General features: G+C 53.5%; 1 protein-coding gene across 2 annotated transcripts; it reads left to right on the top strand.

Moving 5' to 3' along the window:
• Nucleotides 1–36,367: 36,367 nt before the first annotated feature.
• Nucleotides 36,368–69,084, top strand: PAXBP1 (PAX3 and PAX7 binding protein 1). Of its 2 annotated transcripts, XM_081087173.1 has the most exons (19): nucleotides 36,368–36,782; nucleotides 38,035–38,163; nucleotides 42,465–42,644; nucleotides 44,801–45,022; nucleotides 45,519–45,622; nucleotides 46,562–46,779; nucleotides 47,275–47,464; nucleotides 51,340–51,463; nucleotides 54,664–54,763; nucleotides 54,842–54,957; nucleotides 56,628–56,827; nucleotides 58,092–58,236; nucleotides 58,828–58,949; nucleotides 59,712–59,788; nucleotides 60,142–60,208; nucleotides 64,305–64,451; nucleotides 65,952–66,106; nucleotides 67,977–68,123; nucleotides 68,476–69,084. In XM_081087173.1, exons 1-18 carry the CDS (start codon nucleotides 36,452–36,454, stop codon nucleotides 68,098–68,100), a joined length of 2,751 nt encoding a protein of 916 aa, XP_080943299.1. In that variant the 5' UTR covers nucleotides 36,368–36,451; the 3' UTR covers nucleotides 68,101–68,123; nucleotides 68,476–69,084. The 2 variants fall into 2 exon arrangements, with proteins under 2 accessions (XP_080943299.1, XP_080943300.1); XM_081087174.1 differs by having other exon boundaries at nucleotides 36,399–36,782; nucleotides 67,977–69,084.
• Nucleotides 69,085–69,965: the final 881 nt, after the last annotated feature.

Raw genomic sequence — 69,965 nt, 5'->3', positions numbered from 1 at the left:
CCACAGCCACCAGTGACCGTGCAAGTGTCAGCTCCTCACGCAGGAACCCGGTGTCCCGTCACCCCAGCACATCCCGGTGCACAGCAGCCACACGGGCGGCCACATGGGCAGCGCCGACGGAGACCTTCCCCCCGGGGGCACCGACGACTCTCACCGGCGCCGGGAAGTCCCCGGGCTCCCCCGGCAGTTCCCACGGCCGCCTCCGCGCCTGCAGGCCCGTGTGCCCCTGCCCAGCGGGTCACAGCAGAGGGACCCCAGCAGCGGCGCTGGGCTGCTGCTCTCCCCCCACCAGCCTCGCTGTCCCTTCGCAGCCTAAGACACTCGGCGGCCAGCTGGTCCCCGGCCCCCCGGCCCACCGCCGCCCTCGCTCCTGCGGCTTCACCCGTCCCACCCCGTTCCCCCATCTCATAGCCCCCCTCACCTGCAGAGGCAGGGCAGCTCAGGCACCACCCGCCCCTCCCCCCCGGCACACACACACACACACAGGTGCACACACATATACACATGCACATGCAGGTGCACATACACACATGTGCACGCACACAGACACACATACACGCGTGCACACACGTGCACACACACATACACTCCACACTTGTTCTTTGACGCTCTCTCTCCTCCGTCCTCACACCTGAGACAGTGGTCTCCAAATAGTGGGGTGCACATCCCTAGGAGTTGCCCAATAGGACCCTCTGGAATATAGAGAGAAAATGCTTGGACTTTTTTTAATTTTTAAAAAATATTTTTATTGGTTTCAGAGAGGAAGGGAGAGGGAGAGAGAGATAAAACATCAATTGTGAGAGAGAATGATTGATCAGCTGCCTCCTGCACACCCCACACTGGGGATTGAGCCCACAACCTGGGCCTGTGCCCTGACCGGGAATCGAACCGTGACCTCCTGGTTTGGAGGTCGATGATCAACCACTGAGCCACACCGGCCGGGCAGGACTTTGTTTTTAATCTCACCATTTAGAATGGTCTGTTCTGTTGCATGCATTAATGAGTTAACAATACGGTAGTATGGTGATATGCATGCGTTGATGTGCTAAATGCACACGTGTGGGGTGTCTGCTAGCTCACTGTGGGTGACAAGAGCATGTGTGGGAAGAGGCTGACCCGGCCTCCACTCCTGGTCCCGCCGTCACCTCTCCGACCCACAGGGGCCTGCCCCCTCCCCGCACCTTGTCTACTCAGGCCCAGCTGATGGGGGGCGGGGGGATTGACGTGCGTCCCTTACAGAACCCAGCGCTTCTGTTTTGAACTCTTATGAGCCCCCGTCACACACGCCCTGGGTTCTGGGGTTTGGGGGGCTGCTTCCAGCGCCCAGCTTGGTCTTTCCAACCAAACGGCCAACTCCACAAGCACCCTCCACATTCTGCGCCCAAGACCCTGTTGGCCTGGAAGGGCCGAGAGAATGCCAGGTCCGGCCGCACGTTGTCGGTAAGGAACCGGAGTCAGGGCGGCCCAGGGACCTGCCCGGCGACACTCGGGCGAGAGCCTTGCCTGCCCCCCGGTCGGAGACCGGGACCCGAGGCTGCGGAGGAGGCGCAGGGAACGTGGGCAGATCCACGCTTCCCGGGTCGCTGGTCCCCCCCGGGGCCCCCCACAGCCACGGCCAGGAGACTCCTGGGGCCTCGTTCCGGGGGGAGCAGCAGCGCCTCCCAGGCCCGAAGGAAGTCCCGGCGGAGGAGGTGGGCGCTAACGAGGGACCATCAGAGGGAGGGCACGGCCTCCTAACGCGAGCCAGCCTGTTCGTTTAGCGGCGTCTCCAGCGCCAGCGCCGCCCGGCCGGCCGGAGATGGGGACGCCCCTCACTTGACCATGAGAGAAACCGCCAGCCACTGCCGAAACCCCTCCTTTTAAAGTCGTAAGCGGGACCCTCGCCCCAGACCCAACCTGCCCCTGCCCGGAGCTGGCTGAGCGCAGAGGCGGCCGGTGATGGAAACCTGGGGCCGGGGAGGGGGCCGGGGAGGGGGCGGGAAGGTGCCAATCAGACGCACGTGGTGACCCCGTTAAGCGAGGATTTTCACCCGAGCGCAGGGCACGCATCTCTCGGCTTTGTGATTAGCTCCGTGTCAAACTCTCGCTCCTTTCCGTTTAGCTGTCGTTGTTGCTCCCAGCAGTTAATTTGTGAGATTCTGCGATGATTTCTGGTTGGGGTGGGATTTTTTTTTTTTTTTTTAAGGACGGACCAAAAACATCTCCTGCGCTCGGTCCCCTGAGAACCGGGTCGAGGTGTTTGATCCCCGGGGCTCATTGATTCGCGGCCGCGGCCGGCCGGGTGCTTGTTAGCGGCGCCCGTCCCCGCCGCTGTGTTTTTGTTATTCTCCCTCATTTGTCCGCGCTGACATCATGGACACAGAATGGCGCTGTGCAGGCCCTGCCCGGCTGTTCGTTAGCCTGTGTTTAATGAGCAGCTTAATTGAGCCGTCGAGGAGGCCACCTGTCGCCCGGCCTGATTAACATGCTAATGGCCTGACATTGTGTGGCTGACAGGGAGGGAGCAGGGCTGCGATTTGATGTCTGGACCGGAGGGCCGGTGCCGGCACTGGGAAGGGGTTTACAAAACGCAGATTAACTCTTTGGTTTCTCTGTGTTTATGGCTCGTTTGTGGAAAAAGAAAAAAAGTCCACCCAGGCGCCAGGAAAGCGGGCCTGGGGGGCAGGCGGGCTCCATTCCGCCCCCGGGGCGCAGGGGGTGGGGGGGGGGTGTTCCAGGAACAGGCTGTTTGCACCACAGCGTCCATCTGTCCGTCCGTCCGTCCGTCCGTCCGTCCGTCCATCCGTGGGGCCGACTCAAGGGGAGTCGCGCAGGGAAAGTTCTGCGACTCCACTCTGTCCTGCCGCAGGTGAACAGCAGCGCGAGGAGGCGAGAGGCCCGCGTCTGGCCGCCTTCCTTCCGAATCCCGCTCAGGACGGTGGGCATGTGGGCCCCACGCAGGCCCCACAAAGACCGCAGAGGCCGGCTTTTGTCCGCAGTTTTCTTCTGTGCTTGGCGGTTGGGTCTTCTCTCCGGGTGACCTGGGAGGGAGGCCTGCGCTGGGAGATCTCAGGGCAGTTGGGGGGCGGCGGGGGGCTGCTCCTTGGGGGCTGCCCACAGACAGCCCGAGAGGAAGAGCTCCTGGGGTCCCAGGACGGGCAGGGCGAAGGCGGGGAGCCGCGTGCTCCAGGGCAGCTCGAGGCAGCGGACGGCGGACGGCGGCCTGGAAGAGTCTCTGCAGAGGGGGGCCGACCGGGATCCAGACGCGCGGCCTCGATGCCGCCCCCTCCCCCCACCCGCAGCGTCCAGAACGTGCCTGTCCAGCTGCAGCTGGCAGACCAGACGCCTCTGCGTGAAGTCACTGAGGTTCCCGCTCCGGGTTCCGCGCACGGGGATGCGGGGTCCTCGGGGTGCTGGCACCCAGCCATGGGGAGTGGGGGGGAAGGCAGAATCCTCCCCCACACACCGCCTATCTGCCAACTTTTAGGATTTGCTAAGGATTTTATATATCATCTCTTTCAATCCTCTCAATAAGCCTTTGGGTTAGGTGCTATTATTATTTTTTTTCTTAAGAGATGAGAAAACAGCCCGGCCGGCAGGGCTCAGTGGTTGAGCATCGACCTATGAACCAGGAGCTCACGGTTCGATTCCCAGTTGTGTTTGGGTGAAAATCCTCACTTAATGGGGTCATCACGTGCATTCGATTGGCACCTTTGTTCCCCAGGCCCCCAGGTTTCGATCATTGGCCGCCTCTATGCCCAGGTTGTGGGCTCGATCCCCAGTAGGGGGTGTGCAGGAGGCAGCCGATCAACGATTCTCTCTCATCATCGATGTTTCTCTCTCTCCTCTCCCAGCTATTTCGTCAGACATGATTGTGGGTGTGTCGGGGCGGGTGTTTGCGGATCAGATGAACACACGCTGGTGGACTGACCAAGGCAGGTTGCCCTCCCCAGTGTGGGTGGGCCTCCCCCAATCAGCGGAGGGTCTGGATGGCACAAAGGGGGGCCCCTCCCCAGGTCGGAGAGAAGTCCTCCCATCTGATGTCCTTTGAACTGCGACATTGGCTTTTTCCTGCCTGTGGAACCCTTACGGACCCCCCGGTGTCCAGCGTGCCAGCTCCCTCTGCAGGTCTTGAGACTGGTCAGCATCCATAATCATGTGAGCAAACACATGTATTGATGTTTCACTTTGATTTAGGGCTGACGGCGACCAGTATCAAGCTGTTTTGATAAAGTGCAACCTGAGACTCAGGGTGTCCAACACCTTCTCCTGTTGCTGGCCACGCGGACAACGTGCCACTCTGCGCTGCCACCTGGGTGAATTCCTCCCGGCCGCCTTCCAGTTCACCGATTCTCTCTTCAGCCAGACATTCTGGAGTTTATCCTGACTGTTTAGCTTTGTACATTTTGGCGATAATTTGCTTTATCTCCAGGATTTCTTCTTTTTTTTAATTATTATTTTTTAAAAATCTTTACTGTTGAAAGTATTACATATGTCCCTCTTTTCCCCCCATTGACCCTTCTAGCTTCCCCCAAGCCCTCCCCCTGCCCCAGGCCTTCACCACACTTATTGTCTGCGCCCCTGGGTCACACACAGATGCAGACAAGGTTGTTGGTTGATCTCTTCCCACCCTCCCTCCCTGCCTTCCCTCTGAGGTTTGACAGTCTGTTCCATGCTACTAGTCTATGGATCTAAATGTTTTGTGTGCGTTGTTTTTTTTTTTTTTAAATGTGTATCTCTTTACATTCCTGCCTGGCTCAATCCTCCATTTTTTAATCATTTTTATTCCTGCTACTCTTTCCGTTAACTCTTAGGAGACACTGCGTGTGGTGATTTTGAAAATCTTTTCCATGTTGCACTGTGATCCTCACGCTCTCTGAAGTGCACCCACTTCCTGATCGCTGAGGGTGCTGGCTGTGCTGGCTGTGCTGGTGTGATACCTGTCTTCTTTCATTTTGTTGCATGGCCTCCATGCTCACCATGCCCTTTCCGGGGTTCTGTGGCGTCTGCTCGCCCCCTGAGGGCCTGCATGTCAGAGGCACAGATGGCAGTGGGGTCCCAGAGTTCACCCCCAGGACAGTTGGGGTGCTGCAGGCCTCGTCTCCCAGCCATTTGGGAAAGTGCCTGGTCCTGGCTGCCAGGCTACATCTGTTTTTCCTCCTCTTTTTTTAAAAAAAAACCTCGCCTGAGGATTTCTTTCTTTTTTAGAGAGAGAGGAAGAAAGAAGGAGAGAGAGAGAGAGAGAGAGGAAAGGAGAGAGACAGAAGGAGAGAGGAACATCAGTGTGAGAGAAACAGCAATCAGCTGCCTCCTGCAGGTGCCCCAACCGGGGATCAAACCCGCCACCTGGGTATGTGGAATCGAACCCGCAACCCTTCCACGCACAGGACAACACTCCAACCCACCGAGCCACACCGATGGCTGGCTTTCCTCACTTCGTAGGTATGTCTCAGGCCTGGGCAGCAGAGGAAGTCTCTATGGGCGCGGCACCCCCCTTGCTCTGCCCCCCACTTGGCGTCTGCAGTTCCGGCCGCTGTGCGGGCGACGGGTGCCCGGCCTCAGGCCCGCCTTCACTCTGGGCTCCGGTCCGGGAGATGGACCCTGTGGAGCACAGCGATGTTTCCATCTCTCGTTAGCGTTGGTGCCGATGGCAGAGGCCCACACGCAGCTGGCATCTCCATGGCCTTCCTGTCCCCGCGGCCACGCCGCCTCCGCCTGCGGCAGCTCGCGGCAAATCTCCCACGGGGATCCCGCAGGCTGTCATCCGGCTTCACCAAGCGCCGTGATCAGGGAGTCGGAGTGCAGCAAATCTCCCACGGGGACCCCGCAGGCTGTCATCCGGCTTCACCAAGCGCCGAGATCAGGGAGTCGGAGTGCGGCCGAGCCGACTGCCTGGGTACAGAGCCCAGCTCTGCCCCTGCCGCCTCTGGAAACTCGTTCGAGTCACTCGATGCTTTCAGCCTCGTCGGCGAGCTGCGTCCGTGGTCGGACTCCCTGCGTCGTCAGGAGGATTAGACAAGATAATCCGCGCTCAGCCCCGCCTGGTGGTGCCGGCCCCGCGCCAGCCCTCCATCCGTGCCTCCCGCTTCCAAGTGGCGATGCTGCTTCGTCCGAATCGGCTGCCCGGCGCCAGCGAATCGCCATGTTTTTAACGGCTCCGCGTCCTGAAAGGCAGGAGGGAGAGCCCAGCAGCCATCTCCGCCGGGTTCTCAACCCCCTTTACGTCCATTGTCCGTCGCCCACAACAAATCTGTGTTTTCCCTTTTACGGGGAGAAGATTGGGCCGTGGGATTACGGCTCACGCCTGGCGGGCTGTGGGCGCCTGGAGGAGAAGCCGGGCTCGGTGACACGTGAGACGCGGAAGGGCAATGAGAGGAAACAGCAGCTACAGGGCTAACATGTGCCAGACACTGTCGCGCTCCCCGGACGCTGTGTCTGTCCTCTGACACAGCGACGCATGCTGACTCTTATTGGGGTTTCAGTTGTGTAGCTGTATGAAGACGCACAGACGTCAGACTTTCAGGAGAAAACGTAAACGCAGCCGGGCCCGTCAAGTGGCTGCTGCCATGTGGACTGCGACAGAACAACGCGTGCGCTCTCCGTCCGATGCGCGGGGGTGGGCCTCCTCCTCGTTGCTGCCTCTCGCTGCCCGGCTCGGAGGACGGCCTTCCTGTCCTTGTCGGTAGCGACAGAACGGAGCACGGTCAAAAGTAAGCTTCACTTTGGCCGCCAGCTGTGGCCGGGCGTGGGGCGCGGCTGCAGCGTCTGGACAGGTTCAGGCCTCGGACTGAGGAGAGGGCACAGGCCTCTATTGCCACGTGCAAGTCCCAGCTGGAGGGCAGGGCCCCCCCAGCACAATTACAGCCAACGGCTATAGTTGTGAGCTTGCACCTGTGGTCCGAACACCTGGCCCCACGTGCCTGCGTGATGGCGTTCAGGTGCATGTCGTGGAGTGGGACTGAAACCCACGAGAATGTTGTGAACATCTTGGTCACGCCCTTACTTTGCCTCGTGGCATCTGCTATAAAATAAATACACGGCTTGTGGGCGCAGGCGCTGTCCATCAGAGGGGCAGCGTCCCACCGAGACCCAGCTTTCGTTCTCTTGTCTGTCTTTTCTAAGCCTCTCATCGCCCCCACTCAGGGTCACTGACCCAGGCTGAGCTGGCCTGGCACATAAGGCGCCCTGGGGCTGAGTATGCCAGGGCCGTGCCGGCTCCCCACACCCGGGGAAGCTGGCATCACCCTGACGCCTGTGTCCACCCCAGTGAGGACACCGAGCTGAACTCCTGTCGACAAAAGCCTTTGTGTGTGGGACTCCCTCCCTGTGGTGGAGGCTGATCTCAGGTGTCAAGTTGTCTGTTCAAACACCAGCCTGGATGCTGCTGTGAAGGTATGTTTTTTTAAAAATATATCTATTTTATTGATTTTTTTATAGAGTTAGAACATCGATCAGCTGCCTCCTGCACACCCCCACTGGGGATGTGCCCACAACCAAGGTACATGCCCTTGACCAGAATCAAACCTGGGACCCTTCAGTCCACAGGCCGACGCTCTGTCCACTGAGCCACACCGGTCAGGGCGAAGGTATGTTTTCCATGTGATAAGCCCTTGAGTTCCAGACTTTGAGTAAAGCAGGTTCCCCTCCAGGATGTGGCTGGGCCACGCCCGATCAGCTGAAGACTTTCAGAGCCGAGACCAAGGTTGCCAGGAAGAGGGTCTTCTGCCTCCGTGTACAACACAGACGCCGGGCCTGGCCGCCCCCTGGGCTTTGGACTCAAGACGTCTCTTCCCTGCTCTCCAGGCTCCCGCCCACCCTGCAGACATCACGTGAGCCAGTTCTTATTTTATTTTATTTATTTTTAAATAGATTTGTATTGATTTCAGAGAGGAAGGGAGAGGGAGAGAGAAACATCAATGATGAGAGAGACTCATGGATTGGCTGCCTCCTGCACACCCCACACTGGGGATAGAGCCCACAACCTGGACATATGCCCTGACCGGGAATCGAACCCTGACCTCCTGGCTCCTAGGTCGACGCTCCACTACTGAGCCATGCCGGCCAGGCTCATGAGCCAATTCTTAAACTCTCTCTCTCCCCTCTTCTGTGTCTCTAAGAACCACGACTCATACACTATTTCTGTAGCACGTTTTTAGATCTGCAAGCATTCGCTTCCAGCTCTGCAAAACGCCCACCCACTGTGAGCTACAGGCTTGCCTGGGTAGACCAGCAGGCCGAGTGCATCTATACAGTTATCACTTCGGTGGCCATGTGCGAATGCCCAACGTTTCATGCACTCCGAAGCATGTCTGGGGGCCTGGTGCGTTAAACCTCTCTTTCTCGGGGATAATGGCGTTGGCGTGGGGCCCAGTGTGTCCCGATGAGGATGGAGACTTTGTCCCCTGGACACGGCCAGCGGGATGTGACCTTGAAGCCTGGGGAGGGCCTTTGCTCCTGCTGCTCAGCCCGCTCACACGATGGGAGCATCGTCCCTGTGTGAGACACCTTCCTGCACTGACATTGTCCGCCCCCCGCTCCCGCTCCTTGTAAACGAGTCCACAGTATTCAGATTCATTCACCCTTTCCCTCTAATGTGTTTGCCCCCTCAGAGACTCAGCACCTTCCCACTCATCTCCCTGGTTCAAACATGGATCTCAGTCCTTAGGCAATACCATGCTCTGAGCCTCAGTTTCCTCATCTGTAAAATGGGAATAATAACCCCTGACCTACAGTCGTTCTGAAGATACAAGGAGATCGTATTCAATGGAAACACCCTCTGACAGATTGCCGCGTGAAACGATAGAAGCATGAAGAACGGATTAATTTCGGTGAGTCAGTAGGCGAAGAAACTACAGTATTTCCCTATCTTTTGAAAGAAATCTATTTTACGTGCACGGATATAAATGCTAGATGTTTCTCTATATAGTTTCCAGAATATATGTGCAGTAACATATGGTAAGATCCAGACAGTCTAATGACAGGTTGATGGCTTCAAGGTAAAGTTTAAGTCAAAACACAAGAGCTGGGCAGTGTGGCTGTAGTTGTTTCCAGCTTCTTGAATCGCTCACACTTATTTCCTAAACGTAATCCCTTTGGCCGTGACCGCCCATGACCAGCGGAAACGCTTTTTGGGATCTGAGATACAGCTTCGGCCCCGTCCGCCCAGCGCAGCCCCTCTCCCGTTACCACGGTGGCCCGTGCGTGGCGCTGCCCCCTTCGCCCCATGGGCAAGGCCTCCACCCGCCTCTCCTCTCCGCTCCAACCACGACAGCCTCGGGGTAAAGACGGACGCTGGCGCAGGTGAAAGTTTGGTTTTAATGAAGCAGAGACCAAACTGCTTTTAAACTTGAAGCATGTAAAAGGCCCCAAGGCCCCTTTCAGTTTTCCACTCGCGTTTACCAAGTCCCGTACTTTGAATCATAGGGTCTTTGGGAGAAATTCAGACATAACCTTTGTGCCCACAGCTTATTAGCAGCAGGAGAAGCGCTGTTCTCTCCGCCGCACTTCCCCTCGGGGACATAAAGGCGACCGGCTGGCAGGACGAGGCTACGGCCGCGCATCTTCGTGTTTCCTCCAGAGAGAACGGCCGGGCGAGCGGGGGCAGAGCCCAGGACCAGTCATGTGTCCACACGCCGCCAGGGACCGGAGGCCGCAATCCTCGAATCAGGACAGTTAATTTAATTGGTATTAAGAAAGGGGGCCTTAACCAGGCTCTCGGCCCCCTTTCCCGGAAATCTTCACGACAAAGGGCTTGTGGAAACTGTCCCAGACAGACAGGGCCTCCGCCAGGGCTCAGCTACGCGGGAGGAGAAGCCCACTCGCGCTGCGGCTGTCCGCGCAGTGAGGGGTCTTTCCTGCTAAGATCCAGGGCCACGTGGGCCGTGGAGAGCGTGGGTGTGAGCAGGCAGGGGTGTCAGAGGTTAGGCTGTTACCCTCGCGGCTGGGCCAGTGGACACACACATTCGCTTTTCTGTTCGCTTGTTAATCTGCATCTGAGGATGTTATTTCCATTAATTTTTAAAAATATGTTTTTATTGATTTCAGAGAGGAAGGGAGAGGGAGAGACAGGAACATCAATGATGACAGAGAATCACGGATCGGCTGCCTCCTTCACACCCCCCACTGGGGATCGAGCCCACAACCCGGGCCTGTGCCCTGACCGGGAATCGAACCCTGACCTTCTGGTTCCTAGGTCAGTGCTCAGCCCCTGAGCCCGGCCGGCAGAACCCGGCACATTTCCTATGGGGTTAATATTTCATCACCAAGACAGGAACTGCATGGATAATAGAGACCACTATAAACTTATGAACAATAGTAGATACAGAGGCAGAGCTGCCTCAAACTGACTGTCAAACTGCAGCGGGAAGGCTGGGGAGGGTTGGGGGGCAGGAGGTGGGGGGGTAAGAGATCAACCGAAGGACTTGTATGCATGCATATAAGCATAACCAATGGACATAAGACACTGGGGGGTAGGGGAGGCCAGGGGATTGTCAAGGGCGGGGGGGGGGGGGAGGACACATATGTAATACCCTTTGTAAGACTGTAAGCAATAAAATAAATTTAAAAAAAAAAGACAGGAACTGCTCCCGCTCGCACCCTGTCCACGGTCGGACGGTCGGTCGGCGCGGTGTGCCGAGGCCTCTGCAGAGCTGGGAGGTGGCTCTCGGTCCCTGGAGCTCCGAGGCCTGGCCTTGTCCTGCGACAGAGAAAACCGCTCCCACGAGGAGTGACGGCCGCGCCCCTGGGCGGGGGAGGGGAGGACCCCCCAGAGTCAGCGAACCCCCAGAGGCTCTGTTCTGATAAAACTGGGCCCCTGGCTGGCCAGCTGTCAGGGTTCAATTATGTCCCCCCCCGGCCCCAAAATACGCCCACGTCCCAGCCCCAGCCCCCCAGAACGTGGGCTTATTTGGGATCAGGGTGTTCACAAAAGTGGTCGTTGCAATGGGGTCACTGGTGCCCGATCCGACAGGACGGTGTCCTTAGGGAAGGGGAGTCCAGGCAGAGGCAGACCCCGAGGGGAGGCGATGAGGAGAGACGGGGTGTCTGTGGGGGAGCCCACGGGAGGCGATGAGGAGAGACGGGGTATCTGTGGGGGAGCCCATGGGAGGCGATGAGGAGAGACGGGGTGTCTGTGGGGGAGCCCACGGGAGGCGATGAGGAGAGACGGGGTGTCTGTGGGGGAGCCGACGGGAGGCGATGAGGAGAGACGGGGTATCTGTGGGGGAGCCCACGGGAGGCGATGAGGAGAGACGGGGTGTCTGTGGGGGAGCCCACGGGAGGCGATGGGGAGAGACGGAGTGTCTGTGGGGGAGCCCACGGGAGGCGATGGGGAGAGACGGGGTGTCTGTGGGGGGGCCCACGGGAGGCGATGGGGAGAGACGGGGTGTCTGTGGGGGAGCCCACGGGAGGCGATGAGGAGAGACGGGGTGTCTGTGGGGGAGCCCACGGGAGGCGATGAGGAGAGACGGGGTGACTGTGGGGGAGCCCACGGGAGGCGATGGGGAGAGACGGGGTGTCTGTGGGGGAGCCGACGGGAGGCGATGAGGAGAGACGGGGTGTCTGTGGGGGAGCCCACGGGAGGCGATGGGGAGAGACGGAGTGTCTGTGGGGGAGCCCACGGGAGGCGATGGGGAGAGACGGGGTGTCTGTGGGGGAGCCCACGGGAGGCGATGAGGAGAGACGGGGTGTCTGTCGGGGAGCCCACGGGAGGCGATGGGGAGAGACGGGGTGTCTGTCGGGGAGCCCACGGGCGGCAATGGGGAGAGACGGGGTGTCTGTGGGGGAGCCCACGGGAGGCGATGAGGAGAGACGGGGTGTCTGTGGGGGAGCCCACGGGAGGCAGAGGACTGCAGTGACGCTCCCTGTGCCCAGGCAGCAGTGACGGGGTTTGGAGAAAGGCCTGGAGCCAATGGTCCCGCTGCCTGGGGAGGACCCGCCCTGCGGGCTCCGGGTCCCCGACTTCCAGCCTCCAGGCCGGGAGACACCCATTTCCGTTGTTTAAATCACCCAGTGGGGGCGGGGGGAGTAGAAGAGGGAAAAGCGGGGGGTAAGTGGTGATGGAAGGAGACTGACTTGGGGTGGTGAACACACAGGACAAAGTACAGAGGACGTATTCTAGAACTGTACTCCTGTGACCTGTATAACCTTAATGGCCAATGCCACCTTCCATGAAAAATAAACATAAAGCACCCAGTTTGCGGGACCTTGCTACGTCAGCCTGGAAACAAATGCACCAACACAGCAATAGTTTAGCTGTCGTCACCTAGCAGAGGACAGAATGCGAAGGGATGGGATGAGGTAGACGGACAGACAGACAGATGATGGATAGATAATAGAATGATAGACAGAAAGATGATAGATGAAAGATAGATATAGCTAGATACATCCACACATAAATGATAGGTGATAGATGATCGACAGACAATAGATAGGACCAGATGGAGACAATGAAGACAGACACAATAGCAGTAGATGGAGATGACAGGGATTGATGAGGAGGCAGGTAGATATCTTAGAGATAAATGAGAGAGATGTGAGAGAGAGAGAGAGAGAGAGAAGAGGAGGGATGGGATGAGGGTGGAACAGGAGTGGAGATGGAGGCAGGGGTAGGACACATGTCGGGGGTGGAAGGGCCTGGGGGACAGAGGCAGGACGACTGGCTACATCTCTCCTCCTCCGGGTCCTGCAGGTGCCTCAGGCGAAGTGTCCTTAGTGGTCCTGGCTGCCCCGAGCTAGTGACTGGCTGGGGGACGCAGAACAGCCCGCGCTGGGTCCCCGAGACGCCCAGCACCCAGGCCCCCGGCCCCCCCAGACCTGCCGAGGAGGCAGCGCGCAGGCTGCAGGGAAAGGCCTCCGGACCCGGGGCTCGTCCTCGCATTGGGCCGTCAGCAGCCTGGTCCTCGCGGCTCCACCCGGGCTCACTGCCTGCCTGCTGGTCCGCGTGTTGTCAGGAGGGACAAATCCTGACACGCCACGGCCACGGCCACACCACACCACGCCACGCCCACGGCCACGAGGCGCCTGCCAGGCTCCTGCTGCTCGGGCCGCGCCCCCTGGCGGGGACGCCCATGGCCAGTGTTGGGGATGCAGCACCCCAGCAAGGTGTTGGGTCACTGTTGCCTCCCACTGACCAGCGCCCGCAGGGGACACGGCCGCCATTCCGTGGAGGTTCATCCTGAACCGAGCCACCCCTCCCAACAACTGCTCCCCGAAAGCGGGCAGCGCAGGGGGCCGGGGCGCCCCATCGATGACGGCTCTGCAGGGGGGGAGGCCTGCCCCAGACACAGCCCCTCCCCCCCTCCCCCTCCTCCCCCTCCTGCCCTCCTCCCCCTCGACGGCCTGATTGCCCACGTCGCCCCCACCCAGCACCACCCTCCCGGGCGCAGGGCCGCGGCAGCCACTTCCCATCACAGACGAGCCCCCAGGCACCTCGCCAGCGGCCGCGACCTGCGCACCTTTCCGACCGGACATGAGTCACTGTCGCTCACGCTGGGCAGTCGGCTGTCAACCCGCCTGAGCGCCTCTGACCATGAGTGCGCTGGGTGCCGGCCGGTGGCTGCCTGCAGATAGGCGCGGGCGGTGGGCGGCTGGATGGTGCCGGCACCCGAGGGTGGCTCGGTGTTTCCGGATCGCCGCCTGCATCCCGCACCCTCACGGAGGACTCCCCTCCCGCTTCCATTTCCCGCCCCCCCACCCCGTCCCACCCTCCCCCTCCCACACCCAGACACGCGCCCTGGGTTTGCTTGTTGCTCGCAATCTCCCAGGTGGGCCTTGCTCAGCGGCCCCTCCAGGTGAGGCTGCTCGCCTCATTCTGCCTCTCACAGGCGGATGAAGCAGTAAATGGTGAAAGAAAAGGAAAATCACGTCTCTTCCCGGCTGGTGTGGCTCAGTGGTTGAGCATCAACCTAGGGACCAGGAGGTCACGGTTGGATCCCCGGTCAGGGCACATCCCCGTGTTGTGGGCTCGATCCCCAGAGTGGGGCGTGCAGGAGGCAGCCAGTCAATGACTCTCTCTCATCACTGATGTTTCTCTCTCTCCCCCTCTCCCTCCCTTTCTCTCTAGAAAATCCATAAAAACATGTTTTGAAAAAATAGAGCCAAAACACCTACCAAAAGAAAAATGTCTTCAAAAGTCTGAACCCAGGGGCTCGGATTAAAGGTCTGGGAAAGCGGCTGGTCCCTGTCGGAGGCCGCGCCCGTGTGATCATTGTGAAACTCAGCCGCCAAAAGAAATGAAGAATAAACCCTCGAAGCAACCCCAGGCTGCAGCCAGGGCTCCTCGCACACGCGAGCCTGTGGACACGCCTCGGGCCGGCCGAACCCCGGCCGCGCGTGTTGGACGGGACGCACAGACTTCTGTCCTGCCCTCCGCGTTCTCGCAGACACAGCCTCCTGCGATCGGCACGGCCCCTCCCGCTGGCGATGCTTAAAACACGCGAAATACAGCTCACTGGCTGTTTCCGTGTCCGAATGAGGAGCAATGCTCACTTAGGATGTGATTCATCCCGAGTTGTCCTATGACCTTTGCCGTGCAGTCCTCCCGCTCGGCCGTGTTCACAACGAGAGGGTTTTGTGTGTGTGCGCGACCAAAAAACAGCATTCGATTGTGTAACCTTCAAAGTGCTCCCTTTGTCTGCGAGCTAAACCCGGAGGCCTTGCAGCCGGGCCCTCGAGGTGGATTTGGTTCTGGTTCACACACCTTGAGACAAAGGCTCCTCGTCAAGACGGGGAGGAAAAGGACGCGTTTTTGTGTGCGAGACGCGGGGCCAATGGATTCCGCCGGCCCAGCCGCCTCGGAAAATGGACAGAGTGTCTTCGCGAAGAAAGGGCCCCGGCACCCAGGGCATTCAGGAGATTTGCTCGCACTCCACAGGCCGCGGAAGAAAGGGCGGGCGAGCTGCTGTCAGGTTCGGGGTGTTGATCGGCCCCCTCGAGACACTTGACCCGAGGCTGTCGCCCCCTAATCCGCTGATCTGCATGCGGCGGCCTCCGCCCCAGCCCCCACGGCTGCAGACTCGCCGGAGCACTTGTCCTGATCCCTCGCACATTGTGTGCCGGCCACCGGCTCCCCCGAATGGAATTCTGCTCACAAATCGTGAAATAAGTTGTTTGGGCTGGATTTGCCCGGTGAATTGTCCCGCTAATGAAACAGTCTGTTCATTATACAGAGGCAGGACCACGCGGGGGCCGCCAGAGCCGCGGCGGCAGGTTAGCCCTCGCCCAGTGACAGCTGACAACGGAGCGAGTGGCCGTCCCCTGTCAAGTCGGCCCCGTGACCGCCGGGCTGCGGGCCGCCCACTAAGCCCAGATTTGTCAGGACAAATCGCTCCGTCTTCAAACTGTTTGCGAAAGGAATGAAAAGACCAGAAATTAGTTTGTTTTAGCCTCTGCCCCTCCCCCACCGCCCCCAAGTGAAACATTAAAAAAAAAAAAGCAAAGGATAAAAAGATAGCGCCCAGTGGGCTCACGGAACATTGTCGGGTTTTTGCTGAAGGCGTGGAGTTAAGCAAAAGGCCTTTGTCTGGCAGCAAACATTTTGTTCTGTTCGGAACCCTGCTTCTCGCAAAGCAGCTGAAAACCTGAGGAATTGGTTGTGGGAGTTGGTGGTGCTAAAGGAGAGAGAGAGCAGCGGGTGGGGGAGCAAGGACTCCATTTCTGTGCATTTCAGGACCTGTTGCTGGGGGCTGGTCACACCCCCTCCTTCAACCCTCGCTCCTTTCGCACCGTCACTGAGATTTCTGAGCCTTTGCACGGGCCGTCCTGCGCAGATTAGATGAAGCCCATTTCTGCGGTGCATCCCATGGTTTGGGGAACAAATTTAACGCATGTGAAATCATTGAGTCAGAGAGCTTGACAGGAAGTAAGAGGAATATTGTTACCGTGGGATGCAGCCTTCGGTTGGCGATGGCGTCTAGTCCGGATGGGGTGAGCTCACTCTGGCTTATTGTAACCACAGCAGAGCAGTAAGAAAAGTGATGTGTTCCTATCACGTTACAGGAGACACCAACAGGAACGGTGAGACGAAGAGTTTTTCCAGTCCCAGCTGAGTTAGGGCTCTCCCTGCCGGCCGGTTGGTCCGGCGGCCACACTCCTTGTGACGCGAGGAGTGACTCTGCCCTATTTGTGAGCTCACGATCACGTTTCCGACGTCCGCTTTTAAAAATCAGACACTGCTGGAAACTCTGCAGGCAGCGGCTAATTCAAACATTCCTTCAAGCGTGTTTTCTCCCAGCGTCTCCTCCCCCTGATCCTGGGCAGGTTTGGGCCCCGGCGAACAGTGTGACCCTGGCGCTCCCTGGCGTGGCTGCTGGAACCCAAGCAAAGCAGGAGCGTGCGAGCCCGAGAGGACGGCGGAGGCCGCGTGTCCATGGAGCTGTCCGCCCCTGGGTTCTGCTGCGTGTGCCCCAGCCTGGGCCGGGGGGGGGGGGGGCGGGGGGGGCGGGGGGGGGGAGTTATGAACAGTTCCGCCAAAGCAAACGCCCCGCCAGGCTGCACATGGGACAGACCCGATGGTCTCACCATTTCCCCCTCCCCTGTTGCCCCCAGAACAGTGCACCTTCCCCTATAGCACCCCTCCCCTGCAGCACCCCCTTCCCTGAAGCACCCCTCCCTCTGCAGCACCCCCTCCGCTGCAGCACCCCCTCCCTGCAGCACTCCTTCCCCTGCAGCACCCCCTCCCTGCAGCACCCCCTCCCTGCAGCACCCCCTCCCCCTGCAGCACCCCCTTCCCTGCAGCACCCCCTCCCCTGCAGCACACCCTCCCCTGCAGCACCCCTTCCCTGCAGCACCCCCTCCCCTGCAGCACCCCCTCCCCTGCAGCACCCCTTCCCTGCAGCACCCCTTCCCTGCAGCACACCCTCCCGTGCAGCACCCCTTCCCTGCAGCACCCCTTCCCTGCAGCACACCCTCCCCTGCAGCACCCCCTCCCCTGCAGCACCCCTCCCTCTGCTGTCACCCCTGAGAGTTTTCCCGTGTGGCCATGGTGTTTTAGAGCATTTTAAAGATGAAGGCCAGCCTGGCCGGCATGGCTCAGGGGTTGAATGTCGATTAGATTCCCGGTCAGAGCACAGGCCCAGGTTGCAAGCTCGATCCCCAGTGGGGGGCGTGCAGGAGGCAGCTGATTCATGATTCTCTCTCATCACTGATGTCTCTCTCTCTCCCTCCCTCACCCTTCCTCTCTGAAATCAATAAAACCATATTTCATTAATTAATTAATTAATTAATTAATTAATTAATACATAAATAAAGGCAGAGGCCATGACCTGTGTGGAACTTCGGGCTGAGAAATGCTGTGTTGAGTGGAATCGTGTTTTGGAGAAATGGCATTTCCCTATGGACGCCACGATGGGTGACTGCCTGAGGATGGAAGCTTCCAGAAAATGCAGGGCCCCCAGCAGTCAGTCACCTGTGTGGGCAGCTTCTCCTCACAACCCACGGAGATGAAACAGAACCCGGGATGGCCAGAGCTGAACCAAGGTCCGTGCGAAGATGTGGGGGGAAGTGAATAAATAGGGCTGCTGTTGTCTCACTCCTGGCGAGAAGCAAGAGCTGCGGGCAGAAGTGTTTTAATAGCCAGCGGTGGCCTAACAGACAGAGCCTCCGGCCCTAAAAAGGAGGCAGATGCTTAAGAAAGCAGCACATGCATGGCTGGAGCGCACTGACCACAGGGGCAGCTCCTGCATCGAGCATCTGCCCCCTGGTGGCCAGTGCGTGTCATAGTGACCAGTTGTCCCGCTGTTCAGTCGATTTGCATATTAGCCTTTTATTAATAGGATATATATATGTGTGTGTATGTGTGTGTGTGTGTGTGTGTGTGTGTGTATTTTTTAAGCAGCACATTAGCAGGAAGGGATGGACGCTGTGTGTGGGTCCCTGTGTGGGAGATGCCTTTGACCTCTGCATCCGGTCTCCGTGGCTGTGAGGGAGCGCTCACAGCGTTTCCGCCCGCCTGTGAAATGGGAAGCCGGAGAGCTGAGAAATGTACGTGCAGCACAGCGACTGGCCGCCTGGCCCAGCCACCAAGCTGCGTGTTATGTGTATAACTCGCCCATAGCTCTGTACTCTTCGTGATCATAGTATCTCCCTGCCAGGTAAGTCTCTGTACTCTCATGAGGGTTTGGAGCGATCTCCGCCGGCTAACGTAGGAAAACACTGGTGCCTTCTGAGATGTCCAACAGAGCCAATGGGAAGCAGGAGGCCATGGCTGTAGCTTACTAAGGTGGCCTGATTGGTCAACCTCACTCTGCCTCACCTGCCAATCAAATGTGAGGGCTGGGTGTCTCCCCCCCTCATTTCAGATGAGGACACTGAGGTTGAGACCCAGGCCTGCCTCCTGACCGGCTCAGCGATGCTCCGTCTCCAGCTCGTCCGTCATTGGAAAGGAAACGCGGCCAAACCCGCTCGTCTTGCTGACACACGGCTCTGGGTTCATTTGTGTAAAAAGGCGCCTTTGGGTGAGTGGGTGGCTTTTCTGAAGGGGGCGCCCTTGCCTTGTGGGCCCAGGAGAGCCGTTTGCCGATGTCGATTACACTGGCGACGTCTTCCCAGGGGAGCGTGGAGATGGCCGTTCCTGCCCTGGAACTTGCGAAGCCAAGTGAACAAGCAAAATAAAGCCAATCTGTTTGCTAAAGCCCGTCCACAAAAGAACGTGAAAAACACGTTTTTCACATAAAAATGAACAGATTTGGTTTTGTTTTTTTAATATGTATATTTTTTTATTGATTTCAGAGAGGAAGAGAGAAATAGGAACATCAGTGATGAGAGAGAATCATGGACCGGCTGCCTCCTGCACGGCCCCCACTGGGGCTCGAGCCCACAACCCGGGCCTGTGCCCTGACCGGGAGTCGAACCCTGACCTCCTGGTTCCTGGGTTGATGCTCAGCCCCTGAGCCCCGCCGGCCGGGCCAGTGCGTCTGTTATTACTGGATGTTCTGTCTACCCTCCCAAGGGCTGCTCTCCCGGGTGGTCCTCGGGCCAGCGGTCAGCACCCGTGTCAGCAGCACAGACCCTCGGCCCCTCCCAGAGCTGCTGAGTCAGATCTGAGTTTGATGAGTCACAAGTACATCCAAGCGTGAGGAACGCGGGCCTGGGATGCACTTCTGTGCACAATCAACGTGTCCCCAAGGCTGCGGGGTGTGTGTGTGTGTGTGTGTGTGTGTGTGTGTGTGTAAACACAGTGCACGCTGGAGTCTTCGGCCTCCTATGCCAGCACCCTGCCCTCCGGGGGTGCCAGGCTGGTTAGTTAATGAGTTTTATGATACATTCAATCTCCCGGCCTCGGGCGATCTGACCACCACGGAAAGGACTTTCTGAAGGCAGCCCGAACAGGCCGACTGGAGCGCGTAATGCGATTAGCACGGCGAGGCTGAGTGGGAGTTGTAACACGGAATCCACCCCCCCCCCCCCCCCCCCGCGTCAGCCAGGACTGCTGTCCACGTGGCTGGTGATGGCGCATTGTTTCACCAAATTAAACCAAGGGCTGTTGGAAGGCAGCATACGGGCCTCCTTCGAGCGCGGCTAGCCTGGCCTGGCACCGGCGGCCGCAACGGCTCCCCGAAACCTTCAAATCACCACACGGAGGGCGTTTGCTTCTGCAAAACGACGTCCCATAGGAAGGGCTGCTTGGCATGGCGGGCTCGCTGGTGGGCAGCACCGGATGCGAGCTGAAGGAGTGGGCGTGAGCAGGTCGGGGCGGCGGGGGGGGGGGGGGGGGGGAGGCCCACCGCCCCCCTTTCCTGCTCCCGACGCACCACCAGACAGACACCTGCACTCACTCCTGCCTCCGCGGGTGCTGCGCAGAAACCTGCTCCTCATCCTCTCCCCCTTCTTAGCTTTTGTTTCCTTGGTCATTCGACGCCACACGTTTGTCTTTCTCTCGCTGGCTCGGCGCACTCAGCGGAATGCTCCCAGGCCCCTGCACGCTGTCGCCAGAGGTACGGTCTCCTCCCTTTCACGGCCAAGCAGTTTTCCGCTGTGACCACGCAGCACGGCTGCTCAGCCACGCGCCTGCCGATGGGCACCTGGGCGCTCCCAGGTCTTGGCTGCTGTGAGTTGTGCTGCTGTGAACATAGGGGTGCAGATGGCCTTTCTGATGGGTGTTTCTTAGGAGATATTCCCAGAACTGGGACCACTGGGTCACGTGGGAGCTCCACATTTAGTTTTTAAAGGTAACTCCGCCCTGTTTCCACGGTGGCCGCACCAGCCGTGCCCGCCCGCGGGCTCCCTTTTCTCGGCACCCTCCCCGGCACTTGTGGAGTCTGTTGATTTGTTGATGGCGGCCATCCTGACAGGGGTGCGTGGCCCCTCCCTGTGGTGTTACTTTGCGTCTCTCTGATGCCTGGCGGTGCCTCTGTCCCTCTCCTGAGCACAGCGTAGTGGGGGTGGGGGGGGTGCTTTAGATTCGGGATGGGAATAGTTGCATGTGGTTAAAAGACTTGCTGAGAAGATTTCTCTTCCCACGGGGGAAGGAGGGGCGCTCTGGGGGCACCGGCCGGCCGGGGAGCTGGAGGCTCCGAGGAACCCGCCGTTTGGGGGAAAGGCTTTACATGCCTCTGGACACGGAGAGCAGCCCAGGACGGAATTTTTGTAAAATATATTTGTACTGATGTCAGAGAGGAAGGGAGCGGGAGAGAGAGACATCAATGATGAGAGAAAATCACTGATTGGCTGCCTCCTGCTCGCCCCACACTGGGGCTCCAGCCCACAACCCGGGAATCGAACCCTGACCTCTTGGTTCATAGGTCGACGCTCGACCACTGAGCCCCGCCGGCCGGCCCCAGGACGGGATTTCGGGAGCAGAGCCCTTGGGCAGCGTGAGGAGCGTGTTTATGTGGCTGCCCTTCCTCTGAGGAGCAGGCCGCAGGGGGTGGTGAGCAAGCAGCAGCCCCCACAGCGCCCGTGAGCTCGCACCCATGTCCTCTTCCAGCTGCAGCTCCTTCTCCTCCCCCCCCAAGGGCCCCCAAATAAAAGGGCGTGGCCCACCTGGTGCACAGGTGACAGGAAGAGTCCCCAGCACTTCCCGCCTTCCCACGTGCGTGTCCCTGCCCGTTGCCATGGCTCCCGGCACAGCTGCCCCCTCCCAGGGCCGCCCTGAGGCTGCAGCCCCTTCTGTGACTCAGGCAAACACACCAAGCAGGTAGGGGCTCTCTGAGCCTTTGAATCGCAGCCTGAGAACAGATCTCTCTCTCTCTCTCTCTCTCTGTATTGAAAACCAAGATACAAATGCTCTTTACGTTTTTCAGAATATACCAGAGAGAATCAAATAAAAGTGAGCCCGGCCGGCGTGGCTCAGTGGCTGAGCATCAACCTAGGAACCAGGAGGTCAGGGTTCGATTCCCGGTCAGGGCACAGGCCCGGGTTGCAGGCTCGATCTCCAGTGGGGGGCGTGCAGAGGCAGCTGATCCATGTCCCCAGCACGGAGGGAGGCTGGGGAACGCTGTCCTGGTCGCTGTGCGTCCTGCAGGCCTGGCTCGCTGCCTGGTCGCTGCCTGGTCGGCTTCTGATGCAGATCAGAATGTCCTCTCAATGCTGAAACGCGCCGACACGTCCCTGCCGCTCCGCCCGGGAGACTGGCTCGCCAGCAGCGTTGCGTGTGCCCTGGGGGTCAGGAGCCTCTGGTTGCTGCGGGCTTTGTGTATGTTTTCTCTCCGCTAGGATGAGGCGGTGCCCCGGCTGCTCTTCCACCCTCATGAGACGAACCTGATCAAGCTCACCACGTTCCTCCCAGGGGGCAGAAAGCAGTAATAACGGGTCCAGGGCAGTGAAACCCGGGGGGCGACCCCCTTCAGTGGCCTCCAAACCCGCATTGTCTCCCTTAACCAAGGTCAACCTTACAAGCTTCAGGGGAGCAGGAGTTGAATAAACAAAGGTCAAGGTCATCTGTTCACCAAGCGACGGGGGGACTATAAGAAGTCGAACTCGCCCTGACCGGTGTGGCTCAGTGGATAGAGCGTCGGCCTGCGGACTGACGGGTCCCGGGTTTGATTCCGGTCAAGAGCATGTACCTTGGTTGCGGGCACATCCCCAGTAGGGGGTGTGCAGGAGGCAGCTGGTCGATGTTTCTCTCTCATCGATGTTTCTAACTCTCTATCCCTCTCCCCTCCTCTCTGTAAAAAATCAATAAAATATATTTTTTTAAAAAGGAGTCGAACTCATGCTCTGTCTGATGGAGGACACCGGGCGCTTTCACTGCAGGCTTCAGCGAAAGGGGCCTCGCGTTCCTGCCGGAAGAGCAGGTGTCTTAGCGTGAACATGACCCCCCCCCCCAACTCCCAGCGCAAAACATCCCGCGAATCTGCGTCCCCGGCCAGGCGGAGGCAGGGCCTAATGACCGGTCCCTCCGGCCTGGGGCTGGCGCAGCGCCGTCCTGTCACTCAGCGAAAATAATGGCCGCACGGAACCAATTAAGGACCTTCGTAAACCCGCGACCCTGGCGGGGCCACTGTGGGATCCCGGAGCCGGAGCCACAGCCGCAGCCGCAGCGAGCAAACAGCCAACCTGCTGGGGAGGCGCTGCCCACACTCACCTGCAGCGAGTTATTGTGTGTTTTTGTATCCATTTAAAACCACCCCGGAGGCACCTGGGGCCTCTGCAGAGCGGCTCATCGGCCGCCGGCTAATTAGCGCCCGGGAAGCTGTCCTAACAGCCACGCGGCTTGTAAACAGGCTGCACCGGCCGGGCCCCCGGGGGCCGCGCTGGTAAGTGATATCCCAGCCGGGCTGGCGGCCGAGGCCCCCGGGGGCCCCCAGGAGGCAGGCAGCCCGGCTCACAATCACAACAGTGAGCTCCGGCCGGCCGCGGGGCTCAGCGGCTGAGCGTCGACCTATGAACCAGGAGGTCAGGGTTCGATCCCCAGTCAGGGCACAGGCCCAGGTTGCGGGCTCGATCCTCAGTGTGGGGCGCACAGGCGGCAGCCGACCCGTGATTCTCTCTCATCATTTGTGTTTCTATCTCTCTCTCCCTCCCTCTCTCTGAAATCAATAAAAAAACGTTAAAAAACAAACAAACAGACATAAACAGGGCGCTCGGAGCACCCTTTGCTGTTCCCATAGAGGTGCCGCCTTTGGTAGCAATGACGACAGCGAGCGGAAATGCGCACAGAGACCAGCAGGAGGCGCTGCGTTCGGCTCACCAGGGCGCATTCCCGCCAGGCCGGGAAGTGGCACTGGGCACACACAGGGTCGTCCCTGCGGCAAAGGGTCACAGGAAGCCGGCAGAGGACGAGGCCTGTCGCTTTCCCCCCGTCGGCTGAGGTGGCGGGCCAGCAACCCCCAAACTAAAGCCACAGGTGATTGCGGCAGCTTCACAAACCCGCCTGTGTTCGGGGTGAACTCTCAGACCCTCCCCACCAGCAGGCGCAGATCGGGGGCCACCCCCCCCCCGGAGGCCCGCAGTGCGTGGTGAGAGCCCAGGTGGGAGGTGGGAGCATGTGGCTGGTTCCTAAGGGCCGCAGGCCGCCGTGGACGTATCACGTGTGATTGTTTGCGACCTGAACCATGTTGGCAGCACTGGAGGGCGATGCTGGTGGCGAAAATAAAACCCCAAAGAGCTGGGCCACCCTGGGGGAGGCACCGCAGCTGGGGAGGGCAATCGGTCTGTGCCGGCCGGCCGGGCCCTGCCAGGCCCATGCGGACCCCCTGCCCGGCGGCCGGCGCTGCTCCTTGTTACCAGCTCGGCCTCGGAGTGGGGACCAGAGGGGCTGAGAGGCCATGGGCAGCCGGCCAGCGAGGGTCAGCATCTGTGTTCGCGACACCGCAGGCTCTGGCGGGAAGCTCGCCGTCTACAGGGAAGGCCCGTTACCGCCTCTTTTCTCATCTGCGCCCTGCTTAGCCCGGCTCCTGGTAAAAGATCTGCGTCCGTGTCCGTCCCTCCCGTCATTCTCAGGGCTCAGTTACCGCTGGCATTAAGGTTAGACCTTCTCCCTTACATGGATGACAGGGTGCGGAGCTGTTGTTCGCTCATGAAAACAGGAGATCGCAGGTGGGAAGGGAGAGTGAGGGGGCCCGCTACCACCCCAGGCCTCAGAGCTGCCGGGGCTCAGGGGGCATCTGGTTTGGCCATCAGCGTCCTGCCTCGAGGCAGGCAGGTGCCCAGGTCTGTGCCTGCCTAGGTTCGCCCAGTCAGCACCTACTGGGGGAGCGATGTTGCCAGTGCATAGCAAGAACTTCAAGATAGGTCATACACATCAGCTCAACAATTCAACGCCTGTGACATTCACAGAGAAATGAGCCAAGGGAGACGGAGTCTCTAGGGCAGCGGTTCTCAACCTGTGGGTCGCAGCCCCTTTGGGGGTCGAACAATCCTTTCACAGGGGTCGCCTAAGACCATCGGAAAACACATATATAATTACATATTGTTTTGTGATTCATCACTATGCTTTAATTATGTTCAATTTGTCACAATGAAGTTGGGGGTCACCACAACATGAGGAACTGTATTAAAGGGTCGCGGCATTAGGAAGGTTGAGAACCACTGATCTAGGGCGTGAATCGCATCGCTGTTTGTAACAGCACAAATGGCAGTAATAACAACGTAAAAGCTAACACTTCCCGGGCGTTTCTGAGGTGCCCAGCACTGTGCAGGCGCCTGGCCTGTATTATCTCATCTCTGAAGAAGCCTGTGTTGTAGGGATTCTCCTGAATTTCGCTTTGCAGATAAAAAAAACAGATCAACGTTAGTTTCAGAAATCAAAGATTTCACACCTGAAGAAGTTTTATTCATAATAATAAATGCTCCTGATACTGAAAAATTATGACCATTTTGGGTAACACACAGAGAAAAATGCTGACACCAACATGTTAACATGATTATCTCTGGGGAGAAGTTTGGTGACATTACAATACTTTCCCTAAGAGCTACATTTTTTGATAACCATAGATGGCCATAATGGTCAAGAAAATGATAAAATACGAAGTAATACACTGTATTGTGGGTTAATTCTGAAAACTAACTGCTGTATAAAACATCATAATTAGAAAACGTATTTTGCTTTCCAAAATATTGACCCTAGCAGGTGGGCGGCTGGGTGTGCATTCCCGTGGCCCCCCCCGTGGCCGTGCAGCGTGGAACCGTGCGTCCTCAGTGCCCAGCAATGGGCTGCACGCTCCTTTTGAACATGGAGTTCTCGCCATACTCACCTATGGGGGAAAGCAGCAAAACTAAGAAATGTTCGGGGGCATTCCAAATAAGGAGGCCCGATGACAGCAAAGCCAGCCCCTGGCCAGGTGACCTGACCCCCGTGAGTCACCCGAGACCTAGAGCCACGTGCTCAGCACTCAGATTCTTTGCAAAGCAACTGGGTGAGGGACGTCCGATCCGATCTGGAGCCCGAGAGGGAAGGACGGCAAACTCCAGGCTCCCCTCCAAAGTCGGGGCCACGGATCTTCCCCCCGCCCCCACCCGCCCCAGGCGGCCGTCTCCCGGTGTTCTCACTGCAGCTTCGCTGTGAGGGGCCCTGCCTCCTCTCCTCCTCCCCTGGCTCCCGTCCCGCCCTGGGCCACCGGAGCCTCAGGCCTCCGGCTCCGCGCCGCCCTCCCGGGCAAGGGGAAGGCTGTGCGGCTTCTAAAGTGGCTTCCGAGTCAGAAGCGCCTGGGAGCGCGGGACTCTGGTTTGGTTTTTGGAGAAACCGCGCCATCTGGTGCCAGGAAAAGCAATGTTTCCGCTGCTTTTCCTCCGCGGGTGATGTCACTAAGGCGGGAGTCCCTACAGCGCCCTCTCTCTTCTAAGGTGAGTCACGTTTAAACTTCTAGGGAAAGCTGGGATGGCCTTCTTTCTTCCTCTCTGCAATGTCCAGGGCAGCCGTGGGCAAACTACGGCCCGCGGGCAATGAATAAAACTAAAAAAAAAAAAGACCGTACCCTTTTATGTAATGATGTTTACTTTGAATTTATATTAGTTCACACAAACACTCCATCCACGCTTTTGTTCCGGCCTCCGGTCCAGTTTAAGAACCCACTGTGGCCCTCGAGTCAAAAAGTTTGCCCACCCCTGGTCCAGGGCGTCGAAGAAAACGTCATTGGCACGACTTGCCTATGGAAAGTACCCGACGCCGGAGCGAGACGGGAAGGGAGTGAGGAGGGTGACGTGCAGGTCGTGATCACTTCGCTGTTTCCCTCAGGGCCGATGGCACTGTGTTCTTTACAAAACTGTTTCTATTGATCAGAGAGACAGGAAAGGAGAGGGAGAGAGAGAAACATCCATGATGAGAGGGAACCATTGATGAGTGGGCTGCCTCCTGCACGCCCCACGCTGGGGTGGATCCTGCCACCTGGGCACGTGCCCTGACCGGGAACCGAACCCGTGGCCTTTGGGCATATGGGACAACGCTCAGCCACTGAGCCACACCAGCCGGCACCTTATTCTTTTCTAAAGTACATGTGACGGCCCCTTTGTCAGAAGCTTCACCTGGTCCATGCCCACAGGAGCTCACGTGAGCCAGCCTCCCTTCCCCTGTCTCTCAGGAGCTGTGTCCCCCTCCCTCCATGTTCATTAACCATCAAAGCAGTGGCCCAAGCTCCAAGGCAAAGCAAGATCGGCATCAATGCAGACGTGCGCGCGTGGTACCCCTGCCGGTGCGCTGAGACGGGGAGTAGAGTTCCCGGTTCCCCGCACACCGGGGAGTATCGCAGTGGCTGTCAGGAGCTGCATTGCCCTCGTGATCAGGAAAAGCGTGAATCAAGGAACCTGGAATTCCAGCCCACAGTGGTAGACACGTGCCCCTCTCCCCCTCCCCACCCCCCGCCCCCGTCCCCGGACTCCACAGCTGGACAGACAGGTCTAAGGCAGTGGTTCTCAACCTCGGCTGCACGTTAGAGTCACCTGGGAATCTTTTTAAAATCCTGATTTCTGGAGCCTTCTCTGTCTTCCTCTTTTGCACGGAAGCCTTGTTCGTCATCGCTTCTCTGCGTGGCCTCAGCACGTGCCCTGTGAGCCGGCGGCTCCCGCCATCGCCCCTCCCCCTCTGCCGCAGCCCCGGGTCCTCCCCACAGGCTGGCCCCTGGGCTCTGGAAGCAGAATCAAGTGCATTTGAACATCAGCTCCGTCAGCTCCCGTAGGACTCTGGGCTGCCCCCAGGCATTTGCTATGAAAACCAGTGTTTCCTCTTCTGTTCAAACGGTCTTGGCTGAGCTCACTGTTTAGTCCCCTGTGCTCCGGCCCCCGCTGGTGGCCTGGTGCGGCCTGTCCGTCCAGCGAGCTGGCCTTTGTAGCTTTGCCCCCTGGCCTTCTCCTCGCCGCCTCCTGGCCTCCGCCTGCAGCTGTGTGGCAGGCCTCCCGGCCTCCTCCCTCCCGTCTCCACCTCTGTGGACACGTGTGCACCCCCAGACGGACCCTTCCGTGTCCCTCCCTGCAGGGGCCCAGTCCTAGCTCCGGACTCTCCTGGCCAGAGGTCTCACCCCGGTTTCTCACCGTACCCATGAGGCCTTGCGAATACAGACAAATTGTATTGTGTTGTTGAGTCTCTCTCTCTTTAGTCATCAGCTAACTCAGGGGAAATGTCATTATTTTTGCCAAACTGAATTCTGGGGCCCAGTTTCATGATGTGTATCTGATTCCCATCAATGCCAGGCACTGGGGCGAGTCCCGAGGTCCCCGCCCGCATTCCTGCCTTATCTGGACACTGGGCAGTGCCGTGGGTGCTGAGCTCTGGGGGCCTGCAGTGACTGACTTGGTGAAGTCAGTTCATAGATTTGCTCCAGGAAAGGAGTGGGTGAGTGGAGATCACTGGGGTGAACTGGTGTGACTGGTCTTGTCCTTGTCTATCATCGCAGGTAGAATCCACTGGAACACACCGTCCGTGAGGCCAGGAGACGTGAGAACGGCCTGTCAGCAGGTTAGTGGGACGGGGGCCTGCTGTCCGCTTGGAAATGAAAGTTTCCCATTAACTGGCCGCTCGCTGGCGGCCGCGCTGTGGGTCCACGGGTAGCTGGGCGGCTGGATCCAACAGGAACGCGCTGTCGGTGGGTCCAGGAACCGGGGGTGGCCGGCGGAGCGGGTGTGCGTGTTTCGGGGGCCGACAGGCCCTCAGCACCAGCGACGATGTTGGGGGCTGTGCACACTGAAATCGCCCAGGTCCCCACCACGCCGGGGCCCAGGTCTCCTCCTCGAGTCCCCCTCCCTTGTGGGGGTGCCGGCCTCCCTGTCAGCGGACGGCACGCCTGGGAGTTGATGCCTCCGATGAGCAGAGCTCCGCGCTGGCCGCTGCCTGTTGGGAGGCGCCCGGGAGTGAGCATTCTGCCCGTGGCCCCGGCCCCACCTGCCCTGGTTAGAGCGCGGGGAGCAGGGCTCCCGCGTTGGCAGGGGCTCCCTTTGAGGAGAGTAACCGAGCTGCACCCCTTTCCGGTGAGTCCCGTGACCTGGCGGACACCGCGGGGCAGCCTGGCACCAGCCGCCGGCACAGCCTCCTCTGGCCCGTGCTGGGCGTCCTTGCCCTCGACCACCCTGCACGAGGCCAGCTCAGCAGCACCCTGATCCTCGCCCAGGACAACATTGCGCGGAGCTGCCGCTGCCCCGGCGACATCCGGGACTGACTACAGCCTGGCCAGCCTGCTGTGGCCCCGGCCCCCCGGCCGCCTGCCCGTCTGGTTCACCCTCTCCCCGCCCTGGGGCTCCTGCTGAACTTCACGCTGGTCCGGGACCTGGGGCTCTCACTGTGCAGCCGCACACACACCCTCCCCGCCCGGCCCCTGGCCCTCTGCGGCCTGGAGGGGCTCCATGTCACCGTCCTCTGCGGCCTGGAGGGGCTCCGCGTCACCATCGCTGCCCAGGCCGGGCGCCCCGCGGCCCCGCAGAGCCTCCTCCTGCCCAGGGAGCCCGAGAGCAGCACCCGGCGCGGCCGGCGGGCCGTCCTGTGCGGACATCGCCCTCCTGGACACGGGCCCCTCAACAGGGGGTCGGGCCTGAAGGCCTACAGCGTCCAAAACGTGGCCGACGTCGCCGGCAGCTTCCCCTGCTGGTCTGACCTTAGCGCCTCCCCGAGCGTGAGCAGCAAGAGCCGCGTGGTCACATTCGTTTCCTAACGAGTCACTGGTCCCCCCGCCCCCCGGGACTCGGGCCACTGTGGTCGTTTGAAGAAGGGACGGGAGCCAGCTCCTGAGCATCGCAGCTTCCCTCGCCAGCCCCTCACCGCAGGGCCACTGGTACCAGCACCAGTACCAGCCCCTCTGCCCAACCAGGGCTGTTTGCAAAAACCAAACCAAAGGAAACCAAAAGCCACCTGGGTTCAGCCCAGAACGTCTTGAGGGCCAGCTGGCGGTCCCTGCGACCCCGGGGGGTGTGGAGTTAGACAGAAAGGGGGCTGCATGCGCCAGGGACCCTCCTGGGCGGCGTGGGGGCCGAGCCGGAGCCCATGGTCCTCAGAGCCGCCTGGACTGCCCTCCCCCGCAGCGCCTGTGGCCTGGGCCTGTGCCCAAGTCAAAGTTTCAGAGGTTTCGGGCTGTGAGCTCCGCAGAACGAGGTTCTCTCGCACCGATGAGGTCATTTCCGAACACCTTGCTAAGGAGACGCATTGAGAAAGGGGGGTCTCGTGAGTGTATTCGGTGGGGGAGGCGGGGGAGGGTGGGAACTTAGGGCCCAAATGAGGGAGGGCACGGGGTTTCGAGGGGGACAGAAGTGAAAATCAGGGCGCACAAACCAACTGCACTGCCTCCAAGTTTGCCGGGACCCTGGGGACGGACTCCTCGTCCAGCCCTTCTTGCCCTTCCCTTCTCTTCTTCGCCTCCTTCTGTCGCTGTCGCTGTCCCTGCCTCCACCTCCCGTTCCTCCTCTCAGGCCCCCCCTCCCACCCCACCTCCTCCTCCTGCTCCCAAACCAGAACTGAGATCAACACCGTTAGAACCACATCTAACTCCACGAGGAGCAAGCCTGGGAACCCAGCCATCACATCATTCCAATGGGTAACCGGCTCCTGCAACCAACAGAGAACTTTTAAAGTATATTTTTATTGATTTCAGAGAAAAGGGAGAGGGAGAGAGAAAAACATCAATGATGAGAGTCATTGATCAGCTGCCTCCTGCACTCCCCCCACTGGGGATCCAGCCCGAAACCCGGGCCTGTGTCCTGACCGGGAATCCAACTGTGACCTCCTGGTTCATAGGTCGATGCTCAATCACCGAGCCACGCTGGCCGAGCTATATTTTTTATTGTTGATACTATTACAGATATGTCCATTCCCCTTCTCCATTTACCCCCCTCCTCCCAGCCCCCACCTAAGGCAAAACTTTTTAAATTAAACCAACTCATCATTGTGCAAAGAACATTTTTCCTCACAGAAGCCAAACTTACCGTTAGAGTAGAACGAATATAAAGAATCCGTGGCGATGACAGAAAGGTCTAAATTCAGAGTGCAAAGGGATGAAACATGGTTGCATTCAAGATACCATAATTAGAAGACATAATTTTATTATGGTGTCTTGGGGCTAATGACTTTAGGTCACAATCACCATACTTTTCTCTTAATGTAACAGAAATAACCTGAAATGTCTACATTTGTTTAATTGGTGGGGGATTTGGCCATCCGGGCTAATTAGCATGAGTCCATAATGTCAGTGTTTAAATTAGGCCACAACTAAGACCAAAGTATGAATTTTAATAGAAACTGTAATGACCTCATTACTGACATTGTACTTGAGAGATGCGTGAGATTAAAGTCCTGGGAAAGACAAGGAAGGGACAAGCACAGAAAGGCAAGGAGGTTATAAGTGAAAAGATTAATACTAAATACATTAACTGGCATTACTTCCTGAAAATGTGAAAAATTGGATTTTAATGGGTTTTCACTAATAAAGCATAAAGTTGAATGATGTTAGAAATTCTGGACATTTTAATGTGCTTATCTTCCATTTGGTGGCTTTTAATCGTTTCAAAACCCTTCACATGTGAGCTAAGTGGTTCTTATAAGAAGTAATTGTGGGTCAATGGGACTTAAGTCAATAGAAGACGGACTTTAATGTGTTAGAAATCAAGCCCGAGGCCACCAGATTTCTGGACTGAAAATGTGGTTCCGGTTGCCCTGACCCGATAAAGAAAAGAAAAAACGCACAGCGCATACATGGGGGAGGAGGGAATGGTGATGTTCCCTATTTTAAAACCTGAATCTTTCAAATCTAGGTTCCATTAATAGATAGAAAAGATAATCTTACTGAATTAGATATAGTGCCTAAATCTCAATAGAGCTGGAAAGAATTTAGACATTTTCTTTCTTTTGTTGTTAATGCTCATCCGAGGATATTTTCCCATTGATTTCTAGGGAGAGTAGAAGAGAGAGGGAAAGACAGAGAGAAACACCGATGTGAGAGAAACACATCCATTGGTTGCCTCCTGCATGAGCTCTGACCAGGCCCCGGGCTGGGGAGAAGTCTGCAACCAAGACTGGATTCAAACCCAGGACCCTTTGGTCCGCAGGCTGATGCTCTATCCACTGAGCCAAACTGGCCAGGGCCATTTTCTAACCTTTTGAATGGGACCACTCACATACTCTGGATGAAGGTACCTGCTTCTCATTACTCGAAATTACTATATTCTTGCAAGGCAAGGAGCTCTCCTCACTTCAGCCCACTGCTTCAGCACCAGTGAGCATATATGCATGGCTATCTTTGAAAAAGGAATAAAGTGAGTAAAAGCTCCTCTCTGATCAAAAGCTATAGCTGAAGACTATTATTAACTAGTGAACTTTTTTTAAACAACCATATAACTTACACAGATAATATTAACATTACTACAAAATTAAAATAACTCTTGGTTATTCTGTTAGAATTCTTTGGTCCTAGTGCTCTCAGGTTCTAAGGGAAACGAACGTGAATTCCTTTAAGCCAGTGGTTGTCAACCTTCTGGCCCTTTAATACCATTCCTCATGTTGTGACCCCCCCAACCACAAAATTATTTTCGTTGCTACTTCATAACTGTGATGTTGCTACTGTTATGACTCATAATGTAAATATCTGATATGCAAGATGGCCTTAGGCGACCCCGGTAAAAAAGTCGTTTGACCTCCAAAGGGGTCGCGACCGACAGGTTGAGAACCGCTGCTAAGCAAACACACACACAAACAATAAAGCATTATCAGCAACAACAAAACAAAGAAGATGTGCCCGGCCAGCGGCCAGCGGGGCTCAGGGGCTGAGTGTCCACCTAGGAACCAGGAGGTCACGGTTGGATTCCCGGTCGGGGCACAGGCCCGGGTTGCGGGCTCCATCCCCAGTGGGGGCGTGCAGGGGGCACGCAGGAGGCGGCCGGCAGTGATTCTCTCATCATTGATGTTTCTCTCCCTCTCCCTCTCCCTTCCTCCCTGAAATCAATAAAAACACATCTAAAAAAACCCCATAAGAACAAAGCAGCAATGTGCTCTGGGTTCTGGGGTCTCTGCGCAGACAGGAGCGCAGTCCTGGCCAGGAGAGCTGTGAGCAGCCGGCAGGCAGCCCCGCACCCTGCTCTGTCCTCTTCCAATTCACGCTTCTCTCCTGCTCGCAGGCTCCTCTGCGCAGCCCTGACCTGCATGGGCGGTCACGCCTTCCTCTGGCTCTTGGGTTCACGGCAAGTCCAGCCACAAGCAGGGACTCATTGTCTCTGTTCCAAATGCAAAATCTTGGGAGAACCTGAGCCGGCACCTTGCGTCAGGGGCCTGTCCTTTGCCCAGTCTGAGCAGTAACTAGGCTCCCAGCCTCCTTCTCACTAGAGGAGGCAGTTCCCAAAGGAGGGGGTGGGGGGGGGGGTCTGTTACTGCTTGAGAGAGTAATCTTCTGAGTCATTTATAACAAATGCATTGCATCTTGTTCTGGGAACGAAGGGGTGCAAGCTGTAGAAAATGTTAACTTGTATCAGGACAGGGTAACGCATCGCTCACTAATTAAGCAGATATTGCTCAGCACCACTCAGTCAGCGAATATTGATGGCCGGTTCTGTGCCAACGGGCCCTACTGTCATTGCTGTGAAAATAGCAAAGAACAGCACACAAAATCTCTCCCCACGAAGCTTGTATTTTACTTAAGTTAAAGCAGACCTACCTTTAGCAAGGCAAGGTTTACCATTTTTAACTAAATTTATTCAGCCGTTGCCCCCAGAATAGAATGGTTGAGGTATGGCTTTAGAAATAAAATAAAAATTCTGAACCAGGGGTTCCTAGGCTATCAGAGTCCACCGGCCAGGTAAAAACGTTAGGGAAGATAAACAACTGGGGAAGACTCGTAGCTTTTTCGTTTGCCAAATAAGGGTGTGAAAACAAACTGACACGCTCTCATTTCACAGAAGGGAGATTTCAGTGTCTCAACATGGAAAGAGAAAGACAATCGCAGAAGAAAGGCCTATTTTCCCCAAGTGAGGACATCTGGCTGCCCCACGCGGACAGGCTGTCCTCACGCTGCTCTCTTGGCAGCTCCCTGGGGGAGGTTCCCGCGGTCAGAGACCTGCGTCTGGTAACCGCCGCTGCACAGCAGTCACCACTGATCGCCGAGCCAAACAAACAGAACTCACTGGCCTATTTTGTCTGAATGTATGGGCCAATTATTCCACGTAAAGTTGCAATTTGGTGAGAAAAAAAACTAATCAGAATTGGAAAGATGACTTTAAAAAAAAATACGTATGTTTTTACTGTTGGTTTTGGGGTTTTTTTGGAGAGTGAAAGGGAGAGGGATAGAGAGGTAGAAGCATTGATAGGGGAGAAACATCATCGATCTTGCTCACCCCCTACTGGGGTTCGAGCCCACCGCCCTGGCATGTGACCTGACTGGGAATGGAACCAGTGACCTCCTGGTTCAAGGCTCGATGCTCAACCATTGAGCCACACGCCGGGCAAGATGACTTAAAGAAGAATTGAACTAATTTATGATTCACACACAATGGTGGATGCAATCATTCTATGTAAGCAATCTTTGTCTTCCCAGAATCCTAAAAACACTCCCATATTGATGAGATGGTGATGACATACTATATTCAATAAACAAATCAGTCGGTTTAACACAAAGCACAGAAGAGTCTCATAAAATAATTAGTGTCTGATAATATACTGCTGACAGGCGATTAGAGTAGCTATTCGGCTTCCGGGACGTAATTTCCACAAGGCCTCTAACCGCCAGGAGGACCTGTGACTTGCTTGGGCAGCAAGGTAACTTTTCAGTGTTTAACTTTGCCCTTTAATTACTGGCTATGTAGACTGTCAAAGGTATAAAAACACATTGGTTGTCTTTTATATCTTGGCTCACTTTAAAATGCAAGTGCTCTCCCTCTATCCATATTAAATCAACATTTTCACAGTGGGAGATCTTTTTTGGAGTTTTAGGCCCAGACATTAACATAGTCTGCTCTGGGCTCCATTATCTTTGTTACCTTTACCGGAATCACATTACTGCTCATCTGTTTCTTGGCTCAGGTGTCTGGAGGCTGACCAGGCACAATTTGAATCTCCTGTGATGGGAACCGGAGTTCAATTTCACCAACGAAACACTCTTGGAATCAGAACTTAAATCAATGCTGAGCAGCCAGAACATAAGAACTTAGAGTCGTTTGAATAGAATGGAAGCCATTCCCTGTTCACTGGAAGGAAACGTTACAGAGGATGCTCTTAGCCTAGGTCCGTGGTCGGCAAACCGCGTCTCCCGAGCCACATGCGGCTCTTTGGCCCCTTGAGTGTGGCTCTTCCTAAGCCTTAGGAGGACCCTAAGTAAGTGAATAACAATGTACCTACCTATATAGTTTCAGTTTAAAAAATGTGGCTCTCCAAAGAAATTTCAGTGGTTGTCCTGTTGATATCCGGCTCTGTTGACCAATGAGTTTGTCCACCCCTGGCCTGGGTCATCTTACCCGTTCTCCCCAAGTGAGTCCTGGAGGGCAGGTCTCAAAACCCATCAAAGAGAACCGGAGAGGCAGGTGTGCGACGGAAGTTCTTCGTGGCCTTGGGCTCACCCGCTTCAACTTGGAACTGAAATCTGACGTGTTGCCAGGACGGTGTAGGCAAAGCGGCACTCAGAGTGATGGCAGGACACACCGGCCCGGCCTCTGCCAACAGCAACTGAGAATCGGTGAGCTGACAAAGCACACACCGGGACCCCGCGATTCCAACTCCAGTTCCCCCTGCAGGTGTGACCTGTTTTTTTGAAGCTTTTGTTGCAGCGTTATTATACCAAGACCGGAAATAACCCCAACGTCCATTGCCGTGGGGTGGGTCACACACATTCATGTACACCGTGGGTCGCTATGCAGCTGGTAGAAGAGTCACTTTTTGCCCTCGCCGGGTTGTTCGGTGGCTAGAACACAGGCCGGGGGACTGAAGGGTTGGGGGTTCGACTCCTGACAAGGGCACGTACCCGGTTGCAGGGTTGCAGGCTCCACGCCGGACCCCGATGTGGGGAGGCGGGCGCAAGCGCGGAGGCAGCCAATGGGTGTGTCTTCACCTGGATGCTTCCCTGTCTCCCCCCCCCTCCCACTCTCTAAAAATCCACGGGAACCGATATCCTCGGGTGCGGGAACCACGAGAGAGACGTGTTCATGTACGGACCGGAACCAATGTCCTCGCTGTGTTTGTTAAAGAGAAAAGTCCCAGTTCATGCTGCAGGGTGTCCGAGAGGCGCCTCGCGACAACACTCGCTGCGATGCGCACTGAGGGTCCCGGAGGGAACCCTACCATCGCACGGAGCGGCGGCTGGGTGCGCGCCCGGTCCCCGTCGGGTGTGACGCCTGGACAGACCCTCACGCGGACGCGCACCGGGACGGAAAAGGCCCCGGGGGGCGACCCGGCCGCAAAGCCGCGAGGCCAGTTCAGGGTCCGGTCCCTGCGCCGGCCTCGCCGCTTCGGGCCGTCGCCTCGGTGACGCAGTCCGAACGGTGTCCCCACCATCGCCACCCGAGGGGGTTTTCCGGCCGCGCGTTCCGCAGCGGGCGAGCCTGGCGCGCTGCCGAGCACCGACACGCGGTGCTGTAGCCGCAATGGCGAGAAGGGGCTGATATCAGGCCGGTGTCACCCTCCACAGATGAAACCACGGCGCTCAGTGCTGATGGCCATTCCACCCCCACTCACAGGCCCGAGACCCACCGTGGACCCCGCGTCCCCCGCCCCCCGCGCCCGCCCCTCCTCCGGCTCCGCCCAGCCTCCGCCCTCTCCTCCGGGTGCCGCGCGCTCGGCGGGAGGTCTTCTCGCGGGACTGCCCCGCGAGCGCCCGGAAGAGGCACTGCGGCCCCTTCGCCGGAGGCCGCTCTCTCCTCCGCTCTCTATGATCCTCTTTGTGACCCGTCGCATTGCACCCGAGTCCCAGAGTTCCGTGCCCCCCATAGTCCTCCCAGCCGACAGGGGGCAGTGCAGGAGGCTGAGGTTCTCGCGAGAGGCGCGGAGTTCTCTCCGAGTGTCGGGAGCGTGAGCGCATGCGCCGTGGGGGGTGCGCGGCCGGCGAGGGCGGACGAGACCGCGCTGGGAGCGCGCGTGCGCGTCGCGAGCTCGGCGCTGCCGGGGCCGCCGTGCGGGAGCGGGTGCGAGGGCGCCGTGCGGGCCGCGGGGATGTTCCGAAAGGCCCGGCGAGTGAACGTGCGCAAGCGGAACGACTCGGAGGAGGAGGAGCGAGAGCGCGATGAGGAGCAGGAGCCGCCGCCGTTGCTGCCGCCGCCGGGCACTGGCGAAGAGCCGGGCGACAGGGCCCCCGGGGGGGAGGTGCCGCTGGGCCCGGGGCCGCCGCCGCCGACCGCGCTGACCCCGAGCCACGGAGCCGAGGCCGGGGGTTGCTTCCCGGGCGGCGCCGACCCGGGCAACGGGCTGAAGCCGCGCAAGAGGCCGCGCGAGAACAAAGAGGTGCCGCGGGCCAGCCTGCTGAGCTTCCAGGACGAGGAGGAAGGTAACCGCCGCGCGTCGGCCGGGACCCCGCATCCCCGGTGCCCGCCCCGCGACAGAGCCCCTTCCCGCCCGACCCGGGCACATCTTCCCCGCCCGCGGCCTCCTGCCCCGGCCGGGACGCGCTCCCGCGCCGCCACCCCCTCTCCCAACAGCGCCTCCCCCCGAGCCGTCCGCCCGTGCACCCGCCCGGGCGCTTCTCCGGGGCGCTGAGACCGGCCCCCCTGAACGCCCCGGTGGGAGCCCAAGGCCCTGCCCCGCCTCTGCCCCGGCCGTGTGCTTCGGGGACGGCGGCGGTCGGGAGCCCCGCGAGTCACCCGCGCCCCTGGGTGCTCCGTCTGCCCGCGCATCCTCGACCCGGGGGCCGGGTTTGTAAAACCAGCCGCGATCCTGGGTCTGGGAACCGAAGCCCCGCGTTGCAGCTCCGGCTCGGAGCGGCCTTGGGCCCGTGCCTGGCATCGTCCAGCCTCAGTTTCCCCTGGAAGTAGAGGGCGCCGACCTTTGGACAGCGGAGAGAGACGGGGTCATGGTAACGGGGCCGCGTCTCCCGCCCCTGGGAGGGGCCCGGCCGCAGGGCGCTTAGCGTTCTGATGGCGCTGAGCCTTCAGGGTTCGGGGTGTTTGTGGGACCCCGCGAGTCCGTGGTGTGGAAGGGGGGACCGAGGCTTTGGGGGAATCTGGCTTGCATCTGGGGGTGAGGCGGGCGACTTCCCTTCGGCCTTTCTGTTCTTGTTCATTCTGTGCGAGAGGAGGACAGCGATCGCTGTTTCTGTTTTGAAGACGTGAGGGCCGTTTGGGAGGCTCGTGGTTGACCTGAAAGTCTTCAAATGGAAGAGGAGGGAGACATCACCGGAACTTATTTTTGAAAAGCGTTTTGTCAGCTTCGTCCTGAAATAACAGTGTGTCGGCCGGGGGTGGGTTTGGCTCCCAGGCCGGCCGGCTCTGAGCGCAGCCTTGGTCTCGGATATTTTGTTTCCGCCCCGAGGCCTTTGCCCATTCAGGGCTCTCGCAGTGATTTCCCTCCTGGAGCAGGTGAGGAGGAAGGTGATCGGACATCGGGAAGTGCAGTTGACATGTTTTTTGTCTTTTAAAAAGTCTCGGGTGCACATTACTCCAGATCCGTTTATGAAGCTGACTTGGGGGGTAAGGGTGTATCTTTGAAAGAATTTGAAAAGCATGTAAGATCATGTAAAAGTTAGAAGGGAAGCGTGTGTCTAAAAACGGTTGCTACAGACTTTGTTTAATTTCTTTTTTAAGAAAATGAAGAAGTTTTCAAAGTGAAGAAATCAAGTTACAGCAAAAAGATAGTAAAATTACTTAAGAAAGAATATAAAGAAGATCTTGAAAAATCGAAGGTTAAGACAGAACTCAACTCGTCAGCCGACAGTAAGTACCAGACTAACCGGCACCTTTGGGAACGTCACGCCGCAGCCTTCCCGTGGGACTGGGTGGGTTTGCTGCGTGTCTGTCACTGTCCGGGTCTGAACGCGGCGGCGATACAGTTCTCTTATGATGACACAGTTGCAACGGAAAAGCGTTTTTTAAAAAGACAGAGGCACGCCCCCGGACTGTTCCCACTGCACTGGCTGCCTCCTGCCCTCTCCCTGCCGGTGCTCAGCCTGGTGCTCAGCCTGCGTGGGGCAGAGAGCGGCGTCGCTGTCCTGGCCCTGAGCCGGCTCGGCTCTCCTCTGAGCGAGGCTGTGCAGGCTCCTGTGTGTGTGTCTGTAGACAGGCTTTCTGCTCTCATGGTGCCTGTGCCAGGTCTGATTGTGAGAAGGCGTAGGGGGCCCCTGCGTCTGGTGCCGACTCCCACTCCCCAGCCTACACTGGGCAGACATGGCTCATGTTCCGTCATGCTGTGCTGTGGTCTGACTTAGCTCATGTAAATGCCCTTCATTTTAAGGAATTAGACAGAATTACTCTTTCCCAGTTTCTCAGCTGCAGGCTTCATGTGAAACAGTATACATCACTGTATCTCGAATTTGCAGTCTATTTTGGAGACGTCACTTAAATGTATGATTGGACCCACTGTTGATGAAATGCCCAGTGAATTGTTTGAGGGTAACTACACTTGTAAGAGGCGGGAGAAGGAATGCATCATAGGTGAAGTAGGTTTGCAGCTGGGACTTAGACAATTTAAATTTCAACATGGAAGAGGGAAGGTATGGCTGTTAGCAAAGACAAAGGTGACTCAGGCTGTTCTGGAAAAGAGCAGCGGCCCGGCCAGAGCAGGCGCTTGCAGAGGAAGTCGGGGTTTGGGTGAGAGGGACGTTGTTGACAGATTATGAAGGATGTTTCGTGTCTGGGGCGGCGGGGAGGGGGGTGGTGGCTAGAGTTGCTGTGTTCACTGGCTTGCCAGGGTGCTGACATGATAAATGCCTTTGAAACCTTAACCTGGTATTCGCATGCAGCATGGATTGGCACCAGGAGAGGTTGGAGGCCTGAAGCACTTTAAACGCAAGGGTCAGCTTTGGTCCGTTACTGGTGGGTCAGGAATCTCATTGAGCAAGACGGGGGCTTTTGCTGTCTCACTGGGAAATTGTGGATGAGTTTAAAATGTTAGCTGTGGGTGGAGGAGAAGAAATGGAAAGAAAGCATTATTTGAGAAACATTCCAAGGGAAGAATTGGCAGGTTTGATGTACGCTTTAGCCATTGGATTGAAAAATAGCCATGCCCAGCTGGTGTGGCTCAGTGGTAGAGCGGTGACCCATGCACCAAGAGGCCACCGGTTAGATTCTTGGTCAGGGCACATGCCTGGGTTGCAGGCTGATCCCTGGTGGGGACATTCAGGAGGCAGCCAATCGATTGACATTTCTTTTCTCTTTCTCCTTTTCTCCTCCTCTCTCTCTAAAATCAATAAAAACGTGTTTTAAAAAAATAGGGAAGCCCTGGCTGATATGGCTCAATTGCTTGGAGCATTATCCCGTACCCCGAAAGGTGGTGGGTTCGATTCCTGGTCAAGTTGTGGGTGATCCTCATTTGGGGAACATGCGGGAGGCAGCCTCTCTCTCTCTCTCCCTCTCTCTCCCTCTCTCCCTCTCTCCCTCCCTCCCCCCTTCCTCTCTAAAAATCAATAAATTTTTTAAAAAAAGAACTGGTTCAATCTGAGCTCTATGCCAGGTGACTGAGAATAATTATGTATTACATACAGAAATGGGGGTGGCAGGTGGGAGGAGGAGTATTTTTAGGGGAACCAATTATCTTGGAGTCGAGAAGACTGCTTCGTTTTTTCCAGCAACTGTGTATGATGAAATGATACAAGAAAGGTCAGGAAGAGACCGAGAAAGGACCATGTCCTGTTGGGTTTCACAATCTCAGTAGGTACGAGGTTTATGAAGCCGCCGTCTGTGGCATCTTCTGTCTCCACTTCCACGAACTCCCACCAGATGAGTCGGTCCGTGTCCTCCCCGAGGTGGAGTCTGGGTCACACATTGTCGTAGTCCCCTGAATGGTGGCGCCGCCGCGGGGCTGTCATTCACCTGCTCACAGCCCTCCCGCCCGCCCTCCCCAGACAGGCCGAGCTGTGACCTTCAGCACAAGCGCAGCACCGACTCGAACCCTCGTGTTGTTCCTGAAATGATCAGTTCACCTTTAAACTGAACTGGAGTGGAGTAGCCGGGGAACGGGTGGAGATGGAGGTTTAGGTTTGGCGTTTGTTGAGATGATGAAACCACAAGGAAATGGGATTGGTGTGGGCCCAGCATGAAGTAAACGTTCCTGAGGACCGGAGACCTCTACCTGTGAAAAGTGTACACACAGAGGAGGATTCACGAGGACATACAGGAATGAGAAAGGCCGAAGGAGAAAAGACGGATGTTTCCAGATGGGGATGGTCAGTTGTATGAAATAGTGCCCGGAAAGCAAGGGCCGACGAAGGGCTGCTGGCAGGGTGCCGTCTTTTCTGGAGGAGACTGGCCCACCAGCCACGCTCTGCCCGTTGGAGGGAGGGCGTTCTGCCCGTGGCTCGGGGACACTGGAGAGTCGCTGTGGCTGCAGCCATTTGTGTGCAGGTGGACGGGTAGGAAGGGGGGTGCACAGAGGCCATTGCCGGGTTGGGGCGCAGGTGGGTGAGGACGCGGAGGACAGGCAGCAGGTCCCCGCTGCTTCCTCGGGGAGTTTGGCAGAGAGAGTAGCGGGCAGAGCCAGAGGGGCCACTGGACCAAAGCGTGCCAGCCCTCAGTGGGGGCGTGCGGCGGGGCGTTTCCGGGAGCATGCAGGCCGTGGCACGGAGGCACGGGAGCCTAGAGAGCGCGCCAGCACCTCTGGGAAGACGTCTGGAAGCAGAGCCTCTGACCGCTGACAGCAGTGCAGCTGTCGCTGGGTGGAGACTCGCCCTTGCTCCATCACAAGCAAATGCCTGAGACCTGACAGAACCTGGGACCTCACAGCCTGCCGCAGCCGTGACCACGGCGTGTCTGCTCCGCTGACCCCCCGCAGTTCTGTTTCGTCTGTTAAATTCCATTGATTTCATGTTGGCTGAGAGCTGAAGGAAACGGGTGTTTTTTTACTACATCTAACCATGTACCTCTGATAGAGTGAATCTTAACATCTCAGCCTCAGAATGCACTTCAGAAGGACGTCCATGGCGAAGGAGCTTGGATGGTAACGGGAAAATTAAAGCGCCTAGAGAGTGATGGACCTCTTCTCGGTGAAGTTCGGGGGCTGTGGGGGTGGGGAGTTACCCTGGGACTCTTGTCTCGGGGGGAGAATATGGTTTGAGGAGAGGAGAGGACGGGAAACAACAGAGATATCTCATATTTGGAAAAACTTTGATTTTACTCTTCCCTTATATTCATTGTGCCTATTATGTGCATTACCGGGTTCAAGTGCTTCAGGGTAGAAAACTTTGATTTTTTTTATTTTTGCTTGGGACGGAGGAGGTAATAGGACTATTTAGTTATAAGTAAAGTAAACACTTGGTGTAAAGTAAACAACTATAGGCTCTCAAAACCCAGTGGCAGGAGAGCAGTCTTGAAACGGCCTTGGGAATGAGCTGAGAACTAGAACTGGAAAAGGAGTCTCCTCTCTCCCAGGCGGCATCATCCACCCTGCAGCTCCCTTCCTGGACACGTGTCGGTCTTTGTGCCACCTGGTCTCTGGCTTGTCTCTGTCCCAGTTCTAGGTTCCCAGAAAGAGAATCAGGTTGTCTCTACTTGGGTCACAAACTCAGCCTCAAATATTTAGATGTGGCTCTGAGGTCAGGGTTCCGCCGTGTAAATGTGACTTTGGGGCCCGCCTTTCAGATGATGGGTGGCAGTGGTTATGAACTAAGAAGGTATCCCCAGATGATTCATCCCAGAGAGATTGATCTGGTCCATAAACTTTGTTCTTGATAAAAACTGCCTGGAGTGAGCTTCCCGTTTCATGAAATTCTGACATAGGAAATGGAATGATGTGTCCAGGGGGTACAAACAGGGACCTCGGAGTTTAGAGGGAGTCACGTGACTGGTCACATTGACTGGAGAGGGGACTGAGCGGCCTCAGATGCAGCTCTGTGTCCTGTACTGTCTTCATCCTCCAGGTCTGTCCTGGGACTGCTCATTGTCACACAGCAGTGGTTGGAGGTTTTTATAAACGATTAAAATGGTCCAAGTTTTAATGAATTGAGCCCATAATCAAATAAAAAGTCCCTCCTTAATTTATGGATTTTTGTTGTTAAATCATTTTCCTTTTTTCCGAACTGTAGATGAGCCGCCTTTGGACAGAACAGGACATGGTCAGGACCCCAGCCAAGAAGACGGCGCCGCTGCGGGCGGGCACGGGGAAGAGGAGATGGACGTGGAGAGCGAGAAGGAGGAGGAGAAGCCCAAGGCTGGCGGCGGCGCCTTTGCAAATGCTCTGTCGTCTCTGAATGTTCTCCGTCCAGGTGTGTCCTCGCCCGCCGCAGGAGTGGGCGCCGTGCAGGCCCTTAGTGAGGAAGGGTGCGCGGGTGGTGTTCTCTACGGTGTCCCGGTGTGAAGCCGGGGTTTCCTTCTGCAAGTCTACGGGAGTGGGAGAACTAGAAACCGCCAGGGTCCTTGTCAGACCGGCAGTGGTGTTGCCAAAGCACAAGTGGGCTTTCAGGACACGGGATAAATGGTACTGAAGTCTTGGTTGTGTGTTTCAGATGAAGGTGTCAGCTCCTCTGGAACTGCTGCTACAGCAAAACTAGCAGCCCTTCTCTGTCCACGCTGCTTTCATTTTGTACGTTTCTATAGGAAATAGTTGGCAGATCTCTCTACTGTTTAATCAGCTTTTGAATAATTACATGCTTAGTAGCTGAATTTAAGTTACAAAAAGGTACTTAACTCATTAACATTTATAAAATTTAAAACACTTACTCTGGGCTAGTAAAGCTGTAGAACATTACGTATAGAGATCTAGTAGCATTCTAATTGGTACAGTCCTTAAGCTATTGGCAATGATTTTAAATGTCCTTAAATGACCCTGCAATTCCATATCCAGAAGTTTATTCCAAGGAAGTAATGTCTCATGCAGTATTGCAGTGAGTAATATTTGGAAACAATATGTAGCCAGAGAGGAGTAGCTTAGTAATGAAGGTACATTTACCTGAAGGGATATTACATAGCTATTAAAATAACAATCTGACAAGTAGCAAGGCAATTGTTACTGTAGGCAAAAAGGTCAGTTAATTGTGTAGTAGATTACACTTTATCTGTTAAGTTGCTGATATATATATAGCCTAAGTGACTGTTACGACCAGTTGAGCAAATGACTGGTTGCTATGATGCACACTGACCACCAGGGGGCAGACGCTCAATGCAGGAGCTGCCCCCTGGTGGTCAGTGCACTCCCATAGCCAACCTCCCATGGTCCCACGCCCTGATCAGCCCTGATTGGCCCTGATCTCCAGCCAGGGTGAGGGACTCCACTTATGCAGGAATTTGTGCCCTGGGCCTCTAGTTAATTATATTTATGCAGAATAACAACATGGAGGAAAGCTTGTGGGGGTTTTTTGTTTGTTGGTTTGTTTTAAATATATTTTATTGATTTTTCACAGAAAGGAAGGGAGAGGGATAGAGAGTTAGAAACATCGATGAGAGAGAAACATCCATCAGCTGCCGCCTGCACACTCCCTACTGGGGATGTGCCCGCAGCCAAGGTACATGCCCTTGAGACCCTTCCGTCTGCAGGCTGACGCTCTATCCACTGAGCCAAACCGGCTAGGGCGAAAGCTTGTGTTTTTGCATGAAGAAAAACTAGGTATAGGATTATATAGTCAATTAGAGGCCCGGTACATGGATATATGCACGTTGAAAGGAAATTAGAAGGTGGCTGGGACTGGGTGAGATGGGCTGGACGCACCCTGGAGCCAACCTCCCTCAGTCCCTCCCCCGGCCGGCCGCACTTGGGGCGGCGCCAGGGCTCAAAGGATGTCTGCGGAGTGAGCGGGGTCCTTTGGCAGGTGGGGTTCCTCGGCCTGGCCTGCAGGGGATCAGGCAGAAACCAGCAGTCCGACATCCCCTGAGGGGTCCCAGAGAGCGAGCGAGCACTCTGCAAAGTTGCTGCTGAGTGGCAACTCCTGTGTTGAGTGTTGGGCCCGGGTGGTCAGCCGGTAGCTTAGCCTTTTATATGTATAGATATGCTTACAGGTAAACTGAAAATTATTTGCAAGAGAAATATACTGTGAATGAAAGAGTGTTTTTTGGGGTCATAAAGTTTGGGCACCTTTTAAATGTTTATGTTCTAGTTTATTAATACGATTTTTATTACCTTTGTTTTACTGAAAGATAAAAAATAGTTAAAGCTGCTTTTGGTGAACCCCCCACTGCCCCACGCACACATCTTCCCATATGGCCATTATGTTCTCATTTTTATTTCCTTCGTGACTGAGTTTCCATTTAAACTAAATTAGACGGAAGTCGGTGGGCTGCGGGCGCCGTTTGGGAAGGGGTGCAGCAGCCGGCATTAGGACGTCGCCACTGTGACCAGGCTGTCGGGCCGGTGACTCACGCTGCACATTCTCAGGAAAATAGAAACTTCATGCCCCGACCCGGTTCTGATCCTCCCGTCCGTCTGCAGGGGAAATCCCAGACGCGGCCTTCATACACGCCGCGCGGAAGAAGCGGCAGATGGCCCGGGAGCTGGGGGACTTCACGCCGCACGACAGCGAGCCCGGGAAAGGCCGCCTGGTGCGGGAAGATGAGAACGACGCCAGCGATGACGAAGACGATGACGAGAAGCGCCGGATCGTGTTTTCGGTGAAAGAGAAGTCGCAGAGGCAGAAGATCGCCGAGGAAATCGGTAATCTGGTTTGATTCAGGACAGTAAAGCTCATCGCCATTATGTGGTTTGACGGTTACAATAAAGCAGAGGCCACATTATCTAACTTTGTTTAGCGTGAGAGGACTTTCCTTGCTGAGGTGTTTTGGAAACTGGCGTGATGCCTGAGCGAGCACCTCCGGTGTGGCCGGGAGAGCACTGAGCCCTTCGCACGCATCAGCCGTGCCCGGGGCGCAGCATTCTTCGGCGGCGTTAGGGCTCCTCCCCCAGCTTAGTCACTGCCAAGCTCACAGGTTAGGAAACCCACCCAGGGTTTTAACCGCTACCCGAATGCTGCTTTCTGCTGCCGGGGGCGCTGCGTGTAAGACAAGCGCAGTGCCGGAGGGGGCAGTGGGGGTCATAATAGACGTTTTAGTAAGGTGGAGCCAGCACCAGCAGTTTTGCTTTATTTTTGTGAAATGTCGGTAGCATCTCTCTCTACTCTGCCATGACGCGCTTCTCTGTGCTTCCACGGCAGGCATTGAGGGGAGCGATGACGACGCGTTAGTCGCTGGGGAGCAGGACGAGGAGCTCAGCCGATGGGAGCAGGAGCAGATAAGAAAAGGAATTAACATCCCTCAGGTGAGAGAGAGAGAATTAAGCTTCAAGTGTTAAAAAGTATATTTTAAAAAGTTAAAAAAAACTTTTTTACCTATTTTGTTAAAGTAAAAGTTAAAACATATTGCATATTGAATTTGAATCTTGGTCATTTTCAAGTCACCTAATTAAGAAAATTACAAAAAGGTATGTATCCAAGAAGCTTTTAGAAGAAACTGGATTCTAGTTTGTTCTTTTAGTCAAATGACGGAAGAGTTTCTAGTTTCTCAAAGTGGCTCTTCAGCCAGCAGCGCCCGCTGCCGGGGGTTGTGGGAAATGCCTAGGGAAGGAGACACTGCGGGTGGGGCCACATCCGCTCAGCCCGCCCGCAGGTGCCCAGAGCGCACTGATGTCAGGGCCGCTGTCCAGCAGCGCGCTTCTCTCCCGTAGCGCTTGTTTTCTCTGACTTGAGAAGTTACTTTGTGGAAGATGGGTTTCTCTTACTGTAGATGACAAACGCCTTCCTAAACAGTCACAACCTTTGTTTTACGCAAGTAAGTGCAGTGGGAAGGGTGGGTGAATGTGACCCTTTTGCTAGTGGGGAAGTCCTGGGCCAGGTGGGCCTCAGACGCTCATCTCTGCTTGTCCGTTTATCCTGTGGCCATGCAAGGAATTTATCTTCTTCCGTCGATAGAATGGTGGCCTTGGCTTATTTCTAATGTCCCCTTCGACTCTTAGTTTCTCTGATTTGTTTTCCTGAGCAGTCTCAGAAATGAATCCAATAATCCCGTAAGAGTTGGAACAGTCATCCAGCCCTACTTTTATTTTATTTGAAGAGCTCTATTTATTTTAGTGACATGCTGTTTGGGAAATGGGTATAATTTTTGCTATTAGGTGGTGGTGGTGTTTAACCCTAAAGGCATGAAATTATTCTTTCCATCGCTTCAGACACTAGTTTTCACGTACATTCCATTTCTCTTCTAGGTCCAAGCCAGCCAGCCCGCGGAAGTGAATATGTACTACCCGAATACTTACCCGACAATGCCTTACGGCTCCTCCTACGGCATTCCTTACAGTTACACGGCCTATGGGTCTTCTGACGGCAAATCTCAAAAAACAGATAATTCAGCCCCTTTCAAAACTCCCAGTAATGAGATGACTCCCGTTACTATTGATTTGGTAAAGAAACAGCTTAAAGACAGGTAGGGCAGATCGGCTTCTTAAAGACCTGTCCTAGCTTTGTGTCCCTCAGCGTCGTGTAGTCTGGGTGGCAGGCGCTGCGTCGGGAGGAAGACGCCCGCCTGGCCAAAGCCACCGAAGGTGATGTCACTGTTCTGCTGCCTCCTTGGATGACTTCTCTGGGAGCCTCGGAACACGTTCAATGCCACTCCGTGATCTTGTGGAAGACACTTTGTGTTTGCGCCTCTTGGACTCTGAAAAAGTGTAGTCAAGAGGTGGGGGGAGAGCAGAACTGAAATTGTGGTTAGCCCGCCAAATCCTGTGAAGTCTGTAAACTGCTGCCTTTATTTTTTTTGTGTGTTTTTTTTCTTGAGAGGAAAGCGGTACAGATGAAAAGATGCTACTCCAAGTATTTTTTGTAGAACTAGTAGTGGAACTGATGCGTTATGATATTGTAAGCTTCCTGCCCGATAGATTTGGGGTGTAAGCGTGCTGTATGTGTCCTTTATGTTCCCAAGGTTGGACTCCATGAAAGACGTGCACAAAGCAAACCGCCAGCAGCACGAGAAGCACCTGCAAAGCCGCGTGGACTCCACCAGGGCCATTGAGAGACTCGAAGGGTCTTCTGGGGGGACTGGTGAACGGTATAAGTTTTTGCAAGAAATGCGAGGGTATGTCCAAGACTTGCTTGAGTGTTTCAGTGAAAAGGTAAGAATGAAAAAATATTCATCTCTTTGAATAGGCAAAGTTAGGGAGGTGTAGGCGGCCTTGTGTAGACATGTCTGTATTGCTCAGAAAGTATCGCTGAATTCAGCTTTAGGCGTGATGAAAGTCATGCTCCGTTTTTTTCACTTTGTTAGTGGCTTTGTATCATGGGGGCAAATATGCTGCCTTTGTTGAGAACAAAAAAAGATAACAGCACATTTGCATCAGCCACTGGCCAGGCTGCCTTAGTGTGATGTAGGTGATTGGCCTGCCCTGGGTTGTCATAATGGAAGGGGCTCATCGGACGGGATTTACTTTTTATGGGTCAGGTTTAAATTAACCTTTCAGCGGTACAAGCAGTTCCAAATATGCATGAAGTTGCAAAATGTTAGTAGTTCTTATTTTTCCTAAAGTTGCTCACCTTTGCTGCTCATGGTTTTCATCCAAATCAGCCTATGCTTCATCCATTTCAGAAACCACTCATGGCACAGTTTCCCTTAAGGGCTCATGTCTTCAGGTTCTTTTCTTTCAGTATGAAGTTCCATTTTTTAGTATGATTTATGTTTTTATACTTAGTTGTATAGAAAAACCCCTTTTCTCAAATGGCTTCTTTTTTTTTTTTAATATATATTTTATTGATTTTTTACAGAGAGGAAGGGAGAGAGATAGAGCGTTAGAAACATCGATGAGAGAGAAACATCGATCGGCTGCCTCCTGCACATCTCCTACTGGGGATGTGCCCGCAACCCAGGTACATGCCCTTGACCGGAATCGAACCTGGGACCTTTCACTCCGCAGGCCGACGCTCTATCCACTTAGCCAAACCGGTTTCGGCTCAAATGGCTTCTTAACTGATTTTTCCTCTAAGATAAGAGCTATTGTTTGATGACTTGGTTTGCAGCTCTGTCTTTAAAACGAGCTGAGGGGGTGCTTTGAGCCTCCCGGGCGCCTCTGAGCTTTCAGTGGCGCAGGCAGAGGCCCTTTCCCTAGCTCCTGGCTGTGTGGCCTGCGTAGGCTCTGAGCATTGGTACGTGTAGATGAGTATTTTAGCCTGTTGTTATCTCTCTTGACTACATCAGTGCTAAAGCCAACACTGGCAGAAGGGCCCATCCAGGCTGTCTTCCTGGTGGGTCTCCGGCTCCAGCCAGGCCGTGGTCAGACCCGGCTGAGGCAGCATCACCAGGCCCCTAGGATTTATCCCGCTCTTATCTTACCCCTGATTCCTGGAGAACCTGCCACAGCTGAGCTCCGCTCCGTCCCTGTGGCAGATGGAGGCTTCGGGTGCAGGGTGGGAACCGGACACAGGGTTGCTGTGTGCCGGGGTGGATGTAAGTCAGAGCCGGTGGTGTCTTTGCTACCAGTAAAGCCCTTTGGCCCCGGGGCGTGGTGGGGCTGTCCCATAGCCTGTGTGGCTGGAGAAAGGGTCTTTCCTGAATCATGCCTGTGAGCGAGGTTGTCCCTGAGGAGCACGGAGGACTTGGGCTTTTTCTTTGGAACTTCGTGTGCCTTCTCTGTTGGTCACTGCCCAGAGCAGCCTGCTTCAGGCGGTGTGAGGGCTGAGTCACTGCGGACTGGTTAGAGCAGACCTCAGTCCGTGTATGTTGTACAGCGACTACGTGTTAATAGAAAGGTGCAGATGACTCCCCTTTAAAGATGAGTATTTCATTTCATTTTGACATTTTCATATACATTCAATTTTAAGAGATTCCTGCTGAGTGAATAATGTCATAAATTGTCATCTGGGAAATATTTAGGAACAATTGGATAGATCTGAATATTGATTTTAGTAATACTATAACAACATTGTTTTTGAGTAAGACCATAAAAAGATAAATATTCCTTAGTTTTTTCTTTTGTTAATAAAAATTTAAGTGATTGTGATCTTAGATTTTTTTTTTTAATATATTTTATTGATTTTTTACAGAGAGGAAGGGAGAGGGATAGAGAGCCAGAAACAGCATCAGCTGCCTCCTACACGCCCCCCACTGGGGATGTGCCCGCAACCAGGGTACATGCGCTTGACCGGAATCGAACCTGGGACCTTTCAGTCCACAGGCCGATGCTCTATCCACTGAGCCAAACCGGTTCTGGCTTAGATTTTTAATTATTTGCAGATCATTTTAACTTTTCATTGTTTTGTTTCTCTCTAGTCATCTTCCTCCTTTATGTTTTCACCTTGTATTTGGCCTTGAATAAAATAGTCAATAACAGTTTTGAGTTTGGAGAGGCTAAAGATTTGATCACGGTGCTTACTCTTGAGATCAGTCAGTATTGTTAAAAAACATGCGTGAGAGCTGAAAATGAGTTTTAGGGCTTTGATTCCCAGTAGAATTCTCTCTGGGCTTTGTTAAAGACATGTCCATTACCTGAGCAGGAAAACCACAGTATCAGCATTTTCACTAGGTTGAAGAATTAGATTCTGTCCCGGGCAGCGTCAGGTACAGGAGCGTTCAGTGTCCAGACGGAAGGAGTGCCCTTAGGTGCATGGTGTGTCTGTCTGCAGTCCTGCGTGGGTGAGAGCAGCCAGGGGCGGGGGAGGGAAGTCACAGTGCTACCGCAGGGATTGCTTAGGAAATCGATGATGGTCCATTTTAAAGGTAGTCTCTGGGCTCAGCGATAAGCAGTGCCGATTTGGGGCACCGTTGCCCATAGGGTGGCATGTCAGAAGGAATGACCTTCCCGCCGCCCTCAGCCGTCTGCGACGGAGCCGTGCAGTGTGGGCGCTGCTTCTGGGAGGCGTCCTTGTGTCCCACCTGCCTTTTACTTCCATCCGCAGTCTGTCCCGCTCAGGAAGCTGCTGTCACACTTGGTGCCGGTGTCCCAGGCTCACTAATGTGTCTGTTTGCACTGACCATCGGGGAACTAGAGTTTCTGGTCTCCTCGGGTGTGTGCAGTGAGCGTCAGTGTTTTGTGGGAGTTTCGTAACATTTGGTTATAACATAAACTTATACAGAGACCTATTCTGTTTAAGATCTTTTGAATTGATTTTTAGAGAGAGAGCAGGAGGGAGAGAGAAACATCGATAGGCTGCCTCCTGCACGCCTCCCAACGAGGATGGAGCCCACCGCCCGGCATGTGCCCTGAGCGGGAATCGGACCGGCAGCCTTTCGTGCCCAGGAAACGCCCATGGAAGTGAGCACGCCGGCCAGGGCTGCTCTGTTCTCTTTAAGTTAGATCTTCATCCTGTCAGCGTTTGTGTTCTGTATGAACCATGTGAATGTGTAGCCATGGATAGTAACCTGGAAAAACGTAGTGACTTTGTAAAGTGACAATTCCCATGAAGACTTATTTATTATAAAGGATGGGAACACAAGGAGAGCTTTCTGACACGTTAGTGAGCCAGAGTGGTACTTGCCCTGTTGGTGTGAATGAATGCCGTTTACGTTCCGGACGTGGAGTAAAGCCACAGTCAGGCCCCTCTGAGCGTGGAGCAGCTTCGTGCTCAGGGGGCGGTTAGACCCCGTCCGCCTGCTCAGCCCACGCAGGCTGTGGTGTCAGGGATAATGGGCTGTTTTAAACGAGAAGACTGCAGGGCAGAGCGTGCTGCTGGGTGTGAAAGGACTGCCAAGGACTTCATTCTAAAGAAAGCCAATCAAACTTTCGCATTTCTTCACTAATACTGAAGTGTTAAGTTTCCTAACCAAACTTTTGCTCCAGTCACTAGGCACCGGCCATTCTAGCGCTATGTATGGATTAAAAGAAGCGATGTTTCCTAAACAGCCTAGAACTGACTGCATTGCTATTCATGTCCCACTGGGAATTCATGATGATTCTGTCCATAGAGGGGACTTTTTCAGAAACCCGGAAGTAGTATGGAACCCTCAAGTACGTGAGCAGCTGAGGAGTTTGGTGTTACGGAGTGTGTTGTATTTTCACAGGTGCCACTGATTAATGAACTTGAATCAGCAATACATCAGCTGTACAAACAGCGAGCTTCCCGCCTTGTCCAAAGACGACAAGATGATATTAAAGATGAATCTTCGGAGTTTTCAAGCCATTCAAGTCAGTCCATCTTGAAGGTTTTTATTATTCATTAAACAACCTTGTTTACTGAGCACAGCCTGATTGAAAGTTAGACCTCAGAGCAGCTTTGTTTTCCTTTTTTTTAACAACTGAATTCCCTTGCTCTTGTGTTAGACAGATCTGAAAAGTACAGCAGCATGTGCCTGGGTTGTGTTTTAAAATACTGCTTCACAAAGGAGCTCAAGGACGTGCTCTGTCTCCGCCATCTCACTCCTCCTCAGCATATTTTTATTCCCTAGAGTCGCAAAGCCATCCCAGGATTTATCTTAAAGCCACTGTCTGTTCCGCTCTGGCTGATTTTTGCCCCGTTTTCATCCTGTCAGTGGCCCCAGTGCAACGCTGCTGCTGCTCACAGTGCGAGTCTGCATTAGGGACGGAACTGGGGGGCAGAGGGTTTTATTACATAAATGAATTTTGAGCTTCACCCCTTGGATAAAGGAAATTTTTTTTATTTAAAAATCATTTGTATTTTGCAGTCTGTCTTATATGCTGCACTAGGATTTTTAGTAAGTCGGTACCTATATTTCTTGAAATATTAGTGTAAAAATTAGAAATTAAATTTCTCTCTTTCACTATGATGAGTGTTTTGGAAAACCAAAATTAATTGGAAAGCTCTTATTAACTAGTTTAGCTGAGATTCTTTGACCAGATGTTTTAAACGTTTTGATCCCATTTTCCCATGGCCCTGCACCTGGTTGGGTGCTGGGTTGGGAGTTTTCCCAGCCTGGGCTGCCGGTGGCTTTTTGTCATCTCTGTCTCGAGTCAGCCGTTCTCAGGTCCGAATTGCCCGGGGCGGGGCGTTCATTTAAGTGCAGGTTTCCCACCCTCCCGGAGACGCTTGCTAGGTCTTGGGTGGTGGCAAGTCAGCTGCACGTGAAATGCGCCCCAGCTCGTCCAGGCTCAGGGCCCGGGCGTCCTTCTTCCTGAAAACCAGGCTTTGTCCTGAGGTCCCTGAGGAAGCCACGCCGCCTGTCCTGGTCGTTAGAGCATCGTAAAGGGCGTCACCGTCCTCACAGAGAGTCAGGCTCGGGTGAAGCCCTGGGCATGGCCGGGACCTTTAGTTCCGCCACCTAAGTTTCAGTTGGAGAGTTTCTGAGTCGGCCACCTCAGTGACCCCTGCATCCCTCCGAGGTCACTTTGGCCCAGACAGAACCAGAATCTGGGGCAGATTCCAGGTAACCATCACACCTGCACAGGAGGTGACTCCCTTTGGGTGACATGGTGTGTGTGAGCTGGCATCTCCTCCGGTGCCTTTTCCTACCTAGAAGCTGTTCTTTATCATTTGGAGCTACTTACATACATGGAATTAGAAGGAGGTTTGAATGATGATGTATGTTAATTAGATTGAGCGTTAGAAATTGAAAGGTAATGAGAGAGTGAAAAAAAATACTGCCCTGGAGGAAGTATTCTTTAATTGCCAAAGATTTGAAGGAAATTACAGGGGGCACTGAAGCACTGATTCCATTTATGATCTTGTTATAAACAAACCTGGAGTTCATCTCTTCCCATTTGCGGACACTGTCATGGTGACTGTGTGTGGTTCTTACAGAAATGCCGGGCTGTCACGTGAGCCGCCAACTCACATCCCCTCAACATAGGTATTTTATAAAACCCACAAATATGGCAACATTTAAAATACTTATTATGGTAATGAATATTCTTTAAAGTACTCCATCAATGAAGGGTCCCTCTTAAAGAGGCAGGAATTGTTTTGTGGTTGGGCCTCCTTAGCTCACACTGCAGGGAAGGCTGGGCCTCTTGTGTCCTGGACTCACCTCTCTGTCATCTGTGGGAGCTGGAGTGTCCTTCTTGCTACCTGAGCTATTTTGAAATATGAATGAAAAACCCAGTAAGAAAGTCAGCTTTAAAAACATAATGGTCTAGAATAGTTAGATGGTGCCGTGTAGAAGACTAGTAGTTGTTTTTATTTTTCCTGTTGCTGCTGTTGGTGACACATGTGGGGGGCAGGAGCTATGCTTGCTTTCATTTAGCATGTGATTCCCCCTCTAACCCTTGGGTTGTTTCCTTCCCGTTGCTATTACAGCAGGTCCTCGAATATTTCGTTTTAACAGTAAGGAGATGCTGTGGGAACTTACCTCTGTTCACAGCAGTTAGCCTGTGGTAAACTGGACGGGGCTAGTGAGGACTGACTGCTGCAGAGCGCCTTCCTAGTGCGGAGCAGAAGTGTAGATGAGGAGGCATTGCAGACAGATGTTCAGAGATGCGAGAAAGAATGGGTTTGGAGGGAAGACCCTGAGACAGTCTTGGGCCCCAACAAAAGAGTTGAGTTTCTCCCTAGCGATCTGACGGAGATGGTGTTAGCTTCCCCTGGCCACAGACCTCCCATCGTCTTTATGTGAGGCAGCTGATAGAGCCCCCCGCAGGGGACCGGGGGGGGGGGGGGCGACCAGGAAACAGGCAGTGCAGGTGGCAGGTCACCTGAACTGATCTCGGGGACAGTGAAGGGTCTCCCGCACGGAAGCTGGCAGAGGATGCTGTGGGAAAGAGGGTTGTAAGGACAAGAACCGCCTCTTGGAAACGGAAAATACGGAAACAGAAAATAAATGTAAATAGGTTGGAAGCTAAAGCTAAAAAGTTGCCCTAGAAAGTTAAAGAGAGATGGAAAATAGGGAAAGAAAAGAAAGAAGGGAACTGTGCTTTGGAAGAGCAGTGTGTGAGAAGCAGAAGTGGGTCCTGGTGGAGAGTTTTCGGTCTCCATGTTGATTCCGCACTGGTTCTGAAAGTAGTAATAGAGAGTACATTTCTGCGCAGAAAGGTAGAATACATTATTAACTGCAGCAAAGCTGTTTTCTCATCCTCCATGTGTTTCTTTCCTGTCATTTCATGTCATTCAGCATGTCGTATTTGCCCTTTGCAGAGGTAATGTAGATTTCTTATTTGGTTGTCATGATAGCATCAGCTTCTGTGACTTGGAGATAAAAATAGGGACTGAATCCAGGGGCACTCATGCAGGGTCGTTGCACTTCCTGCTCTGCTCCTTTTTGTGGGAACAGCGATAGGAGGTTTGCTGGGGCTGGAGAGCGACCTGGGTACCGTCAGGCTCGGCAGGTCCTGCTGTTGAGATTGGCAAGCGGCCTGTCATGTGACTGATTCTGTGCAAACACTTTCCTCAGGGTGGTCGGAGAAGGCTTCTCATTGTGACCATTGCTGTTTTACAGATAAGGCTCTGATGGCACCAAATCTCGATTCCTTTGGGCGAGATCGGGCCCTGTATCAGGAGCACGCCAAACGGCGGATTGCAGAGCGCGAGGCCCGGAGGTAACTCGGCGCCGGCTGCTGGCTGCTCGGGCGGGGACAGCCTCTGGTCTGGTCTGGAACTCGGTGTTTGTTGTTTAGGACTCGGCGTCGACAAGCCAGAGAGCAAACGGGGAAAATGGCAGATCACCTGGAAGGCCTTTCCAGTGACGACGAGGAGACGTCCACAGACATCACCAACTTCAACCTGGAGAAAGGTCAGCCATGGGTTTGAGATGAGATTTGCGGTCAGTTGGGGTCCTGCTGGGCTGTGGCTTTTACCTGGAGGTGATGGTGTGAAGGTCCGTGGCTTCATTAGAGCCGATTGTGCCAACTGGGCCCATCTTCACTGTGAGCATCATGATGAGCTCTCAGAACAGCCGTGACCTTGTCGTGGGTCACGGGAACTTGCACAACAGGTGTTGCTAAACTTGGGAAGCGTAGGATTTTAAGTGACCCACAGTGGTCAGGTCCAGGGCCGCCTGTCTTCTGGAAGGTACGCCTGGCGGTGGAGCGCGCAGCCCGGGGCGACTCCCGACCTGGGAGCCCTGAGTCATTCCCACGAAGAGGAAGGTTAGTCTGCGCCAGGCATTTCCAGAAGGTCCCCCAGTAGAAGCCCTTCCTCCCCGTGGGCGCGATGTGGAGTGAAGTCGCTGCAGCCCTCTCGGAACTTTTCCGTCGTGAACAGGATGCCCAGTGGTTACCACGCGCCTGTCCCCCAGCCCCCACCGTCGTTACTCTGCTGCCAGGCTTGCTCTGGCTCTTCATAGACGGACGGACTGTCTATAGATGGTGTTTGCTGGACCATTTGAGAGTTAACCCACAGACATCCTGACACTCCTAACAGCTTGTGTGTGTCTCCTAGAAACAAGTGTATTTCTTACCTTCTCACAATGCCATTTCACACCTAGAAAGGAACTAACACTTCTTAACATCATCTGTCTTCCTCATCAGCAGTCCCCACAAAATTTTGATTCCTTTTTTGTGAGTCATTCTGTGGTTTCCAAACCAGGGTCCACATGCCGTTCCTGCCCGGCATTTGGTTGTTAGCGCTTTTTTTCTGGAATTAATATCACCCGTCCGTGACATGCACATGCACACTCTTGTTATCCATCTGCTTGTCTAAGACGTGCACTTTGAAAAGAGCAGGCCACTTGTCCTGCAAAATGTCCAACATTCTAGATTTGTCTGTTTGCTCATGGTATTAGCTTGTTCCTCTATTCACTGTATTTCTTGTAAACTGGAATTTAGGTCTGAGCCCTTGATTAGATTGAAGTTATTATTACTTTTTTGGTAAGAGTACTTCATACAAATGCTGTTTGTTATCGCATAATAGCAGATGACAGATGTCACATAGTCCCACTATTAGCACGGTAAGATGGATTTTGAGAAGGAAGCTGTCACACGAGATCTCTCCGTGGTAAAGACCGCCCTTTCCCAGTTCATCTGGGGCATCGTATGGCCTTCCCCTGACAGACCCTAAGCTCTGGCACTCATTCTGGTCTGACTTCATCGCCGCCACCAGCTGACTTGGACAGAAGTCGCACGGTTGGCCACTGATTCGATGCACATGTGTTTTGACAGTGATCTGTGGACTGCAGAGCTAGCAGCATAGGTGCTTTATGGGGCTACTCAGCGCGGGCACCATGGTAACTGAAGTTTGCACTGAATTGCTGAGGGACAGGCGATGCTGAACTAAAGCGTGTAATGGAGCCGTGCAGAAGAAAGCGCCTGCGCTGGGGATGAAACCTAAACTTCCTGTGCCTCCTTCCCCCGGTGGTAATGAGCAGGTGTTGCTTTGTGAATGAGCCAGGCTACAAAGAACACCGCTGACGGTGCCTTCTCTGTTCCATACTGAACCGTGTTCTCGGGGGGGTGTTGTTTTCAGATCGCATTTCCAAGGAGTCCAGCAAGGTGTTTGAGGATGTCCTGGAGAGCTTCTGCTCCATCGACTGTATTAAATCCCAGTTTGAAGCCTGGCGTTCGAGGTACTACACGTCCTACAAGGACGCTTACATCGGCCTTTGTTTGCCCAAGTTGTTCAACCCCCTCATCCGGCTGCAGCTTCTCACCTGGACTCCTCTTGAGGTGGGTGGCTCCGTCACTGCCTGAAATCCACGTCCACGGGGCCTGGGAGTGCTCATCTCAAAGCTCGAGATGAACGCTTGAGCTAAACATTCCTCGGGCGAGCGCGCAGGGCTGTGGTTGGCGCCGACTGCAGCTGGCCTGCACCGAGGACCTTCTCCTTAGCTCCGCTCGAGGGCGCTCTGCTGCTTTCCGGTTGATGTGCGGTGCCTTTCTCCGCCACTCAGTCACACGCGGGACCCTGGAATGGGAACAGGCCTGGGCAGGAAGACTTGGCCCTTTGAGCCTGAGCTTAGAGCCTCACGGGGCAGCGCAGCGAGGCAGGTGTGGAATGCGGGCCTGACCTGATGAGCAAGGCGATAGCCCGGGAGGCGGAACCAGTGGGCCTGCTGGCCTCAGACCTGAGAGCGGGGACTAGCCCTGACTACAGATGTCTAGCGTTTATGATAGGATTTTGGAAGTTACCAACATACGTGTGGGCACGAATGTGATTGGTTGGGTTGAACGTTTAAACCTGGGGTCCTCAAACTACGGCCCGCGGGCCACATGCAAATACAAATATTGTATTTGTTCCCGTTTTGTGTTTTTACTTCAAAATAAGATATGTGCAGTGTGCATAGGAATTTGTTCATAGTTTTTTTTTTAAACTGTAGTCCGGCCCTCCAACGGTCTGAGGGACAGTGAACTGGCCTCCTGTTTAAAAAGTTTGAGGACCCCTGGTTTAAACTGTAGTGAAAAGGGATTGAGGTTGAAACTCTGGAAACAATTAAAAAAGCTGTGAGCTCTAGAACGATCCAGCTCACAGCCCCTGTCGCTCTTTGCCAGACCTATGGGGTGTCGCCCATGCGTGTGTACGTTAGTGCACAGCACAGGCCCGTGAGGCCCTGTGTGACGTGCACGTGTGTGTTACTACACGGTACATGGCCAAGGCTCCTGAGGACCTGTGTGCATCTGGAGTTCTCCAAGAGGAGCTGCTCTTCTGCCCCACAGCTCCCAGAGTCTCCGCCTCCCTGAACCCCAGTTTCTGTCTCCTGAGCTCAGCAAGTCCTTGCCCGCCTGATGGGCAGCGCACCTCATCCAGTACCCTTCTTCCGGGGCCTCGTCCTTACCGCCTGAGGCGCGTTGTCTAAAAGCGGATGCTTCCTGTATTTTGCCAGCTTACACTTGTTTGTGACTGAAGGTTAAGTCCAGTCTTACTCTTCTAATGGCTCGAAGCAGCTGCAGCCACCAGTTTAATGTGTCTGGGTGACCTTGTTCACCTCTGTAGGCCAAGTGTCGGGACTTTGAGAATATGCTGTGGTTTGAATCGCTGCTGTTTTATGGTTGTGAAGAGCGAGAGCAGGAGAGAGAGGACGTGGACATCGCGCTGCTGCCCACCATTGTGGAGAAGGTGATCCTTCCTAAACTCACAGGTAGGGCTTCTCCGGTACAGAATGTTCCTCACGGACGGTCCGTTATAAAGGAGAGTTACCCTGGGCCAGAGTCAGCTCAGGGGAGACACTGTCTCTCCCTGGGACTGGAAGACCATCTTGGAGGGGCCTGGAGTTGGGACAGTAATGGATCTGTTGATAAGCTTGAGAATCCTTTAAAGACTGCCTGAAACAAAACATACCTTTGGGGGCATATGCCTTTTTCTGGAGAGCAATTTCATGACTTTTCATCCGTTTCTTGCGAGATTAGAAATAATTGATGCAAGAACTGATTTAAAGTATTAAAAATAAGTTTCAGCTTTTTTAGTTAGAAATTCTTGGTGCTGGGACAGTATTTCTTAGGATATTGAAATCTTCCCCCGAATTGATTTTCACTGATTAGCAGACGATGGAGGAATCTGTCCCTCCACCGTTCCTAGCCCTCGGCCTCCCGAAGGCTTCTGACAGTGGGCATAGGCTGATGCTCTAGAGAAGGAGAAAAGCCGTGTGTGTGAGCTGAGGGCTGCTCGGCGTCAGGGTTCAGTCGGCTGCAGTTGACATTTGCGGCTCAGCACCTTCTCCCTTTCCTTCTAGTGATAGCTGAAAACATGTGGGACCCCTTTTCTACAACACAGACTTCAAGAATGGTTGGAATCACGTTAAAATTAGTAAATGGATATCCTTCAGTAGCGAATGCAGAAAACAAAAACACACAGGTAATTTGAGAGGTTTTTTTTGTTTGTTTTCTCTCCTTTTGAAAACGAGCTGGAGTGGAGAGAATGAGGGGTTATGTTCTAAGTCACCGAGAAAGTGGATTCTCCCACTTGGCCATCTGGTCCTTTATAAAGCCTCACATTCACACCATTTAGATTATAGTTCTCAGTTCAAAGTCCCTGCCTCAGAAGGTGCTGTAATGAGTCCAGACACCCCCTTCGTCTTACTGTTTTCACCTTCTTACCACCCCATCCTAACTCCCCGTGGGACTAATCAAATATCCCTGTAAGAGCTGTATTGTTGGGGAAAGGACAACGTAAACTACTAGAATAGGTACTGATTATTTACGTGCTAACACGTTTAAATAGCGTGTAAACACTAGGTATTGTTGTATAACTAGTTCCCAAACTTCAGATTGCTGCTGTCCCTCGTCGGGCATTTTTATGCCATTTAGACATGGAAAAGGTGCTCTTGTCGTCGTTAAGTTTTCAGTGATGTCATTCCCAGCAGAACCGGATCACGTGCCTGGTCTTAAGTCTGCACGCAGGTGGAGAGCTTGAAGGGCTCTGTGGGGCTTTGCTGCCTTGTTGTTGCTGAGGCGGGGCTGATAGGAGGGTGGATTCTGGAGACCTCGGGGCTTGCAGTGAGGAAAGGGGCCGGAGAAGAGAGTCCGCTCACCACTGGTGCTTATTCTCTGGTTGGAACGCGGCCGCTTAGCTCCACCGCAGCCCTTGCTACAGCGTGTGATCTGTTTCCCTCTGCAGGTGTATCTGAAAGCGCTCTTGCTGAGAATGAGGAGAACTTTAGATGATGATGTATTCATGCCCTTATATCCCAAAAAGTAAGTCACGCGGAGCTCCTGAGAGCGCTAAGGGTGGCGACAGGCTCCGTTACCTTCCAGAGGAGGCTTCTGGGGCTTGGAAAGACGAGCGGTCGCTTAAAGGATGCACTTGACCTCTGTGGTGGGAGCCTGTCGCCGAGGAGACGAGCTCAGAGGGACATTGTCCCTTAACTGGAATAAAACGGGTGATGCTTTGTTCTCCCTCAGTGTCCAGAATACATTCCCATCGCTTCTTAAAATTATTAAAGTTACTTAATTCTTAGCTTACTCATTTTACTTGTAGAAGTTCTCTCTTCTAGGAATCTTGGTACTGTCTGTATAAAACACTTGAGCATGGTGTGTTTCTCTTTCAGTGTCTTAGAAAATAAAAACTCGGGGCCTTACTTGTTTTTTCAACGACAGTTTTGGTCTTCAGTTAAGGTATGTATCTGTATGGTATCCAAAAGACTTCAGATTTGCTTGACTTTATGTAGCTTGAAAGTTATTTTTATATTTGATTAACTCCATAGGCTTAGATCTGTGTATATATACAAAGTCTCCATTTTGCAAGATGATTTTCTTCCAAAAGTTTATTCAGGTTTAATGTTTCCATAGGAGAAAATGAAGTAAGATGCAAGCTAGTCAGGAGTGTGCCTTGCTCACCACAGTTTATTCAGAAAGTAGTGCTCGGCTCTGAGTGTGGGGAAAAGGCGCCCAGTAAGTGGAAGTGGAGCCTTCCTGCAGTTGGTCACCCACAGAGCCAGCGGGGGAGCCAGGCATCTCGGGTGTGGGAGCGGGCCCAGCAGGGTGCAGCACGTGACCAGTGCACAGAGACCCTGCCTGGGAGTCACAGAGACCCCTTTCACCCTGAGGAAGCCAGATGCAGGTTATTAGACCAGAGGCATCAGCGCGAGTGGCCCTGAGGGGAGCAGAGGGGAGGGGAGGGTTCACTGGAAGAACTGAGAAATCAGGGTGGCTCAAGAGAGGGAGGATGAGGCAGGAGCACCAAGTCCTGGGAAACTGGTCTGCACACAGTAACACTTACTCCTTAGTGTATAGTCCTGTTGGTTTTGATGAATGAATTCAGTCATATGCTTACTACCCAAATCAAGACATATAACACTTCCATCGTCCCCCGAAATTCCCCAAGCCCCTTTGTAATCAAGCCCACCTTACACCCTGGCTACTCCTTTTTATGGTCCTACTAGAGGCCCAGTGCACGGATTCATGCACCAGTGGGATCCCTCGGCCTGGCCTGCGCCTTCACAATCCGGGACCCCTCGGGGGATGTCAGACTGCTGGTTTCGGCCTGATCCTCAAAGGCCAGGCCGAGGGACTCCACCAGTGCACGAATCCATGCACCAGGCATCTGGTATGCATATAAAATCTTTGGTTAATATCTTCCCACCCTCTCCCCTTCCCTCTGAGATTCATCAGTCTGTTCAGTGTTTCCATGCCTGTGCGTCGTTGAGCGTCTGCCGCACAGTGGTCAGTGCGCATCATAGCTAACGGTCAAATGGTCGCTTAGGCTTTTATATATAGATGGGGTTTTTGTTTGTTTGTCTTGGCAAGAATGTCATATGAATGGAATTACGTAGTCAGTAGCCTTTTGAGTCTGGCTCCATTGACTTAACGTGGATCTGAGGTTTTTCAGTGTCATGTTCTCAGTAGCTTATTGCTTCTTACTGCTAAATAGTAGCCCGTTGTTTAGTGGATACGCCAGTTTCTTTCTTTTTCTATCCACTCCTCAGTTGAGGGGTATTTGGACAGTTTTCAATTTGTGCTAATTAGAATAAAGATGCCATAAGTGTTCACACACAGGTTTTCCTGGGAATAAGTTTTCATTTCACTTGGGTGAGTTACCCAGGCAAACCAACACTGTTAGTGGTCCAGTTACTCCCATCTTCCTCACTCTCACCACGAACGCACTTGCTGCTGCCAGTGGTTTGGTTGGTTGTGTTTGAGGTCCTCCTATTGGGGGGATAGTGCATATTGTACGGTTTTCATTAGCAGCTCCCTAATGACTGGTGGTGCTGAGCATTTTCGAGTGCATATTCGCCACCTGTGTGTGTAGTTTGGTGAGGTATCTGTTCAAATCTTTTGCCCATTTTTTAAAATTGGGTTTTCTTATTGTGCTTTGAGTTCTATATTCTAGATATACTAGTAAGTCCTTTATCGAATAAACAATTTGCAAAGGGTTTTTCTTTTTTCTGCAGTCTGGCTTGTCTTCATTTTCTTTTGTTGTTGTTTTATTTTGTTGTTTTGTTTTTATGGGTGGTTTTTTTTGTTTTGTTTTGTTTTTTGTTTGTTTGGTTTTTTTTTAATCCTCACCTTAAAACAGTGGTTCTCAACCTTCTGGCCCTTTATTTATTTATTTTTAAATATATTTTTATCGATTTCAGAGAGGGAGGGAGAGGGAGAGAGATAGGAACATCAATGATGAGAGAGAACCATGGATCAGCTGTTTCCTGCATGACCCCCACTGGGGATCGAGCCCACAACCTGGGCCTGTGCCCTGACCAGGAATCGAACCCGGAACACTTCAGTCCACAGGCCAGCACTCTACCCATTGAGCCACACCAGCCAGGGCCTTTCTGGCCCTTTAAATACAGTTCCTCATGTTGTGACCCAACCATAAAATTATTTTCGTTGCTACTTCTTAACTGTCATGTTGCTATTGTTATGAATCATAATGTAAATATCTGATATGCAGGATGGTCTTAGGCGACCTCTGTGAAAGGGTCGTTTGACCGCCAAAGGGGTCGCGACTCACAGGTTGAGAACCGCTGCCTTAAGACATATTTCCATTGATTTTACATAAAGTGAGAGGGAAGTGGGGAAGAAAAGGAGAGAGAGAGAGAGAATCATCGATTGGTTGCCTCCCAAACATGCCCAGACTGGGTGGGAGAATTAAACTGCAACCCAGGTACATGCCCTTGAATGGGAATCAAACCTGATGTTCTAACCACTGAGCACACCAGCCAGGACTGTCTTCATTCTCTTAACAGTGTTAAATGTGCAGAAATTCTTAATTTTGACAAAAGTCCAATTTATTGCTTTTTCCTGTTACGGTTTGTGCTTTCAGTGTTCCAGGAAGTATTTGCCTAACGCAAGGCCATCGTGTTTTTCTCCTTGGAACTTCTAGAAGTTCCCTAGCTTTAGGTTTCACATTTACATATTTTATATAGAGTGTGAGGCCTGGTTTGAAGTTCATTTGTGGTAGCACTGTTGTGAAAAGACTGGTCTTCGTTAAATTGCTTTTCATCTTTGTGGAAAGTAATTGACCGTGTGTGTGGGTCATAGAAGGGTTTCTATAGCAAGAAGTGACATGAACACAATTTTGGAGATACTGGGTGGAAGCAGAAAGGGTAGTAATAATGAAAATGGAAATGAGTATTGGCTGTGTATCCAACTGTGAGCCAAGCTCTGGACCGCTCCTCACGGAGATCATCCTGTTGGGTCCTCAAGGCCGTGGCTTCCTGCTGACGGACAGTGCGGCCTGGTCTCCGGTGGGAGTGAGGGAACCGCCGGCCAGGCTGGCTCCGCAGCAGCTTTTCTCAGTGGGGCCCGTGGAAGAATGAGTCCCGACGCCCTCCGGCCTCGGGGGAGGGTGACCTCTCCTTTCGTTCGCATCTAGAGTGGCCCGAGCCGTGCTCCATCCCGGGACCATCCGTCACCCACACCATGAGGGCCTGCGGGAGCCCTGCTGCGAGGCTGAGCCCGGCTCCCCTCACGGGAGTGGTAGGACGGAGGCTGGGGGCCCCGCTCAGGGAGGCGCAGAGGGAGCTGGGGTCAAACCCACCTGGAGGGAGAGCTGGAGAATGACACCGGCTTCTGCCCCACCGGCTGTTGGATACTGTTCTGATTCACTGAGTGAGAAATACGGGAAACGGACCTGGCGGCGGTGGGCTGGCCTTGACGACGGCTGGCAGATCACATGGGCGGAGCAGGAGGCGCTGGAGCGTCCGGTGACCCGGCTCAGGCCCGGCTCCGAGATCTGGCAAACACACGTGTTGCAATCAGAAAGGGTGGCGCCTGAATTAATTAAAAATTGAAATTGAGCCGAAACTGGTTTGGCTCAGTGGATGGAGCGTCGGCCTGCGGACTGGGGGGTCCCGGGTTCGATTCCGGTCGGGGGCATGTGCCTGGGTTGCGGGCACATCCCCGGTGGGAGATGTGCAGGAGGCGGCTGATCAATGTTTCTCTCTCATCGATGTTTCTAACTCTCTGTCTCTAAAAAAAAAAATATATAAGTCTGTGTTTTACTATGGTTGCAAAGATCAAAAAATTTCTATATGTGACACGTCACCAGAGTTAAGTTAGGGTTTTTCAAAATGCTGACACGCCGAGCTCAAAAGGTTCGCCATCACTGCCCTAGGAATTCTCTGGGCCCTCTAAACATACTTACTAGTGCTCTTGCAAGACGGGTTCACCGTATTCTAATGGTGTTTTATTTTACTAGTAATTAATGTATTTTGTACCTAATTTAATTGCTTGACATTGCCCTCACTATTTTTTTCTCTCTCTCTCTCTATAGCTCTTAGGGAATTTTCTTCAATGGTATGGCATTTTCTCCAATAAAACTCTACAGGAGTTATCAATAGATGGCTTATTAAATAGATATATTCTCATGGCTTTTCAGAATTCAGAATATGGAGATGACAGCATAAAAAAAGCCCAAAATGTGAGTTAAATGACACATATTATTGTTTTCAAGGCACATATGTTAACATGAATTGTTTTCTTTGTTTGAAGAGAAATTTGAGATTTTACGAAAACTCCTTTGCTTTTTGGACTTAGTGTGAGGTTGACCCAGGTAGTTTCAAACAACCTACCACAGCATTTTTTGCATAAAATTTGTATTGTATATGTGTATTTCTATCTGCCCATCTATGAATATCAGTATTTTTGCAGCTATTAATAAAAGTTTCAATTTCAGGGTAATTTTTTAACAGTTGAATGAATGCTATTTTGAATGTTACTAAAGAAATAGTTCATTTTCTAACTTAAGAAATGATTTTTTTAATATTGTTTTGTTTCCTACTTTATATGGGAGTTCCCTAATTTGATCTTTTAAAAAATATTTTTGAAACAATCACAGAATTAAAGCAGATTTACAAATGTAGTTTTTCCCGGACAATGTCAGTCTGCCTGAGGTGCCCCGCCCTCGGGTGCTCTGTCTGTTGCCTGTAAACATGGCTGTTCTCCGTGGCTAAGTGTTACCTCAGAACCAGGAGCAGCTTGTGTGCCAGTGTCACCTGACGCTGAAACCCTCTCACCTGGGCCGTTATCAGTGATAGTGATGATGGGCCAGAGAGCCCCGGCCACCTCTTGCATTGATCGTCACGTCTCTCCCAGCTCCTTTCATCTGGAAGGTTCTTCGGTCTCTTCGTGGCCTTCCTCACCGTGACGTTTTCTAAGATGATAGACCAGTTCTTCTGTAGAATGCCCCTCAGTTCGGGTTTGTCGCATCCTCTCCCGTGAGATTCAGGTTCTGTGACATTGGCAACAGTTATCCCAGATGTCGTCCGTGGCCGTCCCTCCGAGCGGACTTCTGTGACCTGTGCCAAGTCCTCTCATTTTGGGGGGAGCACTGATGCTCGGGCCCATCTGGGACTTGCTCAGCCCCAGCCCTGGGATCATCCTCTCCAAGCGTCCCTGGTTCTCTGTGGGGCTCGGGCCTCCTGTCTACACAGGCGCCTCATCCGGGGAGCGCTGTCCCCTCCCCGGCGGGACTCGGCCTCCCTCGCCGGGGTGTGAGCTGCCGCGTGTCCGCCCCACCTGGGGCAGGCTCTGCGCTCGGTGCCCCTCGGGTGCCCGCTCTCTGGTGTGTTTATACTACACTTGTTTCTAATCAAAAGCAGCTGGTCAAGGAGAATCCCGGTCATCAGGGCTGCTGGGAGGCTGGAGAGAGTAAATAAAGCCTTTGGTTATCAATGTTAGGTCCCTAATGTGCTTAAATATTGGACAAATGATTTGTCTTTCGCTTCGAGTACCTGACCTATGTGTTGAAGTAAAAATTCAGGTACATTAAGGAAAATGATATAGTTACTGTAGATTGAAAGAATTTCCCTTCAAAGTTATTAGTTACATAAAGCCCAGTAGCAGGGCTTCTAGTTCATTATCTAGACTCAGATTGTAGACACTTCTGTGTATTCTCTTTTATTTTGCATCTTCTCCACAGGTGATCAATTGTTTCCCCAAGCAATGGTTCATGAATCTGAAAGGAGAACGAACTATTTCTCAGTTAGAAAACTTCTGTCGATACCTCGTACACTTAGCAGATACAATTTATAGAAACAGCATCGGATGCTCTGATGTGGAAAAAAGAAATGCAAGGTAATTAGTTGTGATTATTTAATGAAATGGTGACCTAGTCTTTACTTAATTGTTAGATTTAGTATTAGAAAATGGCTTAAGTAAAGACATGCTTATATTTTACTTTAAACTGTACATTGACTTGGTCTTGGTAAACATTCCAAAAGTATATATTATTTTCTGTTCCTGTGGTTTTACCTAATCTTTTTCAATAGGATCTTTTATGAAGGCATTAAGAAAAGGCTTCTATACTCCTAACATTAGACTGAAGGTCATCCCTCGAGAGTTTTGGGGAGCAGCTTACACATCATTTTTATCAAAGGTTGCAAGAAAGGGATACATAAATCATGACTTCTTTTTGTGGACATTGTTTTGGATGTTCATGTGCTTTTGGGATTAATATCTAGCATAAAGAGTAAATAATAATAACTAGTATAATTTGAAAGACTTTTTAAAAATATATATTTAGATCATACCATTAATCATACCCCTATCACAAAACCTATTTTTTTCTCATTCCTCTTCCATGTAAAAAAAACCTTATTTTCCAAAGAGAAATTTTGCGATATTTTATGATAAAATTAAAAGCAGAGTAGGTGTGGCTCAGCTGGTTCAGTGTTGTCCCAGGTTTTGGGCTCAATCCCCAGTTAGAGGGCATGCAGGAGGCAGCCAATCAATGTTTCTCTCCCTCTTCCTTCCTCTCTCTAAAATCAATAAAAATCATTTTTTTTTTTTTTAAGGCACAGTAGGTAGTAAAGATTTTCATGTTAAAATTCTTTGGCAGGTAATTTTGCTTTATATCTTAATTTTATTTTGTGTGTTGGTGGTTAGTAGCACTAATACTATATTTTCTTAGGTGAATTTTATCCACTTTTTTTTGTCAGAGAGGAAGGGAGAGGGAGAGAGCGATAGAAACATCAGTGATGAGAGAGAATCACTGATTGGCTGCCTCCTGCACACCCCCAACTGGGGATCAAGCCCAAAACCCGGGCATGCACCCTGACCGGGAATCGAACCGTGACCTTCTGGTTCATCAGTCGACGCTCAACCATTGTGCCAGCTGGTTGGGTTCTGTCCACTTCTTAGCAGTGTTTTGTTTGGAGTGAAATATCAACAGTGTGGACTTTTGCACAGAAAACGGCTTTCTGCACCTGCTGTGTACAGTGGACATAAAATGGGCTCCACGTCAGTTGCAGTTTCACAAATTTTAATCCTTTGCTAAAAGGTACTTCCTACAATTTTGTGAAGAAGAGACACCAACAGTGTCACATTGTGTGACCCACTCAGAGTGGTTCAGACTAAGTGTTAAGAGAGTCCATCTCAGAGTGCAGTTCCCGACCAGCGGCACCCGCGTCACTTGGGAGCTGAGTTAGAAATGCAGGGTCTCAGGCCCGCCCACCTGCTGAGTCAGCTCTGGGCGGGGCGGGGACTGTTCGCCATCACTGGGTGTTTCTGCGTTTGCTAAACTGAGATGCTTCACGAGAAGGCAGAATGGCTCCCAGCCAGGTTGCTAAGGCACCAGTGGGTTCCGGAGCCTGGGGATCGTGCTGGGTCTCGATGGGCCGTGATGAGTGGACAAATGGCCCGTGTCCGGGGTGTCCTGAGAGCGCGCCGGAGGAGCGGGGGCAGGGCCCTGGGCAGATGGGAAATAGATTGCTTCTTTTTCATTCTGGGTAGTAATGAAAATTCCTGATCTAAAGGAAAGTTTAAGGTGTTTTTGTTTTTGAAAATGGGTAATTTAAATATGCTGTAGCGTGCTTATTTCTTTTAAAAATGTATGCTTGGAAAAACTGATTATAAAACCTAAAAAAAGGTCATAAAGTTAACAAATTTTTCCTTTAGGGCTTTTGTACTAATTAATGGGCCGCCACTACATTTTTTTCTCTTTTAGGGAAAACATAAAACAAATCATCAAGCTCCTGGCGAGTGTCCACGCGCTGGATCACGCCGTGGCTGTCGCAGGCGAACACAATGTGAAGGAATTCAAGTCCTTGGTGGAAGGAAAGGCAACCTGAGACCGGACAGCCCACTGGCTTTGGTACCATTCCTCATGTATAGATTCTGTATATATGTAAAGTTTCTTACACTGTAAAATAGTGATTCTTGTTTTAATACAAAGAACATTATTAATCTCCAGTGCTGTGTCCTTCAATGCGATTTCTTCAGAATGAAAGGAGTTCAGATTATTTCTAGGAAGTTTTATGAATGTTTTCCTTATTGCCTGTCATACTTTGTTTACAGAAGTATTTTATATGGTTATTCCAATTAACCCTCTTAGTTAATTGTTCTCTGTAAACAATGTGTGCAGTGTAAATTGTGTAATTAACGAATATATATATTTATACCACCATGGAGTTACTTTCACACTGGAAATTTGTGGTTTTCTACAGAGTAAGCCTTTAACAGCAGGAAATGAGTCAGCAGATTGTCTTGGGAAATCGCTGCTGCAACCAAGGGCTGGCGAGTGGCTCAGCGTCCTCCCGGTCGGGGACCAGCATGGTGGCTGGCTGTGCTGCCTCAGTTGAGGTCGGTGTGGGCTTCCTCCCGCATGAGCACTGTGTCGAACTTGGGCTTCATGGAACTCAACATGTAACGTAGGGCTTACAAAAGAATGTGGAAGTTTAATTTTTAAAAATAATAGACCCACAACCTAACTGCATGGTTTTGGGCTGACTATCCTGGCTCATGACTTTATTCCCTGACAGCTTACAAGTACATGCACTTGAATTTGGTGTCTGTCCTTTTAAATCCCACATATGTGAGTTATATATGCAATAAATAATATGCCTTGCTGACTCGCCACACACCCAGGCAACTGAATATCCATGGTCTTCTGTAATGTTTATATGCGGTGTAAATACCCAGGGGACTTGTTTTAAAGTTTATGCTTTCTGATTCTGTGATTTTCAAAAAAGGAACTTTTTAGAAATTAAGGACTATTGTTTGATAATGATATCTGTAATTAAGCTTTAGCCAAGCATTAAATTAATTTTCACTTATGTCCTTTGTTGTATTTGCTGGGGACTAATTTCAGTTAGAGCATTTCAGGTGAGACTGTTAGCATGTGTGCTCAGGTCAACTCAGATACTCAGGTGTAGAACAGCACCACATGCTGATTGCTCGGTGAAGTTTGTATTTCTTGCAGGAACACGGCTTCCACCTACGTGTTCATTCTGGATGAACATTCGGCTCTGCCTTAGTGGTGTACTGAAAAGAGTTACAACGAGAACAGGTGTTTTCGACGTCAGTGGAATAAGAAGTAGAAGGATGTATGTAGGTGACAGGCATGTCATTGCGCCTTATGTGTGTCTCCCACCCCATAGCCTGAGGACGTCCCTCGGGCCGCTCCAGGCGCCCTTGGTGGGAGCGGCTCGTGCCTGGCACGCGTGGCTCTCCCAGCTCAGCTCCTGTCGCTTCTGAGATAGCCGGCACATCCTTTCTTAGGCAGGGACCCATCAGGCAGGTTCAGAGCGTGACCTTTTAACAAAGCCCAGGTTTCCTCTTCAGTGTCTTGCTTCTGGAGCGGTCTTCTGGGTTAACTTAAACAGGTAACGAAGGCTTTTGAAAAGGAGAACTAGTTTCCTGTGACAGCATGAGCCACGGCCAGACGGACTACTGTTGTCCCGCGTGATGGTGCCCTCCCTGTCCCTGCGGCAAGCACCCGCGGCTCCGCTGAGGGCTGCGTGGCCAGTGCCGCCAGCTGAGCGTCCCGGGCGATGTCCTGAGAGAACCCATACCCCAGTGTGCTCGTCCCATCTGGGGAGCCGTCGCCGGGATGCCATTAGGTGTACAAGGGCTTTAGGTAGAAACTCCGATTTGGAAAAAAGAGAGGGAGCTGGCGGAGGCGGGACCAGCCTGAGGGTGACCTGAGGGAAGGAAT

Source organism: Myotis nattereri (genome assembly GCF_964212035.1).
Source record: "Myotis nattereri genome assembly, chromosome: 3".
NCBI classification, from domain to species: domain Eukaryota; kingdom Metazoa; phylum Chordata; class Mammalia; order Chiroptera; family Vespertilionidae; genus Myotis; species Myotis nattereri.
Note: the sequence above shows the minus strand (reverse complement) of the source record. Positions and strands in the feature narration are given on the sequence as shown.

Coding starts and splice junctions, on each gene's coding strand:
- PAXBP1 (XM_081087173.1), top strand. CDS start 36,452: ATGTTCCGAAAGGCCCGGCGAGTGAACGTGCGCAAGCGGAACGACTCG. Junction 45,023..45,518: donor GAAGATCGCCGAGGAAATCG/GTAATCTGGTTT, acceptor CTTCCACGGCAG/GCATTGAGGGGAGCGATGAC. Junction 58,237..58,827: donor GATCCTTCCTAAACTCACAG/GTAGGGCTTCTC, acceptor CTTTCCTTCTAG/TGATAGCTGAAAACATGTGG.